Below are 72089 nucleotides of genomic sequence, written 5' to 3'. Positions count from 1 at the left end.
TCTTGTCTTTGAAAAAGGACGTTGTATCAGGGGAGTTTTCCTGTCCTTGCGTTTATATGGTCCTAATAAGTCATTTCTTAGCATAGAAGTGCTGGGAAAGTCAATGGAACTTCTGTCGTACTGAAATATTGGCATATCATTTGACTACTGAATTTTTAACACTGGTAAATCTTTGAAAAACGAGGTCGTATCAGGATAACATAAATCCTAAGGGTGTAAATAAATAGGGTCTACTCTTCTTGACGCTTATATGATCCCATATGTCGTTCTTTAGCACGAAAATGCATATCAGGAAATGATGAAGGACGAGAAAGCGAAAAAAATTGAATATCAGGAGAGCATAAAACCTAAGTGTCTTTAAATCAATAAGCTTTGCCGTCTTTATGACCCTAATACGTCGTCCGTTACCAGATAACTGAATATCAGGAGAACTCCAGAAGTGGAAAACGAGTGACACGAAATGTTGGACCTCCTTGCTGACTTCCATCTTGGTTTGTACGAAATTTAGTATCCTGATAGATTTTTTTACTGGGGAAGGTTGAGATGGCGCGTGTAAGTACATAAACGTTACATTTTCTTACGCGTCTGTGACCCTAATACGTTTTTCCTTAGCGGATGAGATGTCTGTATTATATTTTGCTGGTTTGCACCTGTGGCTTTGGAAGTTTTGCTGATATTACAAGATCATGTAAAGCTTCGTTGCTGACGAGACTATGAAATACAGGTTTGTAGTTCAAATCTCAGGTGCGAGGTTTGAGTTATTGCTAACAGCACAAATTCAGGCAAACGCATAGTTTGCTGACGGAATTCGCACATCACAGTTTCCTATCAAACGGGCGCTTTTCATCTCAGAATCGATACAGTTTCAAATTTAATTCTGCCCGTTCCACCGGTAAAGCGCTCCAATCGGCGACTGTGCCAACTACAACGATGTAGAGCTCGCACATTTTGAAAGGTTCTCTTGCAGTTTGAACAGATTCAAAGCTGTACAGAGGTGATGATAGCCCACAGTCGCCATCTGAAGTCGTTTGCAGTTAGCTAGCATCAGTTGGTTAGCTAAGACGCGAACCAAATGGCGAAATCAATACCACACGGTGTTGCGCACCCGCAACCACCTGATGGCGCCACCTGTTTCCCGCATATCCAAAACCGCGGACAACACGTGGAGCATCGCGGTGAACAAAAAAAGTCATCACATGTTAACCAAGTCACGTCTCTTCGCCAAATTGAAGAGCGATAGGATCGGGAACAAAACTTTTACGCGTCTTCCAAATGCGCCGCGATCTTAATTTGATTTTTAACAAATAAGAAAGTTTCCGTGCTCGTACGCGAAATTTAATTTATCTAAGTACGACAACGCGCTCGTGACTCTATTACAACACTCGCAATCAAGATCGAACAGCGCTGATGAAATTTCCGCTACGTTTCATTTTGGGAGCACATAATTACCGAATAAATCATAAACATGAAGGGGATGTAACAGATTACAATTATACGGGTCAGTGGAACTGCTGTTGTAAGCAATCAACACGAATCCGTTGCGTTGTGTAGTTTAGGACTACTCTTGCAGCACCTAGACGTGATTACCGGAGGGCACGAAAAAAACAAACAAATTGAAGATCATAGGATTGGCATAGTACGCTCATACAGGTTAGTATCATCGCGATACCAACACTATCCATAGTGCGCGTTCGCCCTCTCTGAATATTTATGTGTTCCTAATACATATTTTCCTAAAGATTATTTTTCTTCGAACGATTTGTGACAGGATTACATAACCGCCTAAAGGCGTAACATTCATTAACAGCCACGTCCACAGGTACTGTTTTCAGTTGCTGCGGTCCTATCAGGATCACACAGTTTAAGAAAGTGGTAAACTTATTGACGAGCAAGTAAGCCTGATCCTAGTCCTGATCTAAAATTTCGTTCTATACCATTACAGCCACTCAAAGAGAAACCCTCTTTATCGCGTGTTGTGCTCTCCTGCTAAATAATGACATGCTTGTATCAGGAGCATACACTCATGCTTTATGTTCTCCCGATTACTCTTTTTAAAAGGAGGTCTATTACAACCTCAAAAATCCAAGGAGGTGTAAATCCCATTGAGAAATATAAATTCGTATATGCTCCCTCTATACTCATTTCCACTTAAGGATTATGTTTCCCTAATACAAGTTTTTCAGTAAAAAATGCGGGACTAAGGTCACAGTAACGCAAAAATGTGCAATATTGAGTAACGCCCTTCCACGTACGATGTTCTCCTAACACAAGCTACTGGTTTCAAAGGAATTCTCAAACATTTTTTCACCCGTTATGTTCTCCTAGCACACATGTTATCCTGATATGAATTTCTCTTCCATAGAAATATGAATTGAGTTCAAGGAATGCAATGAGGTGAGTGATTTGTTGATATACAACGGCTTCACGGATTATGTTCTCCTGATACAAAATTTCTTTATCACATATATACATAATTCACTTTCTTAAAAATGCCAGTAGGTGACGGTCTTATTGATAATCGGAATTATGGAGTTTCCTGATGTTTCGCTGTTTCTAGTGAAAAAAAAGGTATTACGGATTATGTTCTCCTGATACAAAGTTTCGCTTTCAAAAGTGTCTACCAGAATTACAGTCACCAGCTGTTGTGCTCGCCTGATATGCATTTAACGTATAAAAACCGACGAATTAGTATCATATCCCCTCTCACGCTTTATGTTCTCCTGATATTTCCTATTCGAAAAAGATCAATTCACGTATCATGCTCTCCCTGCACAAACCTCATTTCCTAAAAACCAGAATCGTTAGACTCACTCGCATCAATTCACGCATTATGTGCTTCTTTCCTTTCCTCGTATGCTGTTCTCCTAATAACGTCTCCCTTTAAGAACGACACATCACAGAAGAAGGTGTAATAGAGTCACAGAAATGTAAGAAGGTGTAAGACTCATTGACAAATGGCGGTCTCGAGATTTATATTCTCCTAATACAAAATTGCAATTGAGGCCATTCACATTGGCACCTACGTGATATCTAGAACAACGTATTAAGGTCGAAAAAACGAAAAGAAGGATTCATTTTATTGAAATTATTGGCATTTTAAGTGTACAGATGCATCAGGATCTGAAAAATGTAAGGAAGTGTAAGACACTTCTAATGAAGAAGTTCTATAAGCTGGATAAGTGTAACACCACTTCACGGATTATGCTCTCATAATAGAATTTCCAAGTACCGAGATTAGTTCAATGAAAAACATTTTTCCACGAATTATATTCTCCTGATACAAATCTTCTTTCAAAAATGATGCATCAGGAAGTTGAAAACGCAATTAGTAGAGCTTTCCTTAAAAGGACGTTTTATGTTCACCTGATACAAGTTTTATCTACAGTATCAGAATCGCAGAAACAGTAACAGTAGAGAGTATATGAAGTTGCAAACGTGGTCCATGCTTTTCCACGTATGCTGTTTTCCTAATACACCAGGAGGGTAAAACCAATTGACACACGCCTCATAATTCACGCCCTAAAATGACAAAAAAGCGAGGTGGTTTACAACAATTTGGCGATTGCGTATGATGTTCTCCTAATACGAACTTCTCTTTTCAAGAAGGATATTTCACAGAAACGCGAGAAAGAATAAAATGCATTCGCATGCTTCTTTAAAAAAAATGGTATCAGGCTCACAGCACCACAATGAGGGGTACAGCTGGTAGAGTTACACACATTTAGTATTTATGTTCTCCTAATACGAACTTAGTCCTAAAGGAATATGCACTGGGATCACCACAATGCGGGAAGGTGTTGTCTTCAAAAAGACATTTTATGCATCTCTATCGTAAACACATCGCGAAATTTACTGAAAAACTCATTTCCAACTTCGATATTGTTCTAATACCAATTTGTTCTTTCAAAACTGACGTATCAGGAACACAGAAATGAGAATAGAAAAGCTCTCCTTTAAACAACGTGTTATACAAACTAGTTTGTATAATCAGGGTAGCAGAAAGTATACTATGCCAAGTTTATTGAGAAAGGAAAGTACTAGGAGCACAGCACCACAATGAACGATAACTTCCTTGACCCTCTTGATAGGAATTTCAATATGTATTGGATTTGCAGGACTATGTTCCTCTGATACTAAAATTGTATACCAAAAACTCACATGCAAGGAAATGCATAGGAGAGCATAAGGTGTAAAAAATCCCTGTAGCACAATGCTTGTTGCTTTACACACACGTTTTATGCTCTACTGTCTCATTTAAAGGAGAATTCGATTAATAGAAATACAAGAAAGTGTGTGAGGCTTATTGGCAAGCGACAGTTTGACGGATTATACTCTCCTAATTAAAAAATTAATTTCAAAAATGACCTCCGCTACGAAAGGAAGTTGAAAATTTAGTGTCATTCACTTTCGCACGTTTAATGTTCTGATATACTATAGAATCGTGACCCACTGATAAACAGCACTTTGCGAATTATGTTCTCCTAATATTAATTTTGGTTTGCAAGGAAGTACCTACACAAAATTCATTGGGAAACACTTTTCTACGTATGGTGCTATCCTAATACCTTTCACAAAGAAACTGGCATATACATTTCTGCGCATAATTCTCCTAATACCAATTTCTGTCTTCAAGGACTATATAACAGAAACGCGAGAAAGAGAAAAGTTAATTTGCATACAATTTCTCACGCGCAGAGTTTCTTTAAAAAATGGTATTAGGAGCACAGTATCATAATGAGGGGGACATGTTGACGTGCATACTCCTAGTATTAATTTACTTATTTAAAGAAAATGTTCACAGAAATTCGAGGAGGTGTGAGACTTATTACAAGCAACAATTTCATGGATTATGTCCTCCTGGTACTTATGAAAACGGACCCCACAAGGACGTGCAAAATTTAGTATTATTTACTTTTTCATTTCCTGCACCTGCTAAATAAGGTCGTATTAGTATCTCAGCGTACACATTCACCCATCTTCGGTCTTAGTCTCCTGGCAAAATAATTGTTTTCGATCAATTCCATGCATGACGTCCTTCTAATACAAATTCCTTCCTTGAAAGCGACACATCAGATCACAAAAGCGCAAAGAGTAAAGCTTCCTTCTAAAAAACCGGTATACTCACTTGTTAGGTTCGTTTTATAGAAATTTATCTGTTGTATCAGGGCCTTAGAACCGTATAGACTGTCAAATTAAATGATAGGTCCCTCTCATGAATTATGTTTTTTGACAAACGTTTGGGAAGGCATACACCTTTTCAGAGATCGTATTCTCTCCGCAAAGATTCTTTTTAAAATGAGTAGTATTAGGAGCACAGTATCACAATAAGGAGTAAATCTTTTTGACTTACTCACGCTTCGGTTTCAGAATCATTCTTAAAGGAAAATTTATTAGGTTCGCAGAAACCGAGAACTTGTAGAATAGTTTTACGGATTACGTTCTGCTGATACTAAACCCCTTTTTAAAAATTGTATACCAAAAGCACAGGCATGCAAGGAGGTGTAAAATTTTAGTATCATTCACTTTCTCATCCCGTATGCTCTCCTGATCTGCATTAACCTCAAATAACGACCTTTTTTAATTCATCCCTCTTGTTCTTGTGTCATCTCAAGAAGTTTGTATCAGGAAGTCATACAGTGTACGAAGGTGTTTTATCAAAAAACCTTACTCCTTGCGTTTTTGAGAACCTAACACTATATTATCTATAGAAGAGGTATTTATATTATAGGTAAAATGGCGCTGCTGAACCACATCTTGGAATTTCTGCGTTTGTCACGGTATTCCGCCTATAAATTTGTTTCTGTGATCCTGATAATACAGTTGATATTTCTTTCGGGACACTTGGTCAACAAATTATGCACTTTCTTGCCTTCAAAAGTTCGTCGTAAAGGTTTTTCTAAAAAAATATTGGGTATCAGGAGAGCATACAGGTTTGCATCTCTGGGATCCTGACTCGACCTTATTTAAAAGAAAGGTTTATATCAAGTGGACGGGCAACCGTTTGCAGAGTGCACCCTTCTGTTCTATTACGCTAACACCCCCTAGGCAACCTCTCGGTGTATTTTCAATGTCTGTTTTATGTACTCCTGTCCCTCATTTTTGGGAACAGTAACTGACAAGGCATTATTTAATAAATGTCGCGTTTTTGTTATCCCCAATGTCAACCCCTCTATTAGGACAACGTGTCTTGACGTGAGAAGAGGGATTTGTATCAGGATAACAGAACGCATGTTAATATATTTGTATTGCTCACAAAAAAGACGTATATATTAAGACAATATATGTGCGATGAAATATCTCAGCTCAAATTTAAAAGTAATTGCAAGAAATTCTTTGCAGCCACTTCGCCTTATGAGAAGGGATGTTTCGGTGTCGCACGATATGAGAAATTTTTTACTGCAAACGAGAAGTTTTCGTCGCTTTATTACCCTGTTATTTATAACGTCCAACTTTAAGAGAATGTCCGCGTAAATGTTTAGCGGGGATCCCTCGGGATATTGCGCGGTTCCTGTTTCGCTTCAAGTTGTTCTGATAATAAAACACAATAAGCTCCAGCGATATGAGGGTAGGGATAGGTGGAAAACTTCTCTAAAATGAGACCCCGCCGCGCGAGGGAATTCAATAGAATAACTTTATTCTGTTGACTTTCGCGTGTCTGCTTTATTTGCTTACACCCCCTCCACCCCTTTCAAATAAATTTATCCTCACCCTTTCTGTTGCAACGTATGTTTGGACTACGATGCCTATTCAAAGGCCAGTTTTCTTATATTAAAAGACACAGTTTTATGTGCTCCTATTAAAGGCCTCTCCTTTCATAGCTGCACAAATCATTATACAGACAAGGGAAGACGCATTTGCTCACTATGTTCTCCAGATACAAGTTTCTCTTCTTCCCAAGATCTTAGGAACTCAAAGATGAACAATTAACACCTCCTCAGAGTTATGTTATCCTGTTACCTTTTAAAAGCATCACGAAAGCACACACCTCACAAGAATAGTTTTTCATTCAAAGAATGAAGCGAGAGCGCGCAGATGGAAGCCACCTGAAAACACATCCTTACAAATCATGTTCTCCCCCACACTTTTTTATTTTATTTTTCATTTTATTATACCTCTCTTGTTTTGGGCCCTCAACAGGCATGCGCCCAATTACAGAGTGACCCAGAGTAAAAGCACAGGAAGGCAAGGGGGTGTAAAACTTCCACTTGAGTATCATGTTTTCAGAACACAAATCCGTTAAAATATGTACTTAGTATCAGGATCACAGAAGCGTCTCTAGACGCAACGCCTTTTGTGTAAAACGTTCTTGTGCAGTGCAACCCTAGGCAAAATTAAAGGAAGCGCAAATTTTTCATTTAAAACATATAGTATCAGGACCGCAGAAACCCATCGAGGTGCAAAATTTGTTCACTAAGATATTACTACTATTTTCTTCTACGACAGGGTCCCTGTTGAAAACGTAAAGTCGTACAAAATAAATATGAAAGCGTTTTCTGTTTGTATGATGTGTCAGGATCGCAGAAAGGCAGAGGTGCGCATTTAATAAGAAGCAGCTTTTCACCTAGGTATACGGGATCCATTGTAATTTGCTACTTTAAAATTGGAGAGTTGTCACGTGGGGATGCTCACCTGATACAGCCTTCTCGTTCAAAAAACATCGCGCAAGGATTGCGGAATAACATAAAAAGAATTAAGCACTTTCTCGAACGTTATGTCCTTTTGACGAGGATTTTTTATTGATGCAAAATCTAATCTAATTTCAAAGCTTCTCATGTATCATGTTCTCCTGATGCAAATATCTCATCTAAAAATGTAGTATTAGGACCGCAGAAACTAACACATTACTTTCACCAGTTGCAAGGTTCCCGCCCAAAGAATATTGCGGTAGGCTCACCGAAACGCAAAGGATAACGTCTCCCTGTCAAAGATGCCGTGTCAGGATCGCAGGGACGCATTCCTTTGATATCCCTCACCTTAAAGAGGTCGAAATCTTACTCAAAGCTGATCTACTAACTGAAAAGGAGAAGGCAATACGAGAGATTAGGTTTTAGTATCAGGATCACAGGTCATTTTTTGACTTCTCACGTATTATGTTCTCCTGACAAACCTATTTTGTCAATAATTGCAGTACCAGGGTCACAGAAACGTAAGAAGGTGGAAGACACCTTCTCACTTATTACATCCTCGAGATACAAATTTCTCATTTAATAGTTTTCTGTGCCAGGATCAAAGGAACGCAAGTAAGTCTCTCTTCTCGGTACAAATTCTGTGTTATGACGTTTATTACCTGTGATCCAATGGCATTTTTCCGTTCGCCATGGCTTTTATAGCGAAATTCTTGTCTCTTCATCTGTCGGTCGATCCGGGATATGAGAATTTCTGTCTCTGTCCTGTTAATTAGCCTTTAATCAAACGTGAAAATAAGAAAGTACTAGGGTCTTACTTGGGGACAGAGCGGACAGGACTTTGCTGCATGTGACCGTCTTAGCCTGTAACAAGGAGAACATAATACGTGAGGATGGATGTCTGTCAATAATCGACAACTTCTTGCTATTCTGTGACCCTCATACAACAATTTTTGAAACGGAAATTTGTATCAGGAGAACATAATAGGTCAAAGGGTGTCTACCATTATACTTTCCTACGTTCCTATGGGGTAAAGTATGTGTAATCCGCATGTCTTAAATGCAAGTTCAAAGGTCCTTTTGAAAGCCCCGTGGCAAAAACTGAGGCTTTCACGCAGTGTACCGTAGGTAAGGCCCTCACATGTCTCCTGGAAACATACTTCCCTTCGGACCAACCAACCAACCAACGGTGTAAGTCCGATCCACGGGAAAGTAGCTGTCCGGATGATTACCGAGGGACCTCTGAGATGAGCGGTCAACACGTTCACAGTGCAGGATTCGAAAAAGATCGAAGTTGTTCCTTTAACGAATAGAGCGAACCTTTGTTACTGCCTGTTCGGGACATAAACCCGGTCATAAGCGACTCTAGGGCTCTTAGAAGTTCTTACGAAATCTCAAGTCCTCCTATTTAAAAATGTCATAAGAGCTATCCATCACTACTATCTTGAACACTATTTCTATAAGGATCTTAAGGGTCTCAAATGACTAGATGTTTCTAGCCTCGTGAAAGCTACTGAAGATCCTTAAAGGGTTATGAAGGGACCTTAAAACCTTTGAACTCTCTTAAAAACTACAGTTTCTGGAAATATATAGCAGTGGGATTATTTCTCGCAATAAATGTTTCATTGATTCGAATTGTTCTAGACCACTGTCATGTACGGTAAATGTAACGTGGAGGCGCGCATTCGTGCTGTAGTTTCGAAAATGTAGGCGTTGCGTTAAAATCTGCCAATCATTTGAAGTGGCTTACTCGCATCCCGAAACGTCATTTCAAAAACGATAGGAGAAAAAGCATCCATGCTCAATTCCAATCAGAAGCATGAATTATTGGGTTTCATTAGTTTCTTTCCGTTTTCTTAGCGTTAAAAGTATATCCATCGAAGAGTCTTTCAGTAACTCATCAAGCCTTTTGAACACTATTAAATAGTTAAATGGTTTTGTAAAGGCCTTTAAATGCTTCTTGGGACCTAAATTTCAAGCGAAAAGGTCTTCCTAATAAAGGGCAGAATTTTATCATGAAAATATAAAGGGGGAAAAGGTATCTGTCAAGCTTCAATAAATGAAGCATACGATTTCGACAGGACTGTACGTGGTTTGACAGTCATATCCATACATTTTTTAATTGAATAAATTTTTAAGTTTCCCTAAAAGTTTCGTTTCGCTGTTTAGTTTTTTTTTCACATAGCGCCAATTCCAGACAATAAAAAGCGAGTAAATTTGTATTTTGTCATTGAACAGTTCAGTGCTTTTGTTTGCCTCCCACCTTTGTCTCTTTGTTGTGTAACTTCGCTACGAATAATTGGCGGTAGGTTTGATATCCCGCGTCGAACATTTTGGGAAAACGTGAGGTGCTTATCTCGCGCAAGGTGAATCGGAGATTATAAAAGCGACGAGTTTTCTCAATCATATCTCCACTTGTTACACAATGGACCTGTTGGACACGTAGTTTGCGGAATTATAAGTTGGCAGCTTGCCTACACTCGACATAATGAGGGTTGGTTTAACAAAGCCTAACGTAATATTTGCACGAGTCTCTTCTGTCGTCAGCTGCGCGTTTTCGCTCGACGTAATTTGTCTTACACGTCGATAAGGAAATATGATTTTCGAGTGTTTGTATAAAAAATACAATCGCGCGTTGTAAAGCGAAAATCGATAGTGCTCGTATCGCATGCGGAACGGTAGTGCTTGATTCGCAAATCCTAAGCAAATATGGTTGCGATTTTGTTTATCGAGGTGAAGGGCACGTACACGCATAAAAATTATACGAAATTTCGCCGGAATGGCGTTCGTACATGGTTACAAAGTGGGAGTTTATTCGAAAATTACGTTTGCGGTGCGGTCGGTGAGCGTGGCTAATGCTCGTAGAGACGTCGATGTATAAATCACAGTTACTCGTGCAGAAATTGCTTGCATTTGGCAACGCAAACGGTTCGAGATAGTGCAACTGATTTATGCGAAAACCTCCACATACACCAAATTCCGGAGACATCACCGGAGGCTCACAAGGCATGCAATAAAGCCAGCGCTAAAATGCGGGGAGACAAACTAAAGCGCCGTCTAAAGGAATATGGGGCATCCATGTAAACCGAGCTCGTTAGGTATCGGCAATTTTCTTTCTCTTCAATGGGTGAGGAATGCGTTGTAAAAGCGTTAATTTAAAGCAACAGTGAACGCCCTTCGTTCACGAGTCGATTTGCTTTGTTGTAGACCACTGTCACTTACGGTAGATCTAACGAGGGACCGCACACTCATGCTGTAATCTCCACGTGGTGAGTGTAGCATTACATTCGGTCAACTTTCTGTTATCCAAATGAGATGTTCTAGTTATAACAATCTCAGCTTCATTAGATTAATATAGAATCCTTTCATCTGAAGCATCCTGGTTCACTAACAGGTATCATCAAGTTCTTCTAAGTTTGAATGCTCGTCCTAGAGCAATTAATTGTTGGAATCAATCATGGTGTATTCCAATTCACTATCCTCGAACGTCGCTTCTAGCAACTCCGCATACTTATTAACTTTCTCTCTCAAAGGTTTTCTCGCTTTCTCAGCTTTCTGCATCTTGTATCAATTGTTACCACTCAATGCTAGATAAGTTTGAGTCTCGGTCTCGGTGGCACCTCCAAAATGTTACGTAACGAGATAACTTCAATTACATTCTACGCTGATCACTGTCAAATGAGGAACATCTATCGAGGAGGCGCACAGTTTTGATGCAATTTGAGAGGAGCTTTTGTAACATTCCTAGCTCATCCGAATACGTTAGGTAGAATGAATTGGTGACCTATGGTAGGTTCAGTGACCATATTAGAAGAGCTTTTGGAGTAGAATCTTTTCCAAGACGACTATCCTTTTCCATTTATCTGCGTTGATATAGAAGGGGTTTGTGCTCACCTATAGTTCCGCATCCTTGCGATCTTCTACTTCCTCTGCTGTTAAATTGGATGTTTAGAGATACTAGAAATTAAAGAAAATGAAACAGTTCTTTCTTGTCCGGCATTGCACTTTGCTGTGCTCCAAGGGAGGAAGCCTTAAGGATGAAAAAGTGGAAGGGTCGGAAGGTGTCTAGGAACGGTAAACAAATGAAGAAGAGAATTTGAAGAGAATTTGAAGAAAACAGGAGATAATATTTGGATTATTGACAAAAAACTGTGAGTTTAAGATTTTTATTTTTATTGTCGACCGCCTGTGTGCGAGGTAAGATGTCCTTTGTAAACTTTTCTTTCTTTCGTGGATTTGGTTTTATGTTTTCATGTGTTGCAGATAAAATTTTTGTTATTGTCAATCAATTGTGTTTATTCGAATCCATTGTGCGACCCGGATAGAATTATGCCAGCCGCTAATGGAATTTTTGGAAGTTGCATACAACAATATTTACTCTTTCCGTGTCTGTGATCCTGATGCAGCGCTATTTGAAAAATAGGTTTAGATTACAATACTTTCCAATTAATTACTCAATAAATGTGGTGTCATAGTGGTTGCTTATGAATTTTTTTCTTTCTTTGAAAAAGGACTCTTGGATATTATAATAGTACTTTGGAATTTTTATCTCTATTTCTGGTGTGTTGTGGCTGCTTCATTGAATACGCTTAGCGTAGCAGTATTATTCTTAACACCTAATTTTTTTAGAGCTTTGTCTTCTCTCATTGTTCTCTCCTAAGTTTCTCATTGCGTTCTCTTATTACTCCTACTTGATTTACTTTTTCGTTATTATTTACCTAAGTATTTCGACTTAGATCGACCCAGAACCTAGATAAAATCGCATTTTTACATGGACCCACCATCTTGACGGATTGACCATCACGCGATACGTTACTCCTGACCTGCTTCGGAAGACTTACACCTGGAGACGTAATTGTTCCTGAATTTTAACTGCGAGTATTAACGAAACCTTTTGGAGTGCCGCGCTATTCACTATCCCCCTTGTTTTCTTTGGTTGTATTTTTATCTGTTACAGATAAGGCAAAAAAGCGTCCTTAAGAGCTCAAGCGGCCATTACGACCAGAGTTTCATTTTCGACGACTCCTTGATATAACGTTTGATTACATAATTATTGATTTGCGATGCAATTGAATTGTAATTACGATATTTGTTTTAATAGTCATTTAACCAGCTCCGGAAGCCTGTCTGATATTGATAATTTTCCAGATAAGTTGGTCCCTTTTTTGCTAAAATTTAAGGTAAATTTTAACCTTAACATTTCAGATTTAGATATTATACCTCGTTTAGTATAAGAACGGTCGCGGGTATTCGCCCACTGTAAAACTCTTTTTTTTTCGCTAGGGCTAGATAGAGATGAAAATATATTAGCTTAATTTGTGTACAAATCACAGCGAGCGACTACCTGCGATGATTGGCGTGGCTGTTTTTATACTAGAAGAGCAATAGTGTCCTATTTGTAATATGTTTGAGATCATTTATTAAATAACCTTCGAAATTTCTACCAGGAGGACAGAATCCTTGAATCGCTTTGTAGTTGTATGACCCTGATACATCTTTTAGAATTAATTTCATGTCGACATCGCAGAATAACGCTCACATATACAATTATGTATCTTGGCTAGTTCCTTTGTCTGGTTATTAAATATGAATTTATTAGGAGAACAAAAAAAGTTACTCCTCCTTTAGTGTCTGTGACCCCCCTTTAAAAGAGAAATCCTCAACTAATTTTGTACTTCTTCGTTTGTCCGCGACGTTACTGGATTTATTAAAAAGAAAATATCTACCAGGAGTCCAGAGTCTTTGAATCATTGTGCGAAATAGATCTTAAGCCTCCCTATACTTGAATAATCCGAATACACTTAAAAAAGATATTCGTACAAACAGAATACAGAAAAATAATAGGTATTGCGACACCGGACGATGGGAAAATTCTGGGGCCTCAGGGAACATTCTGAACCCACTTAATTTTGGAAGTTGGCCCAGGGTGCAAGGTGAAATTTTAGTACATTTAGTATACTCCAAAACACACTCAGCGTTTTGGCTGTACACTCACCACAATCTCGACAAGACTAACTGGTCAACTCCAATCGGCTTGTGCCTTCAAGGTTAGGGAAATGGCAATACTGAAACCATCCACCGTTCAAAAGTCCAAAGATTGCGCACCGTTCAAAGTTCAAAAGTCGGTCGTTGTTCAAAGTGGAAAAATGTCTCACCGTTCAAACGTAGATGACGATCTTGAGGTGTGTGATGAAGGTGAAGTTATTCTCGTCCTTCCTTTCGGGATGGTTTAGAGAAGTAGATCAAACTACCGATCAAAGGTCGCTCTACTTTGCGACTGAAGGTTGCATTCACAAGTAGATCAAGGTTCAAAGGTCAATTCAGATTTCTTTAATCCAAATAATCGTGCTTTAACTTAAGGTTGTCATATGACAGCAATCACTAATGACTCGGGTTGAAGACGGCGGTTCCAAAATAGCATCCAAGATGGTGGGTTCAAGATGGCAGACCAACTGCCGAAATATAGCACATAAAATGAGAAGTTTGCGCTACAATTGTTGCGTAAACTACGTCAGGTAGACGTTGTTTCGGGCTAAAACCAAAAATAATGACGAGACACCCCGTATATGTTATGTTTCAATTTATTAAATAAATCTGAAGGATTATTTACAAAATAAGCACAGACTTGAGGAGGTTCATGCCCATTCGTTTTTCACCTCTTCGATTGTCTGCAATTTCATTGCATTTGCAGGACATAATCCTTGAACCTCTTTGTAGTTGTACGATCCTGATACGCTTACATCAATAATTTTGCAACTCTCGTCTTTTCCTTCATCTTGTTTTTATATGTAAGTTTATCAGGAGCACAAAACGTGAAGTATGTGCCTCTTTAATGTCTGTGCCCGGGGTGCAAAGTCAAATTTTGGCAGTTGAGGGATGGGAAACTTTTAACTTACACCTCAAGATCGTCATCTACTTTGATAAGCAACGTTTGAACTTTGAACGGTGACGAATTTTTGGATTTTGAACGGTGACCGACTTTTGAACTTTCAAGGACATTTCACATTTTCATAAAATTTAACCAGGTTGTGGCCCGTAAACCCTCCCTCGACCACTCGTATACGACACGCGTTCAGTGGGGAGGTGCTCACGTGTTGTAATTAGAGCGAAGCGGGACCTCGGGACAAAACGCTAGCTGTGTGTGTTAGCGATGTCAAACCTCTGAAATATGGGATCATTCTGAGGTATATTGCCTAAATTGTATTGTAAGAAGAGGGAAACTTAAATAAATGCCCATTTAACAACATTGAAAGAAACTTTTGTGCATCGTTTCAGGCTGTTTGTAACTCGCAGACGAACTTTTAAAGTCTCGAAAGTTTATCATTTCCAAAGTTGAAGTATGCTACGGGGTTTGGTCCACAATATTGTTCATTGTAATTCACAAACAGTCTGTTCCAATTACGGAAAAAACCGGCGTTACGTTTTTATGGCGGCGGCATTTGAAAACGAATAAATTTTACGGCATTATTATGCGCGTTTTACACCAACGCAAAGAATCCCTAACGTCTTTATAAAAGATTAATGTTCTTTTTACGTCTCCCTTTATATAGCTTAACTAATTAATGAAATTAGTTTTCCTCCTGCTGTTGTCCGTTGGAAAACAACGGCAAGGTTAATGATTTCGGATTACGTACAGCTCACGAGACGTGATCAATTGTTTACAGTTTGTTATTGCACTTTTCCGGCAGCTCATCGTTTTATTTCGATGAAGACGGCGCAAGGAGCGCCGGGAAAGGAGCCGGTGGGCCTTAAAAAATTTGCGGCTGCGAGATAAAATTAATTGCGTGTAAATTTACGCTTCGACTAACTCGCAGTATGAAGATTTGGAAATCAATTACATTTAGCGAAGCTATTTCCGAGCGCCGATACAATTTGTATTCAGGAAGGCGCGTTAATATCAATAGAAAGAAAACTTCGCTCATTGAGAGTTTAAGCGAAGATATAAAATGATTTTGTACTCCGTATCGATTTGCTGTTAGTTCTCGTGCTGCGAGTTGGTAATTAGGGCAGTGAAGACAAACGCGAAAGTGGAAAGTTATTAATTATGCAGCAGATAAAGCAATGATTGTGATAAAATGGAATGATAGATCAATTATCGTTTTACAACACAGTCCATTTTACCTAATTAGTCAACGCATCATTAATTCAAGTTTAGGGTAGTAAGGCCCGTCCAGAATCTTTCTCCGTAATTTCCGACACTAATAAATTTTCTCATAAATGTACTTACAGTGATTGGGATAGAAAGCGTGACAGGGAGTGCTTCGATGTCTTGAGGCCCTCAAACATCTCTTGGTCCTTTTCAACTCGCCCGAAGATCCTACGTTATAAATACACCATCTTCCTTAAGAACATCACTAACCCGCACTAACGCGCGGTTAACAAAAACGTCGTTGCACTGCCGACGAAATAGGCGCGCTGCAACAGAAGACCTCGCTTTACCACAGTAGTCAAGTGAAATCTCACCGGCGCGCCGAGACAATTCTGTGCTTAAAGACGAGCGTGACGATTTATGGCGAAACACGCGAAGGATAGGGAACTTGGAAACTTCTACGGCGTGCGGGCCCCAAAGTTTGGCAATTAGATTTTACAACTAATTTACAGCAATCGATTCGCAAACAAACGACGCGTTCGTCCCCCAACGGAATAAATAGAATTTCGCACCCGTTCGCGATTCCACTCACGTTTAACCGAACCGGCGTGCGTGCAGAATATTAGGCTTGATTTAAAAAGTGGCGTGAGCTAACTTTGAGAATTGACATACGGTGATCTATTCTATGTATCTAATTTATTATGGTTAAGTTTATAGAAAGTTCTCACTGCCTCTTACAAACTCATGAAACCTATTGGGGGTCTCTAAACATGATTTAAACTTTCACATTTTTCAAAGCTCTCAACAGCTCGTAAATGCTCTTGAAAGCTCAGGTCTTAAACAGAAAGTACCATTTTAAAGGTATTTCTGGAAGATCTTTGGGGCTCTGTGCAGGTCTCTTAAACACTATTAAGTAAGTATTAACGATTACTCAAATTTAGCAAGGACTTTCTTGGACTCTTGTAAGCGAATTCTAAAGGATGTTAGAAGGTCTTTAGGAAACCTTTCTAGATTATTGGAGGCTTTTAAACCCTCTTGGATACTGTTCAAAACTCTTAAATGTACACAGAAGCTTTTAAAATTTGCAGATGGCTCGGATACTTCTGGAGGCGCAAAAGGCTGTGGGAGTAATAAAAGTATTTGATGAATCTCAACAGACGTTTCTTTACTTTAAAGCTTTAAACGATGACATTAATTGATACTAACAACTTTGTAAAAAATGACCATAGTTGTGGGTCCATCTGGTTGTAGCAAAACCGATGCCAAAATTAATACACCGCAATTGCCTGAGTTAATTATATTAATTCATTGAAAGCTCTCCCGGAACATTTTAGCGTAAATTTGAGGTCACACCCGCTACGTGACACGTATGTGAATCGGCTCGGGTACGCAATAGTCTCGACGCACTTTGATCTACTATTAAATTAACCACCCGAAAGATTTTCTCTCCGCAACACAATCGAGTTATGCACTTGCAGCTACTACCTACTTAGTATATTAGGGGCTGCATTAATTAGAGCGTAAATAATTACGGTAGGAGACCGCTTTCTTGCCCCCGAGCCCCAATAGTAATTACGCGCACTTGCATTGGTCCGTTCAAATTGCGAAAATTACTTACGAGTTGCGATCACACGGCAAATCTTGCATTTCATTAGCGCTCCAGGCCGATTCGATCGTGTAAAGGGAGGCTTGTTGGAAAAGTGTTTTGTTGTTGTGATTGCGGTTTCAACCCTTTTCACTGCCTTTGCAAATGCGAGTCGTATTAATTACTCAAAAAACAATATTTGTACTTTACCCACGCAAACTGCGTAGGAGTACTCTTACATAGCATCCATGGATTCACAGCATTAATTTTGGAAGCTGCCAACTGAGAGCCTCAATTGGGAGCCAATTTTGACACGTGATTATACATACGCCCGAGGACTACAGGCCTTACTAGAATAAATCAGGTGGTGCCAGGTGATCACAATAGAATAAACCAGTGACATAATTCTTCATCTGGGCAGAGACGTACGTTTACACAGCATTCATGCGCGTAATTTAAGACTTTATCGCCAGCTTCAATTTACAAAATTTCTTCCTAATGAAACCGTATTGATTAAACGTACAAACGATGAGTACGAACAAAAACTAAATAAAGGCACCCCAATACAATTTTTAATTCCCTTTCAACGAAAATCCGACGCAGGATGCGAACCCGCACACCTCGGCGTGTCAATGCATAAAAATCTCGCCCAAAATCGATAACGCCTAATTAAGTCCTTAACGTACAAAAGCAATTTAATTTAATCCCACCATTTGAAATATTAATTTCCTGCGACAAAATTTTTATGGCCGCCTTGGCGGGTTTTAATGATCGAAATTAATTGGCGGCCGTGATGGGAATTTACTTTCCCACAAAATGTGTACTTAATGCACCATTTTACTGTTTTGTTTTTCCTGGCGTTGTCGCGTATTAAGTTTCCAGACCAGCCATTAGGCACTCATCCTTAACTATTGGATCATTAAGTTTGTTCAAGGAAAAATCGACTAATTAGCAGCGGTAAATTTGCTAAAAAGACGAGTAATACGGAGAAAAGCACATGATGCAATATTATAAATCTATGTCGTTTTTTTTTAAATTTCAGTCTTTGTGGCCAGCCTCTAGTTCTAGGATTCTAGGATTTCATCACGACGGATCTAGATGCGCTTCTTCCCAAAACTTCAACCGAGCCTACATACATTACTGGAAGCCCGCCCGGGTGATTGCAGTATTTATTCACGTACATGTGTAAGTAAATATGGAAATCACCCTGACGGACACCCAAAAATGTTTGTAGGCCTGTTGAGTAAAACCCCTCAGAATTCCAGAATATGAAGAACGGGAAGATCTTGAATATAAACGAGAGTTCAATGAATTTGTAGGTTCCAAGGGAATAATAGGATCGGAAGGTGGTAAAATTTGTAATTTGGGAATGCGCGCATTATGCAGAGAAGTAAGGGAAGATGTTACCGGCCGGCCGGCCAAGGAAATACGCCTGCAGTGGGCCAACGCGGGTCATCCAATATAACGCCATAGCGAGCCTTCCGCACTAAGTCGGAAAGTGCAAAGCGCATCGGAACCCACCGAGTCGCTCAGCAATGGTAGCGAACACGAGCATGGAATCTACTTTCACTTCCACCAGCGCCTCTCGGACTGTTACCGCAAAAACGTCGCCTACTACCTCCAGCGGCGCGTCTCCACGTACCATCACGACCATTACCTCCGTGACTACTAACCAGCCCAATGGTAGAACAAACAATTTCGACCACAGTGACGCAAACCAGCGACCATAAACTTACTGGTGGCCGCACTCCAAACACTGAAGTGCGCCACCAACATTTTCTAGTGCCAACTCCAAAGCCTTTTTACCTTCTTTTCCCACCTGGAGAAATACTTCGTCGTAAACGCCGTCCCTTGAGATTCCAAGCGCGCCCTGGCCGAACAACAACCCCAGAAGTAGAAGACCTATGTTCGTTCTGGACCAGGAAGTGACGTCACACCAATCAGAGACGAGCTCGTGACGTCACAGCCAATCAGAGACGAGCACGCCCCCCTATGCCCCTCCCCCTTGGCCAATGGGATACGGTAGGCGGAGCCTTTAGGGGCCGCCCCCTGTGGCGTCACAGCCAATGAGCGGTGTGGTCGGCCATTTTGGATCGAGCGCCATTTTATTAGTCACCAAATCCACCATCTTGGATTGGTCGCCATTTTATTAGTTTCTAATTCCGCCATCTTGGATCGGTCGCCATTTTATTAGTCACCAAATCCGCCATCTTGAATCGGTCGCCATTTTATTAGTTTATAATTCCGCCATCTTGGATCGGTAGCCATTTTATTAGTCTCTAATCCCGCCATTTTGTTGGGCGCCATTTTATTAGTCACTAAATCCTCCATCTTGGATCGGCCGCCATTTTATTAGTCTCTAATCCCGCCATTTTGTTGGGCGCCATTTTTGACCGTCTGTCTGTCTCCCTCTCTCGCTCCATCCGCCATCTTGGATGTTATTTTGGACCCGCGTCATCGGTCACGTGATTGCTATAGGCAAAAAATTTTTAATCTGCGTTGGGAATCGAACCCACGATACCTGAAATAGAAAGCTAGCGCGTAACCAAATGAGCCGCTAAGCTAAAGGGGCCGCTAGCTGGTGGAAGCCGTGCACCTCCTCCAGCTCGCTACTACTCTCCAGGGTGCAACCGTTCATGCGCCAAGAGCTCCCCAGAATGTGATCGAGATGCTGCAGTTCCTCAAGATAATCAAAGAAGACACGGGACCGCCAACACTTCCTGGAGGCAAACTTCTTTGCCCGATTACTGTCCCGAGCGTCACTTCAACGGGACTTCCCCGTCGCGCAAGGACTACGACAGGGAATCCCAGGAATCGTCTGAGCGGCCGCCTCTTCCTCGGACGTCATTCCCCAGATGCACGAGCCGCTACAAGTTGGGCTGCCAAATATGGCCATAAGGCTCGGGGGCCGCCACCGCCTCGCCCTGTTATTTCGTCGACCGTCGGCTGCCTAACCACGAAGGTACCAATCCCACGACAGCACAGCTAACCGCCTCCTGCAAGTTCCTCGACATTCTTGGCCGCACTGAACTTAAATTTCTAATCCAGGGAACTAAGCAACCTTCCTGGTGACCAACGACAGCGCAACTGGCTGCTCCGCAACAAGGCCGTCCTAGATCACGGTCGCCAAGAGGTGCTTCCGGGGATACCCAGGAAGTTCGCCATGGTATACCTCGTCGATATGGTGGTATATTCCGATTTATGGGAGTAACGCCTCGCACAAGATAAGTTCCATTTTAGGATTACCTCCATGACATGTTGAAGTAGGGGATTCGAGGGTCTGCAATCCGCACCTTTTGTTGTCCAAACCGACGCAAGCGGTAGCGGTGTAGCTGCGGTCATGTACCAGGAAGATGAGGGGCTCGATCAAACCAGAGACGAGCGAAGTAAGCTCACCCGTCGGATCCTCCTCCGCCAGGAGTTCAGTAACGACGTTCAGCATTACCCTGAAAAGCACAACCAACTGGCGGATCGGCTTTCCCGGAATCTCAATAACCCCACCATCGCCACCGATGCCGGCCAATGCCCTACCCTGAATCACGTCGAGATGGCCACACTCCTCGAACACATCTTGGAGAACCAGAGGGCCAACTCCGACGCTCAACAGGCGATCCGAGCGTTGCAGCGCCACTCGTGCTTGCGACTTCATTCGCACCACCGTGAAGAGGGGCCCAGCCCAGGGCGCGACTATACGACCCAGGTATCCCACACTTCCCTAGAAGTCCGTGTCGGTGGACATAATGGGACCGTACACCACCACACTCACCAGGTTCGCCAGATATTGGTAATCATGGACCTGTTGCGAGTGTGGTTTTCACGCGTACGTTACGCAAATGGGGTTGTATGCACTGGATAACGCCCATTTGGGAACCCCCAAGACTGCCCGGTCGAACGACAAACCAAGAGGTTTTTTTTGGAGAAAAATTATACTAAGGATCCCAACCTTATAATTTCAGTATGACTGCTTTTAAAAATTTTATTAATTTTACTGTATGTCATTTGCTATTTGTTCTTGTAGGCATATCGTTAAACAAGTTGCAGAGTGCATTCGTAGTAGCAGAAGAGCATCTAAGTACAGTGAAAAAAGGTCGTATAATTGCATCTCATTAATAAATACTGAGTCTGATGTTCTTTGTTCAAGATACTAATATGTATAATTATTATGATGGCAAATGTTAAGTTCTAGGGGTTCCATTAAACTTACAAACTTTGTGTCAGAGATTACAAAGAAAATTGTCGCACTTTTGACGTTACACAAATGCCTAACGAGCAAAAGTTAGTTTATCACAACAGATTTTAGATGCGATTCTTTCCAACTCCTACACATTGTTTTGGATGCCCGCCGGGATGATTGCCATATTTGTTCACGAATAATTTTATATGTAACTATGGCAATCATCCCGACGGGCATCCTGAAATGTTTGTGCACTTGGACTACGCGCAAGGTAGTTTTCAAGTAAAAGATGTTGTTTTAAGTACCTAGATCAATTGAATAGTGAGTGTCAATATGAAAATTTCGATTATTATACCATAGAACTTTGCGATTTGGAACATTGTAAGTGTTTACCTTCCATTTGATAATCCGTCCGTGCATCGGGGAATATTGAATCAAGTCATATGTTCTTACCTCCGTAGAGGTTTGTTTCATCTAGATACCGTAAAGGTTCATCTCGTCAATAATGACCCGATATACAAATCTGTATAATTATTATGAAATTAGAAGACGTCGATGTTAACGGAAAAGTTTGGTTAAATTTCAATCATCTCTACGATTTCCCTTGGTGTAAAATTGCCCCGTCGACGTTCCAAAACGGGAAAAAGTACGGATTTTCTTCTACGCCAGAATGGAGCGGTCTTCCGGGCTGCCGTAAAAATTACTTTAAAATCATATCATATCCGAACAAATCCGGATAAATTGGCATGGATCGAAGCGGAAGAACAAACGAAACTGGAAATTTTCATATCAAATACGTACCTCTGTAACTAACCGGCGGGCACCCGAGAAGAATTAATAATTAAATAACGGTCGCGTAGGCTAGATGCGGAGGCTGGCGAAGCGAATTTTATTAACGGATGTAGAGTCAGGTCGTAACAACGTCAAATAATGTCGGAAAGTTTATGATGTTTAAACTTTTGGCGTACCTGCTCTCCACCATCTCCCGATCGGCTTTGTAAAACAGTCGCGCGTGAAATCTCACAAACTTCAACATTATACTGGGGGGGAAAATTGCGGTTTTCCATTATCTCAATGGTGCTCTAAAGTTGAAGGTACAACTCTATTTGCCACGTTTCCAGTTCGCGCGACCTCGCTTCAATTAAGAAAACGAGTAGTTTCAGAGACAAGCCGCGAATTGTCGCGCGTGCCTCAATACTAGCGATATCGGCACAATATAATCATTTTGAGAAAGTACTTCAAGTGGAAAGTCGAGCCCTAGTCAATCCGTTAAACATGCAAAATTATGCAACAACCACAGAAACCGAAGTTCCGGCAGCACTTAACCGAAATGTAGAGCGTTCCCGTAAACTTAGCGCGACATATCCGTCTCGAAATTTATACGCCATTGTTACCGTAATTACGAGCTCCGCCGAAAGGGTAACGGCGCTCGGAAGTCGAAATAATTGGAATCGAAGGAAGCGTATTTTTCGTCCGCCACCAGACCACTTTGGAAATTAAAGAACGTGACGCCTTTACGCAAACGTTTCCCTTTTGAGAAAGATGAAAAAGCCGGACGAATTATAATTCTACGTTCAGCATTTGCATATTTACTCGCGCTTGAGATACGGCTTTCGTAAGCGAAGCTGAAAGTACACACTCGTCTGATGTTGGCAAGAAATGGATAAACAAAATTTGAAATGCTAAGATTTGGAAAAGCGTATTTTCCGAGTTCCTCAATTCGAAATGAGCATACACGTTATTGATTTATTCACGGTATGAATTGAAATTAAATAATTAACTTACTCAAGTTATCTCACCATAAATAATCTCGTTCTTGGGCTCCGTACAGATTTGTTTCATGTAAGTACCGTAAAAGATAATTCCAGTTAAAGACCGTCTGAAGTACTTGTTCAAGATACTAATCTGTCTAATTATTATGATTGCGAATTTGAAGTTCTACGAGTTATATTACACTTACAAAGTTTGTGTCAGAGATTAAAAAAGAAAACTGTCGCGCTTTGGACGTTATACAAATGCCTAACGAGCGAAAGTTATTCTTTCTTTCTAAGGTCACCAGATCCTACATAGAATCTTGGATACCCGCCGGGGTGATTACCATATTTGTTGACGTATTATATATATGTAAATATGGCAATCATCCCGGCGGGCATCCGGAAATGTATGTAGACTTGGACTACTTGTTAAAAAAACCTCGCGCAAGGTGGCTTTTAGGTAGAAGATGGTATTGTAAGTAGATCAATTACATGGTACGTGTCAAAGTTCTAACGTTCTTTTTCTTAACAACTTCAATTCTTAGTTAGTTGAGTATTGCAGGTTTGATTTATAATAGTTCTTTATTTTTACGACTAGAGGCCGCCCGTGTGTGCCTTTTTGCACTACATTCGTGTCCTTTTTTAATTTAGTCTTGCGTACGAGGGTTTTGTCTTCTCTTCTGAGTTTCTCATCGTTCTCTCCTAATTTTCCCTTCTGGATTACTTTTCGACTGTTTGAACGTCATTGCACCCTTGATTGTGACAACAGTATTGTTTTATGTTCTACCCGTTCAATTGTTTTATTTCTTTAGCTTAACAATACCAAAACAAGGATCTCTTAGTCTGCCTTGTTCCGCCTTTCGGCAATGGCAGTGTATAACCTTCCTTTTTTACCAAAAATCGACTGCACCAAAATTTCTCGGGAAAAAACTTTTTCTTATTAATTTTGGTGCGTAGAATCCAAAACGATTCGTACTTTTTCGATTAGACGTCTCAATCAAACGTTATGGGCAAAAAATCAATTTCGGCGAATTTCTTTTTTGGGCCAAAAAATTGTGACAGCGCCAGTCAATTGCGCTGGCCGAGACCTTTGCAACGAATGGTCGGAAGGCACATCTACGACGCACCGTTCTCGAGATATTACGGTTTGTCAAAATTGTTGGTCGAAACTTCAAACCGGAATATCTCGAGAACGGTGCGTCGTAGGTATGCCTTCCGACCCCTCGTTGGAAAGGTCTCGACCAGCGCTATCGATTGGCGCTGTCAGAATTTTTTTTGGCAAAAAAAAATTCTCAGATCGACCGGAGAAAAATATTTTCTTATAGAATGTGGTTTGTAGAATCCATAATTTCAAACAGTTCCAAGATCGGGCTACTAGATCAAAAGTTAAAGCCTTTTGAATTTTTTGCCGAAATTGGTTTTTTGCCCATAACTTTTGATTGAGGCGTCTAATGGAAAAAGTACGAATCGTTTTGGATTCTATGCATCCAAATTAATAATAAAAAGTGTTTTCCCGAGAAATTTTGGTGTAGTCGATTTTTGGTAAAAAAGGAAGGTTATACACTGCCTTTTTTTGAGCCCCGAAGAAAAAATTGTCCTAGATCGACCCGGAAAAAATTTTTCTTATAGAATGTGGCTTGTAGAATCCATAATTTCAAACAGTTCCAAGATTGGGCTACTAGTTCAAAAGTTACAGCCCTTTGAATTTTTTTTCGAAATTGGTTTCTAGTCTATCACTTTTGATTGAGAAGTCTGATCGAAAAAGTACGAATTGATTTGGATTCTACGCATCCAAATTAATAAGAAAAAGTGTTTTCCCAAGAAATTTTGGTGTAGTCGATTTTTGGTAAAAAAGGAAGGTTATACACTGCCTTTTTTTGAGCCCCGAAAAAAAAATTGTCTCAGATCGACCCGGAAAAAAAATTTCTTATAGAATGGGGCCTGTAGAATCCATAATTTCAAACAGTTCCAAGATTGGGCTACTAGTTCAAAAGTTACAGCCCTTTGAATTTTCTTTCGAAATTGGTTTCTAGTCTATAACTTTTGATTGAGGAGTCTGATCGAAAAAGTACGAATTGTTTTGGATTCTACGCACCAAAATTAATAAGAAAAAGTGTTTTCCCGAGAAATTTTGGTGCAATCGATTTTTGGTAAAAAAGGAAGGTTATACACTGCCTTTTTTTGAGCCCCGAAAAAAAAATTGTCTCAGATCGACCCGGAAAAAATTTTCTTATAAAATGTGGCCTGTAGAATCCATAATTTCAAACAGTTCTAAGATTGGGCTACTAGTTCAAAAGTTACAGCCCTTTGAATTTTCTTTCGAAATTGGTTTCTAGTCTATAACTTTTGATTGAAAAATCTAATCGAAAAAGTACGATTTGTTTTGGATTCTACGCACCAAAATTAATAAGAAAAAGTGTTTTCCCGAGAAATTTTGGTGCAGTCGATTTTTGGTAAAAAAGGAAGGTTATACACTGCCCCTTTTTGAGCACCGACAAAAAAATTGTCTCAGATCGACCCGGAAAAAAAATTTTCTTATAGAATGTTGCCTGTAGAATCCATAATTTCAAACAGTTCCAAGATTGGGCTACTAGTTCAAAAGTTACAGCCCTTTGAATTTTCTTTCGAAATTGGTTTCTAGTCCATAACTTTTGATTGGGAAGTCTTATCGAAAAAGTACGAAATGTTTTGGATTCTACGCGCAATTAATCAGAAAAAGTGTTTTCCCGAGAAATTTTGGTGCAGTCGATTTTTGGTAAAAAAGGAAGGTTTATACACTGCCTTTTAGTCAAGTCAAGAAAACATAATTGATGAGGGGATTTGTCCTATGCTCAAAGGGGAAAAACTAATATCGCATTTCTGCTTCCACACTTACAACTCCTACATGAGAAATGCGCGAGGAAGTGCTCCTATAGCATAAGTGCCTCCGTCTCGATCAGGAAATCAGAATAGGTCCAGGGATCCTTTACCCAATGCCTTATTTTCGCTTCTACACATCAAACATTTAGGACAATAATGGTGGAGAAAGTGTTCCTGTTTTTAATACACGAAAAATCTCTTCTACACATTTTCTCTGGATCCCAGGAAAACATAATTGATGGGAGGACCCTCCCCTATGCTCAATAGAAGTGGTCTGTGTTTTCGCTTAAGGTCTTACGGCTCCATTCTCAGAAAAGAGAGCATTTTTGTCCCTAACGGCCGGTACCTGAAGAATAGATGTCCTCGTCAACCAGGAAAGCATAATTACTGAAAAGTGTTTTTCTATGTTCAAGAGAATCGTTCCAACATCTTATTTCCTCATCGATTCTTAAGTACAACTCTTGTCTTCTGTGCCCAATACTCTGGTGTTGCGAGGAGAGATATCCCTACTCCTAATAATACTGTTGTCTTAACATCACGTAGACGTTATTTCGTTCTAAAAACCAAAAATAATAACGGGACATCCTGTATATGAAATCAATTTATTAAGTAAATCTGGGACATTCTGTACGAAATAAACACAAAATTAGTTCGTTTCATTTGAATTTGTACTTCAGTGTTGGTTTTTTCCTTTTAGAATTTTATCGTTTTTAAATTGTTCAATTTAGATAAGGTGCTTTAACTAAGACACATCACTGGTCAAGTTTGCATACTTTCTAAAAGGAGTTTATTTTATGGTGGGAGTGACGTTTTTTTAAAACTGAAGAAACAAAAAAACGCTGTTGCTAGTTTCGCGACGGTTGAGGAGCGTGGTCATTTGTTTACGCTAAATTCTCGGGCAGTCAGCCCTGTTGGTTTTGTTGAAGACGCAGTTCCTAATTCTTTGTTTCGGTTTGAATACCAAAAATAATGACAGGAAATCCTGTAGATGAGAATATTCTAATTTATTCAATGTTTCATATTTTATTCGTTTTGAGCCAGCTAGAGGGCTGTCCTGTGGGTGGAGTAGTGACCGCTTTCTGTGTCTGTTTCTGCACGAAAATCAAAAATGTTATAAATTCCCTTTGATCATGAAGGGAAGTTATCGATGAGGTGGCGCAATGGACGAAGCGGTTTTTCTGACTCTAATACACAAAGGCTGCTTTGGGGAAGTGTTGTTTACGTCGATCGATGATGATTTTTTTTATGCTCAAGATTTACTATTTTGCTTCTGGCTAAACTACCAGGAGACATTTTCCAGCATCCTACCCTCAGCATTTACAGCTTTTGTATCAGTAGAGATAAAATGTTAAAAGCGATGTAAAAAACCAAATAAGAAGCCAGTCAGCCTTGGACAGGCGTTAGTGGGAAACTTTTTAAATGACAAAAACTTTCCGACATCACTCGGCGTTGTTGCGGCCGAGCTTACATCCGTTAATAAAAGTCGTCTTGTTTTAACAGGAAATGCTAAGCGTCTGCCTAAGGCGTCTCTTATTTAACTATTAACTACTCTCGACTGCTCGCCGGTTATTTACCGAAAGACGTATTCGGTATGCAAATACGTTCCTTTTCCGCTTCGATTAGTACAAATTGTCACGACCAACTGGCTTCGATTTTAAAGGGATTGATCACTTCGGCCCGGAACAGTTTTGAGTGTTACATTCTAAAGCCGTGTGAGACGGTTTCCGTTTTGGAGAAAGTTACACCGGGGGAAATCATGTAGAGCGGAACAATAACGCCTTCGGATTAACGGGGTTGCTTAAAATATTGAAATTTATGCGGATGCTGCCGTTTCAGAATGTAACCCGTTTTCTAGCGTAGTCAACTTGCATTCGTAATAATTATGCAGGTTAGTCTCTTGACTAAAGCCTTTGCGCTTTATATATAGATGAGATAAACCTGTACGATCCGCATGCGAGTTTGACATGTATGGTATCTAGACGACACAAACTTGTACGGAGGTCAGAGATACTTGTTTACGGAATGAATATTGCAATCACCCCGTTGGGTATGCGAAAATTGGGCGAATAAGTAATCTAGCGGTTTAAACGCAATATGAGTATAAACTCTACCGAGTTGAGCACCTACATAAACTTTAACGCTCTGAAAACCGTAACACTTCCAAGCTTATACAAGACCAAACTAAACAATGCCGATTTAAACTCACGTCGGATTTAGTACCTACCGTGACGAAATTCGAGTGTCAAATACTGACGCATTATATTTTTTAATTATTATTTGCGCTCGGCAATATTCGGTACCTACGCAAATTAAAATGAAAAAGGTTTATATTTGTCATATGGAGTATCATCAATTACGCTCGGATGGGTGACACGATTTCGGGGGTAGGGTGACAGATTACGTGTTCGCATAATTGGAAAATTTTATTTCACGCTCGGCTTGAATCAAACATGAGTCCTGCTGCAATTGTATCACTTTGCGATGGTCTCGTGAGCAAATCACACTCGAATGCCTTATCTAGATAGGATGAACCTGTACGGGAGCGCCATAATATCAAACTAATGAAATTATCGGAGCCATCGTCCAGCCGCCTTCAATAAATAGGGCATTTTTCAACGCCAGTAACCTCTTTATCCGAGTACGTAATGGGGTCCTCCATTAAGTTGTCCTTTTAAGAAGAGAAATCGACGCATTAGTCATCACTTGAACGTAAACGACGAACCATGTATAAAGATTAACCCAGATCCAGCTGCTCGCCCTCATACTGACCAGAGCCGCCAGAGTTAATCATAAATTAAATCGAGTTACGGAATCGGATGCCGAGAATAACGCAATTATTTTTCAATCAAAGCGTTCGTCGCAACAATGTTTGCGTCGTCGAAATTTTGTTATACGACAGATTGCGTTTCGCTCCCGGTATCGTCGCGATGGTGACGCGGAAAGGTTCTCAATTTAATTAGGGGCGGTTTGGAACATGATGTAGACGTAGGAATTAGGCGATGACATGCTGTTACTGATCGTTTAGCGAAAACCTGTATATCAAGTTGAATTGAGACTGAGCTTCGGTGCCGACGGACGAAGGGAAACATAGACTTTTGACCCATGTACCACCGCGTCTGTTTTTTTCTGCTTAAATATTCTTCGCTTCATATGCATTTGACGCCTCTTTCTCAGCCTCTACCTACAGACTCTTCACGCTTGTTTTACTCCACCTTTTCATCTCCATGGCTATTTTAGACCTGGTTCAACCATCACGTTCCGTTCACACCTCCTTTTTTAACACCTCTTCTCTCAGTACTTTCTTTACATACTTGCGTCATTCATTATAGGATCTAGGGAATGCAATCCCGCAGCAAAATCTCAATCCCGGTATTTGCGGGATCGTTAGAAGTTAGTCCCGCGGGATCCCAGTATTTGCGGGATTCCGCAAAAGTTTTAAATAAATTGGCAAATGAGCAATTTTGTACGGTTAACTTCTGTATTAAAATAAATCGCTAATTATCACAATATTCAACAAAAAAGTGAACTTCGAATTTTTGGTCGAAATTCTGACAGCGCTAATCCATAGCGCTGGTCGTGACCTTTCCAACGAGGGGTCGGAAGGCATATCTACGACGCACCGTTCTCGAGATATTACGGTTTGAAATTTCGACCAAAAATTCTGACAAACCGGAATATCTCGAGAACGGTGCGTCGTAGATATGCCTTCCGATCCCTCGTTGGAAAGGACTCGACTAGCGCTTACGATTGGCGTTGTCAAAATTATTGGTCGAAATTTCAAACCGGAATATCTCGAGACGTAGAATCCTCCATAATTTCAAACAGTTCCAAGATCGAGCTACTAGATCAAAAGTTACAGCCTTTTGAATTTTTTGTCGAAATTGGTTTTTTGCCCATAACTTTTGATTGAGACGCCTAATCGAAAAAGTACGAATCGTTTTGGATTCTACGCACCAAAATTAATAAGAAAAAGTTTTTTCTCGAGAAATTTTGGTGCAGTCGATATTTTGATAAAAAAGGAAGGTAAATAACTGCCTTTCTTTGGCCCGAAAAAAAAATTGTCTCAGATCGACCGGAAAAAAATATGTTCTTATACAATGTGGCCTGTAGAATCCATAATTTCAAACAGTTCCAAGATCAAGCTACTAGATCAAAAGTTACAGCCTTTTGAATTTTTTGTCGAAATTGGTTTTTTGCCCATAACCTTTGATTGAGACGTCTAATCGAAAAAGTACGAATCGTTTTGGATTCTACACACCAAAATTAATAAGAAAAAGTTTTTTCTCGAGAAATTTTGGTGCAGTCGATTTTTGGTAAAAAAAAGAAGGTAATAACTGCCTTTTTTTTTGGACCGAAAAAAAAATTGTCTTAGATCGACCGGAAAAAAATATGTTCTTATAGAATGTGGCCTGTAGAATCCATAATTTCAAACAGTTCCAAGATCAAGCTACTAGATCAAAAGTTACAGCCTTTTGAATTTTTTGTCGAAATTGGTTTTTTGCCTATAACTTTTGATTGAGACGCCTAATCGAAAAAGTACGAATCGTTTTGGATTCTACGCACCAAAATTAATAAGAAAAAGTTGTTTCTCGAGAAATTTTGGTGCAGTCGATTTTTGGTAAAAAAGGAATGTAAATAACTGCCTTTTTTTGGCCCGAAAAAAAAATTGTCTCAGATCGACCGGAAAAAAATATGTTCTTATAGAATGTGGCCTGTAGAATCCATAATTTCAAACAGTTCCAAGATCAAGCTACTAGATCAAAAGTTACAGCCTTTTGAATTTTTTGTCGAAATTGGTTTTTTGCCCATAACCTTTGATTGAGACGTCTAATCGAAAAAGTACGAATCGTTTTGGATTCTACACACCAAAATTAATAAGAAAAAGTTTTTTCTCGAGAAATTTTGGTGCAGTCGATTTTTGGTAAAAAAAGAAGGTAATAACTGCCTTTTTTTTTGGACCGAAAAAAAAATTGTCTTAGATCGACCGGAAAAAAATATGTTCTTATAGAATGTGGCCTGTAGAATCCATAATTTCAAACAGTTCCAAGATCAAGCTACTACATCAAAAGTTACAGCCTTTTGAATTTTTTGTCGAAATTGGTTTTTTGCCTATAACTTTTGATTGAGACGCCTAATCGAAAAAGTACGAATCGTTTTGGATTCTACGCACCAAAATTAATAAGAAAAAGTTGTTTCTCGAGAAATTTTGGTGCAGTCGATTTTTGGTAAAAAAGGAATGTAAATAACTGCCTTTTTTTGGCCCGAAAAAAAAATTGTCTCAGATCGACCGGAAAAAAATATGTTCTTATAGAATGTGGCCTGTAGAATCCATAATTTCAAACAGTTCCAAGATCAAGCTACTAGATCAAAAGTTACAGCCTTTTGAATTTTTTGTCGAAATTGGTTTTTTGCCCATAACCTTTGATTGAGACGTCTAATCGAAAAAGTACGAATCGTTTTGGATTCTACACACCAAAATTAATAAGAAAAAGTTTTTTCTCGAGAAATTTTGGTGCAGTCGATTTTTGGTAAAAAAAGAAGGTAATAACTGCCTTTTTTTTTGGACCGAAAAAAAAATTGTCTTAGATCGACCAAAAAAAAATTTCTTATAGAATGTGGCCGGTAGAGTCCATAATTTCCAACAGTTCCAAGATTGGGCTACTATTTCAAAAGTTACAGCCCTTTGAATTTTCTTTCGTAATTGATTTCTAGTCTATAACTTTTGATTGAAGAAGTCTAATCGAAAAAGTACGAATTGTTTGGATTCTACGCACCAAAATTAATAAGAAAAAGTGTTTTCCCGAGAAATTTTGGTGCAGTCGATTTTTGGTAAAAAAGGAAGGTTATACACTGCCTTTTTTTGAGGCCCGAAAAAAAAATTGTCTCAGATCGACCCGGAAAAAAAATTTTCTTATAGAATGTGGCCTGTAGAATCCATAATTTCAAACAGTTCCAAGATTGGGCTACTAGTTCCAAAGTTACATCCCTTTGAATTTTCTTTCGAAATTGGTTTCTAGTCTATAACTTTTGATTGAGAAGTCTGATCGAAAAAGTACGAATTGTTTTGGATTTTACGCACCAAAATTAATAAGAAAAAGTATTTTCCCGAAAAATTTTGGTGTAGTCGATTTTTGGTAAAATGCAAGGTTATACACTGCCTTTTTTTGAGGCCCGAAAAAAAAATTATCTCAGATCGACCCGAAAAAAAAAATTTCTTATAGAATGTGGCCTGTGGAATCCATAATTTCAAACAGTTCCAAGATTGGGCTACTAGTTCAAAAGTTACAGCCCTTTGAATTTTCTTTCGAAATTGGTTTCTAGTCTACAACTTTTGATTAAGAAGTCTAATCGAAAAAGTACGAATTGTTTGGATTCTACGCACCAAAATAAATAAGAAAAAGTCTTTTCCCGAGAAATTTTGGTGTAGTCGATTTTTGGTAAAAAAGGAAGGTTATACACTGCTTTTTTTTGAGGCCCGAAAAAAAAAATTGTCTCAGATCGACCCGGAAAAAAATGTTCTTATAGAATGTGGCCTGTGGAATCCATAATTTCAAACAGTTCTTCCAAGATTGGGCTACTAGTTCAAAAGTTACAGCCCTTTGAATTTTCTGTCGAAATTGGTTTCTAGTCTATAACCCTTGATTGAGAAGTCGAATCGTAAAAGTACGAATTGTTTTGGATTTTACGCACCAAAATTAATAAGAAAAAGTATTTTCCCGAAAAATTTTGGTGTAGTCGATTTTTGGTAAAATGCAAGGTTATACACTGCTTTTTTTTGAGGCCCGAAAAAAAAAATTGTCTCAGATCGACCCGAAAAAAAAATTTCTTATTGAATGTGGCCTGTGGAATCCATAATTTCAAACAGTTCTTCCAAGATTGGGCTACTAGTTCAAAAGTTACAGCCCTTTGAATTTTCTGTCGAAATTGGTTTCTAGTCTATAACCCTTGATTGAGAAGTCGAATCGTAAAAGTACGAATTGTTTTGGATTTTACGCACCAAAATTAATAAGAAAAAGTATTTTCCCGAAAAATTTTGGTGTAGTCGATTTTTGGTAAAATGCAAGGTTATACACTGCCTTTTTTTGAGGCCCGAAAAAAAAATTGTCTCAGATCGACCCGAAAAAAAAAATTTCTTATAGAATGTGGCCTGTGGAATCCATAATTTCAAACAGTTCCAAGATTGGGCTACTAGTTCAAAAGTTACAGCCCTGTGAATTTTCTCTCGAAATTGGTTTCTAGTCTATAACTTTTGATTGAGAAGTCTAATCGAAAAAGTACGAATTGTTTGGATTCTACGCACCAAAATTAATAAGAAAAAGTCTTTTCCCGAGAAATTTTGGTGTAGTCGATTTTTGGTAAAAAAGGAAGGTTATACACTGCTTTTTTTTGAGGCCCGAAAAAAAAAATTGTCTCAGATCGACCCGGAAAAAAATTTTCTTATAGAATGTGGCCTGTGGAATCCATAATTTCAAACAGTTCTTCCAAGATTGGGCTACTAGTTCAAAAGTTACAGCCCTTTGAATTTTCTGTCGAAATTGGTTTCTAGTCTATAACCCTTGATTGAGAAGTCTAATCGAAAAAGTACGAATTGTTTTGGATTCTACGCACCAAAATTAATAAGAAAAAGTCTTTTCTCGAGAAATTTTGTGTGGTGGTTTCAGACCACATTAGATAATAAGGCATGTAAATTAAGTACACCTTTAATTAAAGTAAATATAAACTTAGTACAGGTACGTTTATGTTGACGTTTAGTATTGTACTAGAAAATCCTAATGTGAATACATCACACGCCCCTTCTTAAACAAAATTAAAAAAATAACATTTCATTGGTATACTTAAATATTACATTATTAATCGGTCTGGTATTTTAACAAGTCTGCCACTTCTGGTATAATAGTCACTCGTCACAATCGGGTTTGTCTCACTGGAAGTAGTGCCCACTTTCACTTCAGGTTCGCACTTCAGAGTTTCTTCGCTCATCCGTCTGGGATTGATCTGTTGCCTATTCCGCCGGTAATCCGCTTCACCTATGCGAACAATGTAGTCGTTAGGGCCTGATTTCTTCATTACAACGCCAGGTTTCCAATTACGTATACCTTCTTGAACGAAAACGTCTTGTTGTGGCTCCAACTCATACAGCTTTTTCGTTGAGACGTCATAGTACGCCTTTTGCCTTTCTTGTAGAAGTTTTAGCTGATCCTTACTACCTCGAATTGGGAACTTAGGCTCGAGAAGTTTACAACTAACGGGTAAAGATGTCCTTAATCTTCTTCCCATCAGCAGCTCACTAGGAGAAGGTAAGTTTTGTTTGGCAGTAACATTATAATTTAATATGGCGGCGAATGGATCTTCTTTTTCTAGGAGACACTTTGTTAAAAGACTTTTTACAGTCTGTACTGTTCTCTCAACCATTCCATTAGATCTCGGATATCGAGGACTAGATGTAGTTAACTTTATATCATACCTATTTGCAAATTCTATAAAGTCCCATGAATTGAACGGAGGTCCATTGTCGGAAAATACTTCTTCAGGCAATCCATTAATTGCAAAAATATTCTTCAAGCAAGAGATAACAGTGTTACCTGTTTTGTTGGGCAATTTGTTAACCACAGCAAACTTACTAAAACTACTACTACAACTAGGAAATCTTGAGAGAATAGTGCTTTAAAGTCAATGGCAATTTTTTGCCAAGGTCGGTCAGGTACGTCATGTGGAGACAGTGGTTCTCTCGCATTTGACTTGGCATACGATTGACACAACTGACAACCAAGAACCATCTTTTCGATGTCTGATGACCATCCTGGATAATAGATGGCATCCTGGCCCAATTTCTTGCAGGCATTCACACCTTGATGGTATTTATGGATTAAATTTAGAAACTCATTTCTAAGACTTGCAGGTAAAATTAGCCGCTTTTGGTAAAAAGTAGGTTTTCGTGGAGATGTGTAGATATCATTTCGCACAGGCCAATACTGCTTCACACCGTCAGAAACTTGTATTTGATGTTTGGGCCATCCGTGCAATACATAATTTTTAATTTCAACTAATATAGGGTCGGCATGAACAGCCTCCTTTATTTTGTTTTCCGTTTCAGGTTTAACTGCTATAACAGAAAACAATTTGAACTTAGAATCCAAGTATTCGGTATTAATAATTTCGTCTGTGGGGTCACAACTAAGCGCATCTGGTACCTGAAGGCACTTTCCCGGAACGAACGAAAGTGTGAACTGATATCTAAGAAGGCTTATCGCAAGTCTCTCGATTCGCGGCGACATTTCATCTAGAGGTTTTTTTATTAGTCCAATAAGTGGACGATGGTCACTTTCGATTATAAAATTAATTTGCTCGCACAAATAGTAATTAAAACGCTCACAACCAAATACGAGTCCTAGTAACTCTTTTTCTATATGATTGTATCGTTGCTGAGTCTGAGTTAATGACACGCTTGCAAATTCTATAGGCCGATTATCTTGAGTGATAACTGCCCCTAGTCCATATGGGCTAGCATCTACTGATAGTTTGATCTCCTTTTTCGGATCAAAGAAATTCAAAGTTGTAGCTGAGGAGACTAATTGTTTGAGCCTATTAAATGTTGCTTCCTCAACCGAAGTCCATTGCCATTCTGTTTTTTCACTTAGAAGATTTCTGAGAGTATTGGTTTCGCTCGACAAATTTGGTTTGGAATAAACTTAAAAAGGTAGACAATCATACCAAGGAACCTCTGTAATTGTTTTTTACTTTTGGGTGATTTCATTTCACATATAGCACGCGTTTTGTTTTGATGAGGTGATATGCCACGTTCACTGATCGTATGACCCAAAAATGTTAGTTCCTTAACACAGAATTTAGATTTTTCACGATTTAGGGTAAGACCGCTATCTTTAATTCTTTTGAGAACACTATTTAGATTTTCGTTATGTTCTTCTACTGTTTTTCCGAAAACGAGAATGTCATCGAAGTAGTATCCCGCTACTTGGCCGAAACCTCCCGTTGAGTGATCGCTCGATTCATGCACTTGTCTGTAATCACTTTGTGGTCCACTACTGTTTTTGAACCGTTGCTTAAGCGCACTCACTGTCACATGTTCTTTGTTAATCTCTTTTTGAGTAAGAACACTACTCTCCATCGATCGGCAAGTATTTATCGCGTCACTCAATTCCAGGTTGGGATCTTGTAGGAGTCTTTCTTGAATTCGAGGATCTCTTACCCCTAACACGATTCTGTCACGTATTAAAGTATCTTTTTCCACAAACTCACAAGAACTCGCTAATTGTCTCAACGCGGTAATGAACTGATCAATTGACTCGCCTACAAGTTGCTCCCTTTTAAAAAACTTAAAATGCTCGTACACAAGATTTTTTCTTGGATTACAATAATTTTCAAATTTGTTAATTATTGTGGCAAGTTTTCTGCTATCTTCCTCCTCTGTGTACTCAAACGTATTGTACACATTAATTCCTTCATCACCCAACAAGTTAAGTAGAATCGCGATTTTTACATCGTCTTTTTTATCACTCTTCCCACTTGCTAATAGATAAAATTGAAATTTCTGATTCCACAATTTCCAATTTGCAGGTAAATCACCAGTAAACGAAAATGGTTCCGGAGCACGACATTGTTCCGCCATAATGCACTTCGCCAATAACTAATTAAGTTATTAATTTATTATTAAACATCAGATGTCCTGACTGATGTAATAAAATCGCGTATTTTTCTTTATAATCGAATTTATTCCGCACGCATTTATCATGCACACCTAAAACTTTTGTCCATTATCACGTACCACCTTATCTTCTTACAACACTGGTTTGAGAAGTCTAATCCAAAAAATACGAATTGTTTTGGATTCTACGCACCAAAATTAATAAGAGAAAGTCTTTTCCCGAGAAATTTTGGTGTAGTCGATTTTTGGTAAAAAAGGAAGCCTTTTTTTGAGGCCCTCAAAAAAAATTGTCTCAGATCGACCCGGAAAAAATTTTTCTTATAGAATGTGGCCTGTAGTAATTTCAAACAGTTCCAAGATTGGGCTACTAGTTCAAAAGTTACAGGCCTCCAGGACGTAGATTGTTGGCCCGAGTAGTTTGAACACTGATAATTAGCAACAGCGATTTAAATGTTAAAGTAATGAAAGAAAGAACTTTAATTATAGAATCAAATCAGTCTAAATTTAACGACTGTGGCCAAATTGGTATTCAAAATACGCAGAAGACTGTATGAGGCAATTATTACCTGTCAAATCTTGGTATATTATTTAAGGTCCTCGGTACTGTGCATAAACACCCAACAGTAGTAACAAAAATGCCAACGCGTTCTTACTTGAGTGTTAACTAATTTGAAACCTGCCCTGCTATTTTAATGCTTTGTCTCCATTAAAATTAACTTTGAATTCTTACAAATCCAGTCACCGTCATCGTTCACAATCAAAATTTCCCTCAATATACATGGAGTAGCTGAGGATCATTGACAGCAGCCACCGAGGGTTTGAATTGCGTTTTCAACGATCACGGCGTTGTTTTCAGTGATTGATTACTCCAATTGTCGCATTTCTACGTATGAGACGTCGAAAGTTGAATAGCCATTAAAAGTGACATCAATTATAGGTTTATAAATGACTAATAATTGCAAAACTGTTGCGTGTCCGAGACTCCACGAATGTATCATTATACTCAGAAAGTAAAACGCAATTCATTTTGATAAATTACCACAAATCCTTTGTAATCTAGAATTCATAAAGGACCTCGAATAAACAAGATTACCAGCATATTCCGTTATGGTGGCTATGTTGTTCTCTTAATTAAACAAATTAGCTTTGAGTGTTTGTTTCAGTAAGAAGCATTAAACTAGAAGCATCATCATCAGCGTAGTCAGCAAACTGAATACAATACAGGGACATACAAGGATACACGATATCGCTGCGATAGATAACACGCGAATCCACCCACCGATCTGGGGTTGATATATACGCGTCCACGGCACACTAATGGCCGCATGTTGATTGCGAGTTTTAAAGGGGACTGGATTTATAGCAGATCAGGAGTTTAGGGCCGCCCTATGCTCATTATTTATCAGCAAATCCTTTTAATACATTTGCTTGACTCGATATTACTGCTCCGGCATACACCAAACTGCTTACCAAATGAAAAAGTTTAACTTGAACTATCAATCGTCCACGCCACAAAAAAAAATCCCAACTTCGTCTTTCAATTTCTAGAATTATACCCCGCAAAATCGAACTAGATAATTTATGGATTAATATGCGAACTGTTTGTAAATTGGTAATCCAAGAGGGATTAGGCGTTGCAATTAATTATTGGGCCAGTGGGTATTAGTCATTGATCAGCTTAGAATAGAATCTGACAAAAAGTCCATTTTAGCATAGTTTCGCGCTACTATTAATTTTAAGGATAATGGCCAACTTCCATGTGGATTATCGAAGTAAATCGTGCATGCCAGATTATGTGGCTATCGAAAATTAATTGCTTCTCTAACTTTGAATGGAAATCAAAGGTTTTCATTTGTTTCAGTTTTTCCAGCGCTCATTTCCATTTTGAAACGAAAGCGCATCCTAGATAACTTTTTAATTAAACGTCACACATTAGGTATGATACTTTTTAAATGCAATACCAATGCTTACAAAGGGAGGAAATGAGAATATATAGTCGTTTTAAAGAGTGATTTTGATTAGAAATTTCAATTACCATCCATGTGATCCTTATGGTAGCCGCAAAGCACCTTTTTACTTTGTAGTCGAGTGTTTTTTTCAGAATAACAATCGTAGAGGAAAGTAATAATATCATTTTGGCTGGTTGACATGAAACACTAAAAATTAGAAACGAAGAATTTACCCCTAGCCCAATTAGTCCAGGCGAAATAGCTCTAAAATAATGTATTTTCAAAAAAAATTAGTTATCGGGCGAAACCGGGTTTTTCAGGCAAGTGAAATGATTTAAAATTGGGGAAAAATAATTATTGAAACAGCTGAATTTTTCCGCGAGTGAAGTTCCGTGGGTTGAAAGGGGTGGAAAGTGGTGTTTTGCAAATTGTGGCAAAACTATTCATTTTGGCGAAAATGGTCAATATAAAAGTTATAGAGAATAGAAAAATGAACAACTTTTGTATCTGGACTATTTTCGCATAACCTCCAATTTTCCTAGAAAAACCGGAAAAACTGCTTTTTCGTTTTTTATTTTTATTTTTGCGAAAAAAAGTCGTAGGGTTTGAAACATAGCTTGTTTTATTATAAAAAGGAAATAATTTTTTTGTGCCCGGAAATTTGAACCATCTCCGGAGATCTCACGATTCTCTCCCTTTTTCCCCGGAGATGAAAATTCTATCTAAGTTATGTGAAAGTAACCTTTACATTGAACATTTTCGCCTAAAATTAATAGTTTTACTGTATTGCCATTTTTCCGTTTTCATTTGACTCTTGGTGTTTACTATTACCCCCGGTTACTTTATTATATTCCTCCTCCCTTCCTATCTTGGCATTAAAATCCCCTAATACCATTTTGACATCGTGCTTGGGAGTTCTTCCAACCGCTTCATAGAGCTCGCTCTTAACTGTCAATTCTTTATCCTCCGTTGGAGAGTGTATATTTACTATTGTTATTTTTCTGTATCTCCCTCTCACTCGTAGTCGACAAATCCTTTCGTTTACGGCCTCAAAATCTACTATTGCAGCCTTGATCTTAGTGTTTATTAAAAAACTTACCCCTAGGTATTTACTCGTTCCTCCACTATTATAGAAGGTGTAGCCGTTTACCGGGATTACCTGTTGTCCTTTTTGTTTTGTCTAGTACCCCGTACGTTCCATGAGCCAACTCTGGTCAATTTTTTTTTCTGCGTTTTTGTTTCCCTAACTGAAATTCGTGTCCTTGTCCATAGCAATTTCTTTTCCGATCGCTCCCGTTTTCTTCTCCCTTGTTAGTTTGTTATATTGATTCGGCTAGCCTTCCGCAGTTGCTCCTCAAAGCTGACTCCTTCCGGCGATCTTTCATTCGCTATCCTTTTCTAGCTAGTACTCTTACTTCCGAGTTCACTGCGCATTCCATTATTTTCTTCTTCCTGTACGTTGTTTGCCCTATATACTTTATTATTTATTTTCAGCACTCTCTCGCGCCTTTGTTTCTTGCTTCCTTCATTTGTGGTATTAACCTCTTTCTTTCCAGCAGCACATCCTCGTTTATCCAGATATCCGTACCTTTTAATTTATTTGTGTTCTGAAAGATCCTTGTTCTAACTCGTTCTTTATTCAACTTTCCAATCTGTTTTGCTACCTATATCTACTCCCCACTTTCGGCATCTAGCCCTATTTTTTTGCAGTAGAACCTTGACGTCTCTTTGCAGCTCACTGCGTCAATCATTATATTTTCCCTTCTCACTTCTCTCTCTAACTCCTCTCCAAAATTTGTGTGATTATTCAGTCGACAGGATTCACTATTTGAATTTACTTTCAGAGTCAAAAATAAACACGCGTAACCTCTATGATTAGGATCATCCTGAACCTGAAATAAATAAATAAATAAATAAATAAATAAATAAATAAATACATAAATAAATAAATAAATAAATAAATAAATAAAATAACCAGAGACCGGTCATGTGATATTTAATCTGGGTGTTGGGAGTAGAAGAAATGGAGAAAGGGGAAGTTTGTTGCTGGTCCAGAGGGGTGTAAATTGGTAAAAAAAACAACGAAAGGGTTTTGATATACCTATTCTTGATATTAGTGGTGGAAGAAGTAAAGCAAGAGAAGCTCCCTACGGATTTAAATTTTTTTTCGATTTGCGATGAATTTCGACCGCGTAAAATTTCCGATGTACCGCTTCATACGAATAGCGAGGAGGTTTTTTGGAGTGATGCAAAAAAATAGACGCGAGCCTTCAGATTTGCGTTGGCTCCTTTGTTATATTGAGCCCGGCACGGGCAGAGACTGTGAAAATGTACGGCTCGTCCGCGGAACAGAAGGGAAGTTTGCCTAAACGTTAGTGGAAATGCAGCTTTAGGTGTAGAGATCACGTAAACATTTGGTCGTGAAAAGTTTCGATTCTCAAGAAAGTTAATAGTAGGTTATATAAATTAAGGAAAATTATTCCGAGTCAACCGCTATAAATTATCGCTTCGAGTGGAACGAAGAAATGCAAAAGCAATGAATTCAGTGATAATATAACATTCTTAGTAAAATCCCTACACTCTCAGTACATTTTTTATGCTACTTGGATCGACATCTCAAGATCGAATATGTGACCTGGTAGAAAGTTCAGCCTGCTGAATGCGTGGTCGATCTGGGACGAATTGTACATCAATTTTTTTTTCTACTCGCGTATACCAAGGAACTCTAACCTTCACCTAGGTCAATTTGCCACAGCGATGAAATCTCTGGAGATCGACGCCATCTTCCACTAATAAGAACAAAATGGTATTGCATCTTTTGTATTTCATTGTTGTTTCGTAGCATTAGCGGTGGTGCATATTTACTAGCGATTTTTACGGGAGCAATTAAAACAACAGAGGTTAACGACCAACAACAACAACGTAACCTTATCTTCTCTTATCATCTACATACTTTTTTTATACCTGCGCGCAAAAATTGTTAAGGCTAAGACAAAACCTGGAATGTACCATGCTATCTAGCGGTTCGACCATAAATTAAATAATAGAATATCGATTCATAATTAATCAAATTGTAATCCAAAAAACCGTAAGATATTACTGTAATGTGCAAAATTTTGAGTTTTCGATTTAATGTTGAATTATTTGGATTATTTATTGTTGTCATATTAGCGTTTTAGTTTATGAACCTATTCGCATTTAAGTACAAGTTTCAAAGTTATATTTTCTATTTATTACGCAATTCAATCCACAGAATTTTATTTTGATTTATGTTACCCCACAAAAGTTTCAATTATTGTTAATATTGAACAAGCTCAATAATTTTGTAAAGTTTGACTTTCGTCATCGACTAGATTGGATTGTGATTTCCTGTACTAAGGGAGGTTGATTGAAATCAGCATTCCTGAATCAAAATTAATTTAAACTTTGGTATCGGTTTGTAGATTTTCATGAATGCGGTTCACTTGGCTACACTGTGACGTCTCCTCTTGTCTTCGCATCAAAGTGAATAAATTTGTGACGTATTCCGTTGCAGTTTCTCTCCCCTTCGTATTTCTTCCTCCAGAGTATACTACGTTTGTGTAGTATGATATAAAGTTTTAAGCTGTCCAGTACCTCACCCCACTTTTTCCATGTGTTCTTAATGTTCCTGTACCAAAGGAGATCCTTGCCCTTCAGGAGTTCTAGTAACGCCAGCAGGAATTCTCTTCCACTGTAACCGTAGCATTCTCGTAATTCTGCTATTCTTTCCGTAACTGCTAAAAAACCACCAGTACTGTCGAATTTAACACCCCATTTTCGTACCCGGTCACAGATATCCGGTGCACGTTCGGTTCTTTGTTCCCAATATTTGCATGTATTATTATCTACCATCTTGACTTGACTTATAAAGGTTGAATTATGTTTGTTCAGATCGCTGATCGGATTTCGAGTTGTTTAGGTACCTTCCGCCATCTCGACCAAATTCATTGACAATGGTGAAGTTGCTGTTTCGCTTTCCCTGTTGTATCCATTCCTTGCCCTTAGTTTCTCCACGATACTGAATCCAATTGTTGTTTTTCTTATGATTCTACCAGTTCAGCCTTTCTCAGGCTTACCAATTCGCACATATTTTCCAATTTCCAGGAAATTTGTCCCATGGGTATTCTCGCACGATTTACGCCGGTTCACCATCCTGCTGGAACCAACCGTTGCCAACTTTTGATTATTTTGGGTACCGTACTGTAATAAAAAAATGCTACTCAATACAGTATGTATTGTTTGATGATGATTTCTCCGAAACGAAACGTTGTAAGTATTGAAAATCTTTCATCGATACCTTATAGAGCTCAAAAGAGTTCATTATTTTTTCAGAAAAAAAAAATAAAAACAAATTCGGCAAATTTCGGTTTTTATGGCATATCTTCGGAAGTAATCGGAATTTTCTGGTTTTCTTTAAAACATGATAATAACATGTTTTCCATTATTTGATCATTTTCTATGGTTTCCGAGATTACCATGATAGAAGCCTTATTTTAGACACAAATTCTAACCTTTATGATCGGGCGCCAATGTTGTAAGGGTTGCTACGGGTAGTTGCAGTCGTGACTTCAAGATCCTAAAAAAAATTGCACAATTTAAATTTGTTTCTAAGTACTACAAGTATTATTGTATAACCTTAAATCACTGGACAGCGTCTGGACAGTGTTTTTGGAAATGGCGATGATAGGATACCAACACTTTTAAACGACTACAGTTCGTGTTTGGCATGGTATTATTATTCAGACGCGGAATGTACATTGGGTGTGACTCAACCACTACCCCAATGTACTAGCCAGAACGTCCAAAGGAATCCAAGGAGTTTGCGGGTCAGAGGCCCCGCTAGTCGAGTGGGTCTGGTACGGACGGGTTTGGAAATCAGGGTCTCAGGAATAACTGTCTGTGAAGCGGAGGAATCTTCCTTTTATGCAAAAATGACTATACCGCGTTGGGGCGCAGTATGGGGCTTATGGACATATACAGTACATTCTTGCCAAACTTATTAACTAACTTGACAATGACAGTACAAGGAGATTATATTATTGTGTTTAAAAACTTCATCATATGTCAGTTTGGCATCATTGCGGTGACAAGGATAGCGCTATCTAAGAATTACGCAATTTAGTAAGAGAGGGATTTAGCCCATAAGACCCCATACTGCATCTGGAGGTGCGAACGCACTATAGTGGGATTGTTATTGCACAATGTCAACCAATAATCGGTATTCTACAAACGATGACGTATAACTTACAAAAATTGGGTTTCAGGTAACGAACAATTCACGTTTTACGAAAGTGAAGCCGAAAATAATATTGTAACAATTGAGTGAGAAAATATGACGGACGATTGTACGAAGCCGTGTTAAAAAGTGCCCTGAATTCGCAGAAAGCAAAAAAATTAGGGACGTCTCTTGTTTTGGAAGGTAAAAAAAAAGAGTAATTCATTCTCCTTTTGTTCTCCTCCGTTATTGTCTACTTTAAAGCCACAAAAACAGCGGTTTGCTTTTCCAGCCGATCGCATAAATTGAGCGAAATTTATGTGTGAAAAAAACGACGAATTTTCTGATTTGATCTTGCCTGGGTATAATAGAAAAAAAAAGCGAGGAGACACGCCATTATTTAGGGAGATTAATTTTTTGCCTGACCTGTTGGACGGACACTGTTGCGCTAGATATCGATAACCTGAAAATATTCCTAAGTAAACTGTGAATGTAGATCAAGCTCGTAAAGAGCTTTGATATTCCGCCAAAGGATCGATGGGTGCTTTTGTAGCTGACGTTAACGATGCTTTAATATTTAATAATCTTGAGAGTTGGACGTCTTGTGTGAAACGCGTAAGGGATGTCGAATAATGGAATTCTACTGGCTGCAAGAACAAAGAAGGTGGTCGAGATTTTTATGGTCTGCGTTCATTATACGTGCACGCTGTAAATTGTCTCGGGAAAAAGTAAAGGAGTCGCGATTTCACGGTATTGCGCCCAAAATGCAGCTGACAAAGTGATTTTGCATTCAGCATTAATGTCAGTGCTAGTCGTCTTTAAATCATCAAAAGTGCTGAGCTGGAGTTAGGGCTTTAGTCCCTACAGGCTCTCCTCGGGCGGATTAACATCGCGGTAAGGATATATGAGGATAATTCCATGCAGTCGAGACTCCATTTTAAAAGAAGATAAATGTTACATTTTATCTAGGTAAATTTATGTAAAAACGTCTCGTAATATTGTAAAGATGTTACCCTGGATCACTCCGTTATTTTCACACACACTCCTCCCAAACTCATTATACAGAAATTAAATAACACTCTTCCAGATTCGCTTAAGCCTGTTTTTCTTTTTTTGAACGGATAGGAACACGCGATGTTATCAGTCCTAACAGGCGAAGGACGCGGCAAACTTTTCCGGAGGCCATTAAGATAAAAATCATCCTTTCGTTGCAATTTTTGACGGGGCGTGGCCGGGATCTAAATTAAAAATTACGACGTTATCATTTCGATTACTTTAGGACTTAATGGTATAGTTAGAGTGAATGGGAATTTGGTATATGATTGAATTTTCTGCGAACATAAATATACGTCAGGTTAACCGGTCTTCTGTTCATTTCCAGCCGGCCAACAAACAAACTAATGCGTATCCAAACAAATGTCCCCTCGGTCGGCGACGCCGAGGCGCGCTTTAGGGTAGTAGTGACATTCGGCGCCCGCGCCCTATGATTCATTGTATCCGAAACACAAGCATATCTCCTAATATCGTATCATTTCAATACGTTTAAATCGGAATGCCCCGCTAACCTATTTCGGCCCTTCTTCTATTGCCACTATCGGTCCGGTCCACTTGTTAGAGCTTAACGATAATTAAATCATACACGAAACGTGTCAAGTGAAAATGAATCTAAAAGAGATTAGCGGATTAATGCGCAACTAGGCGTTAGGTGGAAAGCCGATAAGTGTTTGTTTTAATCCTTGCGGCCGACCATAGGTTGACATCTCACCTATTTTTATGTCGACCGATGAAATCAAATGTAATTAAACTGTCCAAATGGAATTTCACAACGAAAGGGACGGAATTGGTATTAATTTTGGAGTAATTTGTATAACGGATTGAGCGGGACAGCAATTTTAGGCACCATAACGTTGTTCCGCACTGTTCATCCAAGAGTCGCACTGAACTATTTTTCATAGACGATTTTTCATTTCGAGGGCGTTACTTCAACAAATACCCTAGTTCTAATTGGTGTATTATTATGTTGCACATTGTTGGGTGTCAAAACAATTAGTGTTTTTCTTCTTTGGGTTACGGGCGAAATATATAAATATAATAATAATAACCATAATGGATGGCGAGTTGTAAGTCAGCTCGCAAAACTGAATTAATTAATTATACCCTGCCACGTAGCCGGTGCGTTTGTTAAGCCAAAAGGCATGCGTTTAAATTGTATACCCCTCTTCCGGCAATAGTGAAGGCGGTGTACTCATGAGTGGAACTTACCAATAAGCTGATTTGATATCCAAACTGCTAATGTACTTGGCGTCCCGTAGCCGATCTAAAATAGCTGACACGTTTGGTAAAAAATAGGCGTCTCCTTTAGTTAATGCACTTAATTTGCTAAAATCAACACGGAATCTATAAGTTGAGTGCTTTTTAGATATAGGACAGACTGGAAAAGACCATTCACCTTCATAAGGTTCAATAACATCTAATTTCAACATGTTATCCAACTCATCATCCATAATCTTCTGTTTAATGGGAAGACATTTGTGCGACCAATGGCGCTCTTAAGTTTAGGTACTTTTTCTTCTTATTTGGCGTTGGTCTTTAGTTAAGTATGACTCAACCGTGACTTGTGAAATACAAAGTTGCTCCGAAGATGAAGAACAATGCCAAATATCTTGTCGTAAGTCAGGTAGTATGTTAATACGCTTCCAAAAATCGATTTGTCCGTTTTATTAAAAAAAACTACCTTGTTTCATTCTATTTTCTCTCCAATATCTCCAATAATAACGAAAATACATCGGGACCGAAGTTTTTATTACACTTCTCGCCCACATACAGTTTTATCAGTGTACAGAGTAGTTGTTAAAGACAACATTGACTTTCTTTTTGTTCTGTGAGACGGAAAATACAAAAAGCTTTCGAATTCTTGCAAAATATTCGTAAATCTCTTCGGAAATGAGATGTAAACGTAAAATTAGTTTACATTGCGAGACCGTGCGAGCTTGTAAAGTTCGGGTAACGGGTGAGCAGTTGTACAACGTTTTATGGTATTCCGAATCGTAAATCTTTAACGAAAAGTTCTTTTTCTTTGGAAAAAAACGAAAGTTATTCAATCGAACTGGCCGTTGAAAATATTTGGCGAACGTTACTACGACAACATTCTGTATAAACAAAAAAAAACGTTTTGTGTTTTTCTTGAATCTGACAGAAAATGGATCTTCCAGACGAAATAATCCAAGAAGCGGAAGAAGCTAGTGGAAAATTAATACCTGAGAAATCCCGAAACCGGTACGAAAAGGAACTGACAGCATTTAACGAATGGAGAGCAAAGAGAGTCGGCGAAATGGTACTGAACGAGACCGTTGTGTTGGCGTACGTTTCTGGTCTATCAAAAGTCTTCAAGGCATCAAGTCTATGGACTAAATTTTCGATGCTGAAGAAAGCTCTCATCGTTAATGGCAATGTTGATATATCTAGGTTTGTTGCGAGAACAATAATCACCGTATTTGTTGTATCTACCTAATTTAATTGGTTTTATAGATTTGGAAAGGTTATCGCGTTCATGAAGGCTCAAAATGTTAATTACGTGCCGAAGAAATCTAAGATTTTGTCTGTTGAGGACACCCGCCAATTTATTTTAGAAGCTTCAGATGATTTTTTGCTCTGCAAAGTTGTCTTGATCTTTGGACTGTATGGGGCTTGTCGCCGAGATGAACTACTTAAGCTAATTGTGGATGATATTGAGGACCATGAGAAGTACGCTCTAGTAAAGTTGCAAGATACGAAGACTCATACATCTAGATCGTTTATTATTCCTGATGCAAATGGATCTTTGAATCCTTATGAGATTTATAAAAAATATGCCAAATTACGTCCTCTTGATGTTGGAACGAGACGCTTTTTTTTGGGATACAGAAAAGGAAAGTGCGTTGCTCAGCCGGCTGGTATGCATACCATTGGTGGTGTACCGCGAAAAGTAGCAGAATTCCTTGGTCTGGATCACCCTGAAAAGTATACTGGGCACTGTTTAAGACGAAGTGGTGCTAGTATGGTTGCGGAATCTGCTGGAAATCTTCTGCCAGTAAAACAAATTGGTGGCTGGAAGTCCTCAAGAGTGGCAGAGGGATACATCGAAGCGTCAGTGAAGAGCAAAATGGCAGTTGCAGCAATGATACCCCTGGCGGGGCCTAGCAATATCCACTCAACGCCAAATGGGGCTGTTGCATCGTCTTCAACTGCTGGACTAATGATTAGTGGGAATTCTAACTGCACGATTGAAGTGCATATGTGTAAACATAATGATTGTTCTTAATTTTTCTTATTTGTTGCCTTCTGCCTTTGCATATCTTTAATAAATATGTATTGTTGCTAAACAGCCCGTTATTTAGCCCGTAAAAAAAATAACGGGCTAGCCCGTAAAGAGTCTCTTTATGCATAGAATCATAGATCAATAGAAAGGTGTTTACGATTCAGAATACCATAAAATTAGTTATTTCTTTCTGGCTATTTGCGGTCCCGTCATACGTACCTACGTATTTTTAAAATTGTGTATCTTCGAGTGCAGGTGGCATTTTAGAACTGTCTTTTTGATACCCAGACTTCGGACTACTAAAATTTTAAGCGCCGATTTTAATTACAACTTGCTTTACTAGATTACAACGAATTATACAATTATCTGAGAATTATCAGAACTGCTAAATGATTAAAAGAGTTTTGCCAATTATTGTCAAAACAGAAAGTAGGTGTACAAATCTTAGTAAGTACCTGGTAATGCTGGTAATTCACTTATGAGACTAAAGCGATAAAGACAAAAAATGTACGTTTCTAGCATGCCTAACTGTTTATGTTGTTCTTAAGGCATAAATATTTAACTTGGAAAGAAAGCGTTCGGGGGGTAGTCAAGCATAGCTGTTTATAAGGGAAAGATGGTGGAAGGTGCATTTGTTAATTAGTTGTTCTTCTAATATCCCACTCGAAACATGAGAGATTGAAAATGCAGTTGAAAAATTAACATGGTCAATACAAATGGCAGAAACATCAATCTACCTGCTCTGTAGATATTAAGCACAAAATTTGTGAAAAACGACGTCTCCGAAGAACTGGGAAAATTAGTAGATCATGACAAACGCAAGCTCAAAACAGCTGCTCGAGAGAGTTAAAAGATATGATCAAAGAATCGAAAAACAAATCCTACGAAGAAGTACTGTCTCCCTGTCTCCCACAGAGAATACGGATTATTCACTCGGGAAAGGCACAAGTCGTCTTAACAGGCCCAAACAACACGTACCACCAATTCGAAACAAAGACGGATCATGGGCTTGAACCGATATAATCATTTTTCTGCTCATTTCCAGGAAGTATTCCAGCCAATACCATCCGATGACGAAGACAGTGATATCGTGAATTACCTTTTCCAGCTGTGGCTCTTTCTCTTCCTTTGAAGTTTTCCAAAAGTAAAAAAATCTTCTGGCTATGACATTATTATTGGGCGAATACTGAACAGACCGCTGATTTCAAAACTTTTCGAACAATTATTACTCAAAACACTCTCTCCAATCCTCGAAACTGAAAACCTCATTCCCGAACACCAATTCGGCTTGACATGAACAATGCCTTCTAAGATAAGAAATACTGATCTGCAGTCTTTCTTGACGTCAGCCAGGTCCTTGATAACGTCTCGTATACGGATCTGTTATTCAAATTAAAACAGGACATATCACACCCTTAGATACTACAGCACTCTGAAATCTTATCTAGAAGATAGATCATTCCAAGTTAAGTATGGAGAAGCGGTCTTGGAACTATATTCTATCGAATCCCCAGGGAAGCGTCCTGGGACGGGTCTTAGGTGTTTTGTACACGGCCAATATAGAAACCCACTATTCTATTTGCAGATGGTTCAAAAAGTGGCGTTTTAAGATAAATCGGCAAAAATTACAAACTACAATTTACAAAACTGTAATAAAACCAATATGGAGCTATGGGATCCAGCTCTGGGGCACCTCGTCGAACTCCAATATTGAAATACTTGAACGTTTCCAATCGAAGACTCTTCGTACAATCAGCAATGCTCCCTACTACGTCCCTAATAAAGATATACGGGAAGACTTAAATATCAAAACAGTTAAAGAAGAAATATCGAGCGCTTGGAAATGCATTCTAATCCTGCATTGCCCTGATACAATAATTGTAAGAGAATTCATATGTAACAGCTAAAAAAATACATTCAGTGCGAATCCACTATAGGAATAATTTACTACAAGGTAAATTTTTTTAATTAGTATTCATTAATTGAATCAGAGATATATTTGCAAGTGTAAGTGTAATTCTGTATAAATACGCGCGTGATCTGATATAAATAAATGCAACAGAATCTTGGTCAGGAATTGACTTAATAAATTAAAGTCCTGATTAAAGTTAAGAGTTACAGATTTGTGTGTGTGCTTAATTACTAATTTAAAATTAAGTCGCGTGACTCTATGAATTCGGTTGCAATGCAATTATTTGTATTTGGAAGTAGAATTAAGTTTGATTACGCAATTAGCTCAGCTGAAAAAATTAATTAATTCCTCCTCTTATAATTATTGACTTATATGTACTGAAGGGGTGCGGAAGGGTTCGTATTTTTAACAAGGGAAATAGCTAATCAAATGAGGCGAAATGTTGGTCAGAACTCATTATTATGATGCGACAAATCTACTGTAAACTCACCTTACCTTAGAAAAGTCCTGGAATCTACTCGTACGATCATAAGAGTGGCAGCATTAAGTCTGACTGGTCGTATTGCGCGCATAGCGTCATGTTTACAAGCATCGCGACTGCTTGATCGCGATCTTCGCCAATTAATTAGGTAACTCAACGTTGGGCGTCTGTTTCGAGCTAGCGCCGAGCTCTCCTGGACACAGTTGAATTAAATTTAAGATTGAACTAAAATTAAAACTAAAAAGTCGAGCTGGAACTAAAACCCTAAGAGAAATCAAAGGTAACCCCTCTCTTTGATACCTTAAAATGTACATACCTCTTAAATAAGAGGGCTATTTATAGATGAAGCAATTGTCGATGGAAAATTGTTGTATAACGATAACAGCCGAACCTAAGGAAAAGGTACACTTCAAGTAAATGAAACGCAAATGGCGGTACTTACGATAAGAATGCAATTATATGTTCTCTACGGAGTTAAAAGAGAATCCGTTCACTAATTATTCCAGAATCCCCAATTTAATGAATCCAATTACCAGAAATGAATAAAATACTGATGATGGCAATTAAAATTCCATGCGTTCTCAACTAATGCCTCAGCTGTTCGTTTTAATTAAGTGTAACCTGATACGGTTCTCGACAGAAAGAAAGTGAAAATCGATACGCACTGCACGGGAAAATTCCAACAGTGGATGGAGCTATCTATTCAAAAGTTACGAGGATCTTTCAAGGAAATATACCGTGAACACTAAGAATGGTTGTAATGGAGAAAATAAATCGTCCCTTCCGTGGAACATTTATTGTAAAATGTTTGTATGGATTGCAGATGAACAAGAGTTCACTTCTAGAATGACGAACTTCAACTGGACTGCGCCACACAAGCCGGCATTTGAATGTCCGTTCTATGTAAATCTGTTTTTATTATACTTGCATCAGAATCGCTGTTGAAAACACGCCTGAACGTGTATAAAAAGGCGATTAAAACACGCCTAGCTTTTAAGGTTGCTAAGTAACGTTACTTTAAATATGAAACTATATTTGTGATTTGGGATTGAAATTAAATATCCTTTCGGATCGCTTTTTGCAAATGAAAAAGGTTTCTTTGGCTCGTATCCTTTGTGGGAAGCTTTTACAAATGCCCGTGGTTTAGAGTAGAATGCTGCCAAATCTGTTCCACTTTCTAATCGCCATATTGATTGAAGTTTTGAATGAATGCACAAAAGGGTAGAAAATTTAAATACCTACCTTTGACATTTCCTTCATATATGGCAGCATGAACGATGCATTTAAAACCTTGTTTGCGAGATGCTTCCTAGTAATCCACGCCAACAGTGTTTCATATATTCTTTATAATAGGTTTTTGCATTCGGATTTTTGATTTTGATTATATGTTAACGTCAAGTGACATTTCCATGGCAATCATGGAATGACAAATAATCAGCCCACTTAATTAGAAATTCGAGTATAACGTCAATATGATTTCATTTTATTTCCCTTAGTTTTAAATTATTTTGCAGGTATAATGCAAAATACTATAAGAAACGCGTATATAATTGGTCTTTAAAGCACTTGCAAACGTTTAAAGGCACTCCGCTGCGCGTGCTTTACAGACTTGTTTATACACTTGTTTCTTAATATACTATTATTGTATGCAGGTTAGATTTTTTGTTTTATGCACGGTAATTGGACTCAATTAGAAAATCAGTGACGTTTGTGTGCTTACATTTAAGAGTATCAGTCCAAAAGAATGCGAGTGGCAAATGAGTGCATTGCCTGCCCAAATATGTATCTTGCAGTTAAATTTTGGAAGAAATTGAGACACCGTCTATAGCTCGACGGTTCCAATAACTTTGTTAAATGAAATCTTATAGATAGCACAAGAACAACAAAATTTGTACTCCACGATAGACGATTGCATACCTATAAATATCAATTTAATTGCTCCGCTCGCTATCCCTCTTACGATAAAAAAGTGTATTAAAACGAAAAGCTTCCATTTTTCCCGGAACTGTCTTTTATTGTCTAGGAGAAAAAAAGATGTATAAACCGATTATGGCGCAACCTTATTAATGAAACGTATAAATCAAAAATAAATTACGGTTTCCGGAAACCATTATTGTTCTCGAACAATTACACGCGCTCCGGTCGATATTGGTAATTTTATACAAAAAGGAAGAAATCCGACAACCAACATACTGTTTACTTTAGAAAACTTTCAATTGAAAATGCAGTTTATGGTCTGTTGAATTTCATTCCTAAATATGGTACCCGCCGGATGTGGAAAACTTAAGAGAACTTCACACGTGCGGGCATTGTGCTATTTCATCTGATCTAAATCTAATAGGTAGGTGCGGCGCTTCTTTGTTTCACAAGTTTCCGCGTTATTCGCAATCCCGCGGGCGTAAATCCTTCTTTTTGTTCTATATACTCACAGGCTCATGCGGGCTCTTGAAACGTTTTTATATCTAGATGTTCTTTTGAAGCTCTTTTGTAACACTAATAACTCTTTATCAATACGCTTTTGACTAATAAAAGTTCTGGTTTCCGCCTAAGCTTCCAACTTCACACCTTTTCGGCAAATTAAACCTCCCCTCCACCGCCCCCCTCCACTACTGTACGAAATTAATTAAGAATATGTTACTAGATGATTGGCCGACTCGTAAACCTTTTGAATATATAAAACGAACCGCGTTTTAGAAGTAATAAAAAAGTTTATGTCCGAATATGAAACGAACTTGGCACTGTTACCCCTAAATTTGAATTTATTTAACGAAATGAAAAAAGCTCTTTGCGAATGTTGTAAATCCAGTAGCGAGCATGGTGCACGCCCCTCTAAAAAAGGGCAATACGCTAATTTAATTAGAAATTGAATTGTAAGTAAATTCTTCGACCCCGCGTTAAAAAAAAGAGTTTTTTCTCGCTTAATTACAGAAAAAAATAGTTCGCTTTCTCTCGAGGGGCCGAGATTAAAATGGCGGTAACAAATAACTCAATTTGAACTTCAATTTTCTATCTCTTATTGTATTAAGTTGGTGTCCGTGTAATATGAAACGGACATCGGCATCATCATTGGCCGTACAGGAAGTGGTTGTATTTCCGGGTAAATCCCTCGTTGTCTGTTTTTATCAACTGATTGTGCCGCCATTGCCGGGCAAATCAAGATGAATGTTTCATTTTACGATCGATTCAAGAAGCCGACTTAGTCGGCTTTTACGATTATTCGTTTACAGTAACTTCTTTCAGCGATGCATTCATCTAACCATAACTTGATCAAATTCCTAACAAAGTGCTCTCCGCTTTTCCTCGACATGTGTACGTTTTGGCTTTCTTGCGCTCTTTATGTGTTTATATTTTGGATATTCGATATCAAAATTGAAATATCGCGGATATATTAGTTTAACGCGAATGCGATTTTTCTTTTTTGCCTACTCATTTTACAGTAATTGGCTTACGAATACGAAATTGTCGTTTCCATATTGGCCGGAATAATAAATAATGAATAATTGCGAAGAAGATAGTAAACAACATTCATCGGTTCCCCCCCACGAACCATTTAATATGTTAATATGATTTGCGTGCGGAATCGCATTAATCAAGCAGACGTTGCTTTATCTCGCAGTGTTACTGCTTCCATATAACTGTTAGTTCTCGATCACCATTAATCAGGGATCACTGTAATCATCCGGCTTCGTACGAAATAAATAACCTGTTTTGTAACGATGGTTTGATTACCAAGTAAAAACAGAAAGGAAGTTCTGACATATGAACGTTCTGATAACACTTGAAGTCGCTGTAATTTGTTCCTTCGTGTATCTAAACACAAAATTAAAAACAGCCTTCTGATTGAGATTTATGAAGAAAGTTTTCCTTTTATCAACTCAAATTTATTCTGTTTTGTCCTTTCGTGGCCAACCTTAATTGCGAAATTGTTGGTTGATTAATGGAAGAGTGTTATCTGAAAATCTACTAATACTTACCTACCATGTGGATGAATGTTGTAATAAAGTAAGTTAAAACGATTTTTGACTCAAACTCGACTTCTAAAATACTGCGAAGAGTGTACAGTGTACACCCTTATGTAACATACCTGTAGTCACCCTGCATTGTTTTCTGTAATCTCTACATTGTGATTAAACCTAGTATATCTAACCTGTGAACCTGCTAAAATTTTCGTTAAGTACGGTTATTTTTGTTTTACGGTCAGTGCATTAATTGGTTGAGATTCACTGACATATCTAAATTTTCACTGGCGTCATCTGTCGGTGGGACGTATCTCAATGGTAACTGTAGCGAAGGAGCTGATGTCTGTCTCTGGTCAAATTGTCACAGTGACAGAGCACATGCCCGCCACAGAACATGAAAGTGGGCCCCTCAACAAGCGCAATGTGATGCAGGTGATAGTTGACTATCCAGTTCTCAGTTTTAGAAGCTTAAAAGTTCCATGTTTGCCAAGGGGCCCTGTTAAGAAGGCCCTGGACTGTTCGGTTGCCTTGTTGCCACTGAGTTCCGAATTGACTGGTCAATCAGTCTCATCCTGACCCTGACAACGTAGGAAGCAAATCCTAGAGTAGGCTCGGACAAACAAGGACACCACCACTTAATCTATCTAGAGGTCGCCAGCAATCAAGTACCGTAGCCTGTTCTCTGTCCGGAAGAGTGACCTTGTAACTTTTCCGCCTTAGTAAGACACGCCGGATCACATCCCCTCTTGCGATGAATGGATCGAATCAGTGGGTTTCCTCACAGACCCGTATGTGTGCCCAAGGCTGCCTCGATCCTTCCACTCGTTCCAATCATTTACCTGTATGGAAGCCTCTGGAGCCTTTGCCTCTACAGATAAGTGTAAAAATTGCCTCCATGGCCAAAGCTAGAGCGGGTTTCATCCCTCCAGTGACTCCTAGACAGGTAAGTCTCTGTACTTTACCTAGCTGCTATGTAGTGATCTTTTTGATTATTCGCTCAATGTGTCCTTTCCAGGTTAGGCGGGAGTCTATGACTCAAAAATATTTTAGTGACCTGTTCAGACCCATTTGACGTCCTCGAAGGGTGAGCCATCAAGGTCCGCATTCGGTCTATTCGTAAATGGAGCAACTTCGTTTTTTTTTCGGATAAACGGGGAGACCGTGGCTACTGGTACCACCAATCGACCTGTTCATGAGCCCCTTGCATGAGGTCTTTCACGGTATCTGAAAACTTTCCAGTTATGATGATCCCAAGATATTCCGCGTATCCCTGTGTATAGACTCTGCCTTCGGAGTGCGAAGGAGCCCGTCTAGCAGACAACACCCCACCTTACGGAAATCCTTTAGTAACCGATGAGTTCATCTCCGTCGTTCCGGGCGTGGCGCGGATCCGTCTTATGATTGACCCATTAATGCCAAAGCCTTCAGCAGTCTCACTAATTGAATCTAACGTGGTGTTGTTAAACGCACCCTCGATATCTAAAAACGCTCCGAGAACAGAAATTCCCTTCTTCAGCTTGAGCACGGAGCTGTGAAGAGCCATCTCCGTGCATATACCAGTCCTGTAACCATGTTACAATGGATGTGGTGATTTGAGGGCCAGTACTCTATTCCTTATATTGTATGGATCCACAGCTTCCCCGCCGTTTGTAGAAGAAACGATGATAGGTTGATGGGCCTGTAATCCTTCGCAACCCTTACCTTTCTCCAGCTTTCGGGGGTATATCCTAAATCAAAGCAGATTCTAAAGAGGGTCAACAAATATAAGAGCAGCGGTTCCAAATCCTTCTGTAGCAAAGCCTGGAATATCTCGTCCGGACCTACACCTTTAAATGGCCGCCCATCTCCCACATCCTTTGGTAACGTCCCAGACAGCTACTTTCCAGTTGATCGGCCTTATACCGACCCGGGTGGGCCCGAAGCTACATAGTCCCCGGGGCCTGGAAAGAGTGTTTCCAACAGACACGCGAGAGCCTCACGTGTATTTTCCGCATGGAAGTCCCAGTGTCACTATTTTTTTCCTCGGGTCCTTCAGAATGATCTTACGAAGTGTTTGTACTTAAGGAAGACCCTCCATGTTACCACAGGAGGTCCTCCATGAGCCTCGTTAAGACCTTGGAATAAGATCATTGTACCTTTGCTGAGCGAAATTGCTCTGTAAGAAGGTTATTTCGTTCATCACTGATGTACTAGCTTCCCCCCTTTCGTATTGATACCGGCGGTTCCGACACCTGGTCGGGGCAAAGAACCGCCACACGAACCAGAAGGTCGTCGACATCTTTCTCAATCTATTAAGGCGCCGGGAAGTAATCCCGACGCCCCTTCGAGGTCGGTAACGAGGGATTGCGCTCTCCCTCCGTCGCAACGGCACTGGGTCTCGCTTCCGCGGAGGATCCCTCTTCCTTACCTAGCACAGCCGGAGCACTATTTGTAACAAAAGTGACGCCGCGTGCGCTTGAAGGTACTACCGTTGGAGTATGCCTCATCGACGAGAAAGTACCCTACCAGGTTCTCTCTGTGGAAGACGTCCTCCATAGACTCGTCTTGAACCCAGGATTTTGCCTCTGCAGGCGCTTCAAGATGGTGGCAGTGTCATCCGGGAACGCCTTTAACACACCCATCACCTTGGTTACCCTAGGGAGGTGCCTATGAACTTTAGAAGATGCACTTCGTGACGCACCCGCAACTTTGAGTGGCGCTGGCCTATTATCAGGTCCTTGAATAAGGCCCTGCGTTGAAGCCGTCCCTCTTTCAGGGAACCTGCCACGTTTTGAGGGCTCGGCTTGTTGGTCCCCCTAACGAGGAGTCAACAAAGGGTTTGTTAACATTATCGTCTATAGAATTACCACCAGTAGTGTGTCAATTCGGTCTCACCTGGGCAGAACCGCTTGCTCAGGGTGCTACGGGGGTTCCTTCTGGACTTGAAAATTACCATCGGTTCCGCCCGGCAAGGCAAACCGTCTTCTTCTCAGGCTGGTTAATCGATAAAAATAAATGCTCCGGCTAACTCAAATCGGTGGGCTTTTAACTCTTTTGAAACTGCGTAACAAACCTTAACCTGCCGCCTACTAGTCTCCTGCCTCAACTCCTACTCCTCCCTTTTCCTTCCCCTCGTTCTTCGTTAAAGACAGGCACATTGAAACCAAATAGATAATATATTGAAATGAGATTTGCGATACAATAAACAATTTACAGGGATCTAGCAGTTCTTCTCTTCTACTTGTAAAAACACTAGCTTAACAATGACAACTACTAACTAAAAAAATCCTAACAGGTGAAACTAATTTACTCAAGGGGTGGCCATCCTCTACAGTTTGAGAAATGCAACAACAGGTAATCAGTTTCTAATCCAGCATGGGCTGGGACTTATTTAAATAAACACAAAAATTTATCCTACTCTTTGGTAATCGTTCATTGGACTTTAATAAACAATCAAATCAAAAAATTTTTTCACTATAGCTTAATTACCAAAAAGTGGAATTTTACAGAATGTTACAAATTTAATTAGACTAACCTTTACAACATTTGTACAGCCGATCTTGTGAACTGCTCTTTCCTCTGGTACAGGGTGGATGTGATGAAACCTGACACTTAGGTCTCTGTGACTTCCTAGGGGTGGCTTGAATTTAACACACGGAAACAAAAATCCACGGTGCCTATCCTTCCTCGGAACGAAAGCAAAGTTTAGCGTTTGAACGGAAACTTAGTCCCGGAAATCCTTCGCGTGGCGAGTGGGAGACGGCTAGTTGCCAAAGTTTCTACACAGCACAGTGTATTTAATTTTATTTTATTAGTTTATTAGCTTTGACCGCCTGCGGAATACAGATTTTTGAGTTAGCGGTACGGCAGAACACAAACTTTTATGATCACTATCCGACGGGAAACTGTGATGGTTCAAAGTATTATTTCACCAGCTCTTCTTGGGGCAAATATCTCTCCGAAACGCAGCGCTCCTTCGACAAATGACCTTACGGCACTAGTAGGAAATTCCACCTGGGGCGGATCCCGAAATTCTGCGCCTTGAGGACTAGGGCAGCACTTGAATTATGTATCCTCGAGAAAACACAACGTATCCTAACGCGATTCACTGCATCCAAAGTAAACTGGGGTGAAGCTCAAGGGTTCGCCCAAATATCACCTGATTGAAACTTGGGTCTTCTTCGCCAAAAAATCAACGCGCAAAGAAAATAACACTTCGAAACGGGTGCAAAAAGCACGCAACTGGGAGCAACCGAAATAAGCCGGTGGCTCAAACCGCCAAGTGTACCAAAACTATCGCTCAAGGTACGTGTTGACCGCTTGAAGTACTAACCTCGAGTCTCCTCTAAAACGCGATCACTCAAAGTACGTGTTGACCCCTCGACGTACTAAACGAGAGTCTTTTTTAAAACGCGATCACTCAAAGTACGTGTCGACCTCTCGACGTACTCAACGCGAGTCTCTCGAAAACGATCCCCTTCTTCAGAATTGAAATGAAAAAACCACACCCAAATTACCATAAAACAAAAATGGCTCCCGCTAGAAATTCTCCCATTGGTTCAGATAAATAAGACTTAACCCACTCTAACTTCGTCATTAACCTCAAAGAACTGCTGACCCAACTGATCTCACGGTTTTCTGCTGATGACGTGAAAGCTCCTTATCTGTTGACGGCTCGGTGCTACATCCGCTCCTTTTCTCGGTCTAGACGGCGCCAAAGTTGATAAATGAACGACAAAAAAAACTCGCATTACTCATGATGACGTCAATCAGCTTTGCACTCTTCCCACGACGAAATTAAATCTGAGCGAAATTAAATCTATCGGACCATAGTCTTGAGCGAACCGAAATGCCCAAACACAAAATTTCTAACCGGAACAAATAATGAAATATACAGGGTGACCTTCACTATCATGACAAGAAATTTCGAAATTTTTAATGAAATTTGGCGCGAAATCAAACCACTCGTTACAAGGGCTTGGTTACGACTTTACGAGCCACTTCCCGAAGGAAAGGGGCCACAACTTGGGGGTCGCCCGGTATCCGAAGGCACCGTTATAGACACTTCACCCCTGTGCCACACAGTCTTCGGCACGGTCACCAACATCTTGGATTAGTAGCTTCGTCCGTGGCCACGACATTCGTCACTACCAGTGTGGGTTTTAACCCCGCCTAGTCATTTATTATCGTCACTACCCACGAAGCACGAGTCACTTTATGATTATTCTGGTGTCTGGATCTCTTTATCCGCCACCCGCGAACGCGCCCGATGGACGGAATGTCACTATAATCGCATTAACTCTAGGAGATGATGGATGTTGATTAAGCTGATAACAAGGTGTATACGACCTAATACTAAGAGGAAATTGACGGTATTTTCGTAGTCCAGGGTCCTGGTGATGTAACTTAGGAGTCACCTTGTGTAGTGGCGCAAGGCCGTGCTCTGGGATTTCTCTGGTGGAGAAAGCTTTGGGGAAGGGTATTTCCAGGGGACGTAGGGTTTAAGATACCTCGATTTTAGTGTAAACTCGTGCCTGGGCTTTCCCGTTGATCTTGTTTGTGTTTTAGAAAGAATTTCCATGTTTAAGTTTATACAGTTCAAGCCCCAGGCTATCTCAAAATACACACACGAACAGTAAAAAGAGATAATTGATAGAGAGACAGAAGGCGTTCTTAATACAATACAATCGAATAAATTAAATTTGAAAAACTGGATCGGATCAATTTGTGACTATTATCATGGCAAATAAAGATTAGTGAAGTATTGCACAGTTAACGGTTAAACTTTTACGTCAATATGAAATAAGTTAAATAATCCGAATGAAGAGGGAGCCAGACAAAAAAGAGAAAGATAGATGCCATATTGCAAACTTAAGCTACGTTTAAAAAATGTCAAATTATGCGTTTCAAATGTTCCAAAGAAGAAAAAACAAAGCGTTCAAGCAAAACAAAAAAGCCTTTGTACTTCCCTATAACGTATTCCTAATTGCTGTTTCTGAAAAAATAATTTTTAAAAAAATCCTTAGTTTACACATTGATAAGCGAAAGTGATGCCTTAATCTACGATAATACGTTAATGTTAATGCGGTTTTAGACGGTAGAATAGTAACAGGCATTTCTTTTACAGCGAAATTAGGAACGTGATTTCCAAAATGCATTCGAAAAACATGTTAACCTTGCAAAATCACTTTGCGAAATGTTGGCGAGTTTCTGGTGCTGCGGGGGTGAAAATTAAAACTAAAATATATTAAACTTTCTCTTAGCTACCTACATGGACCTGTTTTGGCAATTTTTGATTTTTTATATTACGAATTACAATCCGTGGTACGTTTTGAAATGAAAGGCGTATAAAAAGAATAATTATAGTATAAGAACTTTAATATCTCAGTGTGGGTTAGGTACATAAGTTACTACTAAAATAGATAAATGATTCCGTTGAGTGGTAAATATTGGAAATATACCTAAAGCTTTATTTTGTGGTTATCTAGAATAGAGGGTGAAACTGTAACTGAAGATGTTTACATTATTTAAATAGGATGGGTAAATGTCATACGACAAATTTGTATCGGAATATGTAGCATAAAGCAATTTGTTTCATTTGAATTGCGATTGTATATGAATTTCAGCAGCGATATAAAAACAAGTTGAATAATTCCACCTTTTCAAAATACCGTATCAGTTGCAGTATAGTTTTTTCCCCATTTAGTACCAATCCTATTCCTTCCCGCTTCGTGTAATCAGCAGTTTGCCAACAGTATAGACTGGTGCCGATCGAATCGATTTTACACTTAACTTGCTGATATCTAGAGCTTTTCCAACTTCCATTCTGATGAGGGATGCAGATTCCAATGTGTAGGATATAATACACTGCGCTTTTTTCATCCCGGTGGGATTTATGCATTTTATGGATGATACTCTCTTTTTTTTTGTTATCTGCCGATTTTCATACTGCGCCAATTTTCGTCGCGATTCAAAATACGTTTATTTCGATTTATGGAAAAGCGGGTTTTTCGAAGTGGATGCGATTTATTCGCGCGCCGACATTACGACGGAACGCGTATGCGAGTGAGACAAAGGTGAAAAAGTGCGGTTAGGGCGGGGGTGGGTGGCAAACGGATGAAGTGGATAGATTGAAACGCAACAGCGCAATGAAATTGGCTTCGTTTCCCGGTCATTCATCAGCTGCTAATAGCTGCTCGTTCCCACAGGCGACAGGTGGTGTTGGACCTACATTGGTTTCGGGATTTGTTGCCAGAGAATTGCACAAAGGTGATAATATTCCAACTTCAACGTTCTAAATTGTGCGCTTTTCACAAATGGAAAAAATTATTACGTACAGTAATGCGCATTTTGAATTCCTTCGGTTGGTACATAATAACTTCAATTTACGCTCCAGTTGGTTTGTTTTTGTACCGACGATTGGTGGAAGTTTTTAATTACACATCCCTCAATATTGCACGACAGGTATAGAAAAACGCCCATTACTAATTTATTGATCGAATTCCTGAAAATACGATACGTAGCAATCGTGTCTTGTGTTTCCATTCTACTTCTACCGGGAGTTCAAAAGAGTGGTTTAGACAGATTTGACCACTTGTACTCTGGCAAGACTTACTGACGTGCGGGTAGTAAAAAAGGAAACACGACGTCAATCACCATGACCAGCGAGAAATCTCAAGTTTTAAGCAACTTCTGGATGAGGCTCAAACTGTCGAATTGACTATGGTAGACAAAGACTTCAACGGACTGAAGAAGGAACCGGCAAACGAGAAGAAAAAGCACCGTTGTTTCTTCTGCAATTTTTGTGGTCACGATGTCAGCGTATGTCGAAAGATGGAGACCCACGTATCAACATCTAAAACTTCGACAACTATCGAGGAGAACATCGTCTTGCGTTGCTATGGCTGTGGTAAACTGGGAGACATATGTTGGGACTGCAAAGACTGCAACAACACTCCGTAGGTTAGAGCACTAGAAGGCGTCAGATTCTGCACTCTAAGTGTGGAATTTATAGCGGCTTTCTCTCCCAGGCTTTTCCCTTTATGTACTAGGACATAATGGTACACTACTCTTGGACACCACTGGAGGCAAAGTCAGCGTCAGAGGATACGAACTGCAACGCCTATTGCAACAACACGACCACCAGCTGACCAATATAAAGGAAGTATAAACGGTGCCCAACTCTTGGTGCAGACAAAGCCAATTTTTCTCAACCGAAATAGCTTAGTAAATGGTTGGTTTATAAGGTAGTAGCATACTATATTTATCGATGTTTGCTTTCTTGGTAGATAATCAACGGAGAGGGCACTCTTTATACATAAATATTTCTCCGAAATATTGCATTTTCCCTTTGTGGGCACTTTACTCCAAGATTTTCGTGTTTACATCCCCAGTAGAAGTACTTGCCTCCTACAGACCGATTTCGAGATATTCGCTCTTAAAATTGTGACATCGCCAATGGATATATATTTCTACCAGACGTCTTAATCACCTTTTGTGAGTACCTTTCTCAGACAATCTGTTCTTGAGATATAAGGAATTATGAGAATGCCATGAAAGATACCATTAATCCCCCCCCCTCTCCCGGTAACACACTGCTATCGAAATACAAAACATGTGTTCGCAACCCCCCTCCCCCCAATTTTACAAAGGTTTACTTGGCATCTCTAAAGGCATACGTTAAAAAATCTAAGACCAATTGATTGTTGAATGTTATGCCCCCACCCCCACCCCTGCTTAAGATAACGAAATGTGATGGCCGTTTGGCACACCTTCCAAGTATAGGATACTTATTGCAAAAAATTCCATTCCCCTAAAGGTAGTTTAATACGGCAAAAGTGGGTCCGGACAGACAGACGACCGGACAGGCAAAACGCAAACAATACCACATTTTTTTATTCTTAATGAATGCGCTAAAAACGAACGTCACCTTGGCTAAATGCAAGACGACACGCCAGGTCGTAAAGATCGATGATTTGCTGCACGACACCATGTTATAAAGGGTGTTTCGAAATTCGCGCACACGGACTGTGGGATGGTATTATACAATGAAAACTGAATAAAAAGTTCCTCTACCAGTTTTTGATCAGACCAGCAGACCAGTGGCGCAGCGAAGGGGGGTGGGGGCGGTTTTTTAAAACCGCAGTAGCTCTAAATAGCAGTCTGATGGAAAATTGGTAGAGGAACTTTATGTTCAGTTTTTGTCGTATAACACCATCCCATAGTCCGTGTGCACGAATTTCGAAACACCCTGTATTTCCACAATCGACCACCACTGCGGGTTCAAAGTTCAAACTGTACGAAAAGACCAATCCAAGACAGCATTCGTTATCCCTTCTGATATGTACCGGTTCCGTCGAATGCCTTTCGGGTTACGGAACACGCCTGCGCCCTTTCAGAGATTTATGGACATATTTAACACCTGGCCGCGCAAAATATTCATCTACTCACCTATTCGGACGACTTGTTCATGTTCTCGCCAACGTTTGAAGAACACATCAGGTCCATAAGGAACTTGGACTTCGTGCCAACCGAACTAAATGTCACTTTTGCTACAGGAAAGTCAAGTACTTGGATCACGTTGTCTTGGAGAAAAGCCGCAATACAAAATGTTCCAGAATCCAAGATCGTCCAACGACCTGTAGATATCTGCACTTCTCCGTTGCGCGTTTTATTAATAAATTAGACAGCGTCGTGTGCGTGGTAAGCTTGGTCGATAAATTTCGCAATCCCGCGGGATCCCGCTCCATTTAAATACGGGATTAATCCCGCTGCGAAATCTCGGTATTTTGGGATCCTGCGATCCCGGTACTGAATTCCCTAACCGCCAAGAAAAAAAAATTTTTACTTGTTGAAAGCGAATCTCCAAAGTTGGTTGATGAATTTGAATCCAGAACAAATCCGTGCTTCAAGTTCCACACAATTTCTTATTTCTAATTTGGTCTATTTACCGGAATGATTCCCAATGTTCCACAGTATCGCAATGTCGAAAAGTACCCTTACAATCTTGACAGGCAACAAAAGCACAAATTAACTGGCTTTAACCTTTTTACCGGTTGCCGTTTTATTCATACGCACCCTGTATAAACAAATTAATTGCGCAATTTTGATTACTTAAACTGGCTTTTCAACGTAACTAGCTACTCCAAAAGAATAGCGCAACGAAATGTTTTGTACCTTGGACCAGAACGTTTTCGTGGTAACAATTTATTTTAGCGAGAGCACAATAATCCAATAATGTTTCGCCTCGAAGGTCTGGTTACCAGTTTATTACGCGATGGAAAGAATGCAGCGCTCGACCTGCCCAGGTTTAAGTAAAAGTGCCGCTCTCACACCAGATTTTTACTCAAGTATTCGCCGAACCCCAAATATAATAATTATAAATTTCCTATATAAAGGTGCCGGTTTTGGAATCTTCTCGTTTCTATTGCCGTACGAAATGTGTCTTGGTCGTAGTGCAATGTATAAAACGGAGATCTTTTACAAAAGCAAAAGTACGAAATTCCGTCCCAAAACCAAATCGTCTAAAACTCACTTCAATGGCACCCAAACCTAAAATCCAAAAAAGAATCGTTGACGTCCTATAATTAATTTATTTTTCCGCTCTAAATCTAGCGTTTGGTGGGCCTCCGATTGAGGAGACCACACTGAAAACTGTATGTAAACGTAAAGTGATATCGCAGAATTCGCTGTAGGCCATCCCTTTCTATTCATATCTGATCAATTGCTTTGAAATTAGATCCCTTCTTAATTCCCCACCTGTTTTGTGCTTCTCCTTCTGCAAAAACCTTTTCCAGGAACTCACTAACCGACCAGAACCCTGTAACGCTAAGTTCTTGCCGATTGATAGTCCTGATTTGCATTCTGCTTAAGTAACTCTTCGATTGATACTTTTATTTGATATTATTACTCTTATATAAACTTGCTATTCTTACGCCATCTAGGTATTCACATTGTAATTCACTAGTTTCGATGTAAGCTATTCATGTGGTAAATTTGTTATTACCTTAGCATAGATTTCTTATTACAATAGTTCTTTGTTTTGCCGGTAGAGGTCATTCTAGAGTTATAGGTTTTTTTTTAATCGACTTGATGGTAGCCCATCTTCTTTAATTCAGAATTACGCGCAGTTGTACTTCTTCCCTTTGGTGGAGTTTCTGCTTTTGCATTGCTTACATGCAAATTTTTCTTTGGTACACCATTACTTTTACTGACTTTTGTCTTACCTTTAAAGGGATTTATTGTTTTGGCTGTCACCGTTTATCTTTCGAGTGGTTTCTATTTCCTTTGATGTCTGTGGTGTACTCCAATGAAGCGTTTTTACCACTGAACTGTAGTTATACTGAAATGCGCACTGGCGGTCTCTGCCATAGAAACGTAGCGCGCCGAGAGAGATAGTGCAAGGGGAATTTCTGTCACTGTCACTCACAGGGGAAACTGATCATGAATGTAAATTCAAAACATATCAAATAGGCTGCTCTATGCATGCGCGAGAGTAAGACAGAGATCCCCCTTGCGGACCTCTCTCTCGGATCACGCTGAACGACGGAGTGCGCGTTTCAAAAATGTAAACATCACAATTTTTTTAATTTTGTTAAAATTAATAGCTATTTCTTATTAAAAGATAGTGGTGTTCATATTTTTGCAATCAGAAAAAAACTTAAAATGTAAAAGCAGCATCTTGTAGAGGGAAAAAAGTAGTTATCTTGAATTTAACGTCACGTTTATGCTTTCATATCCGAATTTGCACGAGAAATCCGTAATCGAGCCAAAAATTTCCCTTTGATAGTGTAAAATCATTCGAATTATTGATTTTTTTTGAGTTTTAATTACGGTTTTAGTATCAGATTGGCCTCAGTGTCAAATGTTGGAATTGCTAACGCAGCATTTTATCTGCTGCACTATTCACTGTCCCTCTTGCTTGTTTGTTGTGTTGACTGTTACATATTAGGCGGAAAGCGCCGTTCTTGAGCTCAACAGGGCCGTTGCGATCTGTAATTCAAAAGGTAATTTTATTATTCGTTGACTTGACTCCTTGATATAATGTTGGATTACATACTGGTTTGCGATACAATCGTATTGTTATTATTATAATCCTCACTAGGAAGTGAGGATTATTTGAATCGCCTGGAAGATTCCTTGTAAGGTACCTACGTTTCATTTCATTGTTGCTATTCAGTTTCCTACTGCCTTTTAGGGGTGTCGTGTTTCACGAGATAAGCTAATAAAAATATGGGTCAATGTCTTCCTCGAGTAACAGTAGTCGTCAAATTTGTTTCTGTGCCAAATGGACAGTTATTTACTTTGGATAGTCGATCCCTAAGAGGTGCATCTGGACTTGACCACAACAATTGTGGAAGTCGGCTGGGGAAAGGTAGTCCAATCTATGTTTGAACTCTGTAGCAGGTATCAAGTGACTCTGAAGCGGAAGCTGACAACAAAAATGGCGGTTGACGTACTTTGGCCTATCCGTACCACAACTTCAAAGAGATTGCTTCTAAGCATTTGGTCAATAGCAATCAAGGTATACTATAACATAGTCTTGAACTGAATCAGTACGACTGTTATAAAAATGTCCTTAAATGAAAAGGCTACAGCTGGAAAACGCAGCAATATTTACCAGTCGTACGATGGAATGTTGCGGTCGCCATAAGGTATAAGAATTTCCTAATGCTATTAAGAGGACAACACGCTACAGAAATGAAATGAAATAACGCAGAAAAGACGATCATTCTCCCAGCCATACATATTATTGGAAAATTCACAACCTTTAGATTTTTTATATGTAATGCCCCTGGTAATGCCCAAACAGTTCTAACCCTTAAAATCGCAAAAATTTCAACTTTACCTCTATAAAGAATCTGAAAACAAATTAATTCCACATTGAAAGCTACCGTTCTACGAATTACGTTCTCACATAAACAGGCTGACTGTCCGCAAAAAATTTCACTTAAAAGCAATGTACACGCTTCCAAACCGTCACGAAAGAGAAAACCCGGTCTTTCCGTTGTCTTCAGTATTTAACGAATCACCGCTTCCATCATAAAATAATCCCCGTCTTCAATGAGTTTTCCAATAAACCTCCAATCACGACTGTTATAAAAATGTCCTTAAATGAAAAGGCTACAGCTGGAAAACGCAGCAATATTTACCAGTCGTACGATGGAATGTTGCGGTCGCGGAAGTGATGCTTCATTTATACTTAACGGAATTGCACGCTCTGGTACAATTGATACAGAAGACATTACATCAATCAAGTTTGTAATACAAGACTCCGCAATACGGATGCAGCCGTAAATAAACAACGAAAGTACCGATTCGATTCTCGCAAATTCCATTAACAATAGAAAATGATAAATGAACAATGATGCAGAAGTGAAAATGTACCTATATTACACCAAATTTATTGCACCAATTTGTATCCCGTTTATTATAAAACGTGCTTCTGGCAACGTAATCATTAAAATGAATTGATATGGCTGAGCGATGTTTTTAATCTGACACGTTAAGGTCTCAATTAATGCAATTCGTTTGTAATATAATGAAGGTATTAAAATAAATGCAAACGTCGAAAATCGAACGCGGAGCGCATTTTTATCCTGGAAAAGTGTAATTATCAAAGTTGTGGTTCGGCGATCAGAGCGCGGAATGCTTCCAAACATTGATTAGTTCATGAAAAACTTCCAAGTGACTCTCCAACTTAAGATATTTCTTTAAATTGGTCTGAATGCAATTTTAACTTTTTCATTATAGCTTTTACTTTAGTTGTTCCTTTTCCCATTACCTTTTATTTGTGTAGGTTTTTTGAATTCTTAACTGAAATCTAATTTGTATGAATGGAAGGGGCCCGAACAGAAAAAAATGGAAACTTATTTTTACGCTTGATTGAAATCAAGCCCACCCCACCGCTAGCGGGATGTAAATAGATTCAGGAGACTAACGAGATTGTTTGCATACAGCCGAGCCCAAATATATTTATTATTTTCGCAAGGATTGCGCTACTCGGCATCCGAATTATAATAATTGGACTAAACTAAATGCAAATAGAGTGCCGTTTTGTATTAGTTTAAGAATGAAATCTAAATATTTTAATATTTACCGCGAGATTATGATGCAATTAAAACGAGTGCTTAATTTTTTCAAAATTTTAAACTGCAATATACATATTTTAATTATCTCCTTTATTTCACTTTATAATAGACAGACAAGTTAAAGCGAACAAACTTTTAATTAAACATTGTTCCCTGAAATTTTAGTTTTTCCACGTACACGTTTTAATTGGAAGGTAGCTCAAAAACGTGAGTGCGTATTTCACATGTAGGTAGAAGAATTTTTTTTTATTATAAATTTTGTATAAATTACGTTAAACGTCATAACAGATTAAAAAGAGAATTTATGATGTTGCACAGTTCAAACAAAATGTCAGATTATATCCACTTGTTTACATTAGAGCTTTGTTTCCCCTAAAAATATTCCCTCAATGCCGCCATCCCGCCAATTTCAGTCAGCTTGAACGACACACTGCCAATTTTAAAGATCTGTTGCATTAAATGGCAAAGTTTGTAAACATTTCTGTTGATTCGGAATCGATCTGACTTTACCGCGGGATTTATATTTAGAATCACACACTCTCTTTCGAATTCTAAAAGGTTTTTATTGTAGCATGGTATGGATTATTGAGTGTTGCCTAATGCTTTCTTTTGTCGAACAAATACGGATTTCTTTTATCTGAAAATGGAACAAGAAAAATGTTCAATCAATTGTTCATTAATAATTCCTTGTTAACTCTTGTCATGCGAACAGCGCGTGGGTAATGGATTTTTGGATGCAATTTGAATTTAAAATTAAATGTGGGCTGTCTAGGAAATCAAACTTTGTATAAAAGTTAAATATCCCAAAAAAACGGGGTCCATTTATTAGCAAAAGCATCAAGTAATTAACGTCTAAGTAGAAGTTGTTGTATGCGTTTAAACCGCCTCCTATGCAAAATAATGTATTCTTTGGTCAATTCCAGAGCAAAAATGAATAATTGGAAGTCGTGAAATTTGGTATAATAGTTAAGGGCGATGTATATGAGTGAACTACGTTTTAATAATTTTGAAAAAATAGAAAGTTTACTCAAAAAGTGACTTTGAAATTTATGAAATCGTAAATCATAAATAAGTGTGGACACAAAAATTGAATATCGCGATTTCTAGCAACAATTTTCAATAAAATTTTAATAAAAAACTCTGTGGAATTAAAATTCATTTAAAGTCTCCCCTCGTCTAGACCCGCCCATTGCACTTACTTCGATTAATTAGTAGTTATACTAATTTTGTAGTATAATATAAACAATTTTGATCCCAAAGAATACCTAAATGCTTTTATTATGAGTATTGCAATAAATAAATAGACACGAATTTTGAATATAATGGTAAATACATACCTATAACCGTATATCTACAGGGTGTAGAATTGGTTTATGCACCATAGGGATTTCAATCGTGATTTCTTTATATTGAAATATTTTTCCCCTAATTATTTTACAGCAAAGTTGTAAACACATTTTTTGTGATAGTAAAATTCTGCGTATATTCACGTGACCATTTGTAATTGGGAAATTGTTGTGGGAAAACCGAGAAATTAAGGCAATTACAGATTATAATTATAATTACAAGTCTAATTTTTCCTCACAAATTCGGCCTATAAGAATTTCCTAAAGCTATTAAGAGGACATCACGCTATAGAAATGAAATAAAATAACGCAGAAAAAACGATCATTCCCCCAGCCATACATATTATTAGAAAATTCACAACCTTTAGATTTTTTATATGTAATACCCAAACGGTTCTAACCCTTAAAATCTCAAAAATTTACCCAGGTATCTCTATAAAGAATTTGAAAACAAATTAATTCCATATTGAAAGCTACCGTTCCAATCTTCTAACTCTTCTTTAAGATCGTCTATTAAATCGTGGTTGTCAAATCTGGTTTCGTTCAGCTTGATCGTTTCTTTTCGAAATTTCCCACAATTCTCTTGAATGTCTCTTTGATGTCGGCTCTTCATGTTTTAAAACTAGGTTCAATTTCACTCGAACCTCTACTTGAATCTCCAATTTAAGGGTTGTGTGTAACAAACATTTCCCAACTCTTTTTCCAATTTTATTTTGGTGAAATTGAATTATTGGTCTTCTGTTTATTCTTGATTCCTTCCTCATTTCATTCTATTATTTGTAAACTTCTCTCTCATAAACGTATTCACCATCTTAAATATTTCTGGTCGTTTGGCTTAACACTCGTACCAACTTTTTCTAACGGACACAACAGACGGATTACGTTCTCACATAAACAGGCTGACTGTCCGAAAGAATTTCGCCTAAAAGCAATGTACATATTCAAACCGTCACGAAAGAGAAAGCCCCGTCTTCCAGTTGTCTTCAGTATTTAACGAATCACCATCCCGCCATAAAATAATCCCCGTTTTCAATGAATTTTCCAATAAATCTTCAATCACAATTAGACCTTAATACCACCAGCTTCGACAAAACGCGTCCCGTGTCCCCACTTACCCCGAAATAGCGCGTACAGTTACGTAAAACACCTGCATCTCTTATCAGCAATAAAGCATGTGCGTTAATTAAATTTTGCCTAATAAAAACACTTCTTTTCGCAACGACCACATCGTCTATAAACAAACAAATGCGAACAGTGATATGTCTTACTTCTAAAACCTTATCTTTAAATTGAATACTTACAAAAGCTTATAAAACTAAAGGGTTACGCATCTAAATAAATTTCTAAAAGGAAAAACATACTAAAATACAAATTCAAATGAAAGGCACTTTGCGTTTATTTGTAAAAACCCGCGAGATTGACACTTACAGAATTGAAATTATTTCATATACAGTGTAGTCTAACCTTATTAAAGTTGCCGAAACCAAAATAACGTCTACGTAACGTAGTTTACACGACAGTAGCTTGTAACGGGAGCCCGCTGGACCGTCTCAATTTTTTTCGAATTTTATCAATGTGTAAAATTGCATGCGGCCGACGCCGACGAAGAACAAGGAAAACCATGTTCATTGCACTGTTTAATTCGAATTGGGAAATACGCGACACCGTACTTGAGTCGTTACATTGTCTCGTGCTAGCGAAGCTTTCTATAATAAATTGGAGCGATGGCATATTAATTTCCATTTCCAATTAAAAATAGAAAAGGTACATTCGCACAAAAGAAAAATGTTACGCGCGCATTACGTGAATCAAGCGGCACCTAAGCGGAGAACTTTTACCTTTGAAGTAATTAATCCATTATCAACGAAGGCGTACCTTGACATAAGGAAGGCCGAAGCCGGATAAAGCAAATAAGAAAATCTCTTCAATCTAGGCGGAACGTAAGGAAAATCTATTCCGGACATTGTTTATTCCTGTAGCGTCATATACCACGAATACGAACTTTGCCCTAGGGGAATCCTGAATCACGACAATTTCTATGCGATCGACCCAACTGCAGGAGAGGGCGAATTAGGGGTATATTACATATTT

At 38.9% G+C, this 72089-nt stretch overlaps 2 protein-coding genes across 2 annotated transcripts; one reads left to right on the top strand and one right to left on the bottom strand.

Annotated features, from left to right (window-relative positions):
* Nucleotides 1-33928: 33928 nt before the first annotated feature.
* On the bottom strand, nt 33929-35361 carry LOC116162421 (uncharacterized protein K02A2.6-like). The gene is made up of 2 exons (XM_031476036.1): nt 34708-35361; nt 33929-34642 (listed from the first exon to the last, which is right to left on the bottom strand). Exons 1-2 carry the CDS (start codon nt 35359-35361, stop codon nt 33929-33931), a joined length of 1368 nt encoding a protein of 455 aa, XP_031331896.1.
* Nucleotides 35362-47078: 11717 nt separating this feature from the next.
* LOC116162011 lies at nt 47079-48285 on the top strand. Its single transcript, XM_031475520.1, has 2 exons — nt 47079-47399; nt 47463-48285. Exons 1-2 carry the CDS (start codon nt 47134-47136, stop codon nt 48232-48234), a joined length of 1038 nt encoding a protein of 345 aa, XP_031331380.1. The 5' UTR covers nt 47079-47133; the 3' UTR covers nt 48235-48285.
* Nucleotides 48286-72089: the final 23804 nt, after the last annotated feature.

The sequence above is a fragment of the Photinus pyralis genome, unplaced genomic scaffold (genome assembly GCF_008802855.1).
Source record: "Photinus pyralis isolate 1611_PpyrPB1 unplaced genomic scaffold, Ppyr1.3 Ppyr1.4_LG10, whole genome shotgun sequence".
Taxonomy (NCBI): Eukaryota; Metazoa; Arthropoda; class Insecta; order Coleoptera; family Lampyridae; genus Photinus; species Photinus pyralis.
This window is presented reverse-complemented; position numbering and strand designations above follow the sequence as displayed.

Bases quoted from the DNA above. Each gene is read 5' to 3' on its own strand.
- LOC116162421 (XM_031476036.1), bottom strand. From the start codon at position 35,361: ATGTCGCCGCGAATCGAGAGACTTGCGATAAGCCTTCTTAGATATCAG. The intron at 34,643-34,707 runs GTAAGTTTGCTG...TCTTGCTTGAAG, and splicing joins TAGTTGTAGTAGTAGTTTTA to AATATTTTTGCAATTAATGG.
- LOC116162011 (XM_031475520.1), top strand. From the start codon at position 47,134: ATGGATCTTCCAGACGAAATAATCCAAGAAGCGGAAGAAGCTAGTGGA. The intron at 47,400-47,462 runs GTTTGTTGCGAG...TTGGTTTTATAG, and splicing joins GGCAATGTTGATATATCTAG to ATTTGGAAAGGTTATCGCGT.